At 42.7% G+C, this 70,986-nt stretch overlaps 3 protein-coding genes across 4 annotated transcripts in view; 2 read left to right on the top strand and 1 right to left on the bottom strand.

Annotated features, from left to right (window-relative positions):
* Positions 1–5,429: 5,429 nt before the first annotated feature.
* On the top strand, positions 5,430–29,658 carry STAMBPL1 (STAM binding protein like 1). The gene is made up of 11 exons (XM_037399151.1): positions 5,430–6,676; positions 17,662–17,853; positions 18,733–18,950; positions 20,299–20,374; positions 21,792–21,887; positions 23,139–23,493; positions 24,123–24,247; positions 25,147–25,284; positions 25,936–26,048; positions 27,618–27,717; positions 29,357–29,658. Exons 2-11 carry the CDS (start codon positions 17,773–17,775, stop codon positions 29,411–29,413), a joined length of 1,359 nt encoding a protein of 452 aa, XP_037255048.1. The 5' UTR covers positions 5,430–6,676; positions 17,662–17,772; the 3' UTR covers positions 29,414–29,658.
* Positions 29,659–30,091: 433 nt separating this feature from the next.
* ACTA2 (actin alpha 2, smooth muscle) lies at positions 30,092–42,348 on the bottom strand. Its single transcript, XM_037399155.1, has 9 exons — positions 42,249–42,348; positions 39,473–39,644; positions 37,597–37,725; positions 36,156–36,266; positions 35,603–35,687; positions 35,350–35,511; positions 34,923–35,114; positions 32,944–33,125; positions 30,092–31,575 (listed from the first exon to the last, which is right to left on the bottom strand). The coding sequence occupies exons 2-9, from the start codon at positions 39,599–39,601 to the stop codon at positions 31,432–31,434; spliced, it is 1,134 nt and encodes a 377-aa protein (XP_037255052.1). The 5' UTR covers positions 39,602–39,644; positions 42,249–42,348; the 3' UTR covers positions 30,092–31,431.
* A 15,182-nt stretch (positions 42,349–57,530) lies between these two features.
* The window catches only part of FAS (Fas cell surface death receptor), a 14,269-nt gene continuing 813 nt past the window's right edge, over positions 57,531–70,986 (top strand). Inside the window, exons 1-10 of one of the 2 annotated variants that reach the window (XM_037399154.1) lie at positions 57,626–57,683; positions 61,926–61,962; positions 65,356–65,521; positions 66,147–66,281; positions 68,264–68,375; positions 68,872–68,936; positions 69,274–69,351; positions 69,485–69,555; positions 70,024–70,048; positions 70,862–70,986. The exon at positions 70,862–70,986 is cut by the window's right edge and continues 813 nt beyond it. In XM_037399154.1, the coding sequence (XP_037255051.1) occupies positions 65,413–65,521; positions 66,147–66,281; positions 68,264–68,375; positions 68,872–68,936; positions 69,274–69,351; positions 69,485–69,555; positions 70,024–70,048; positions 70,862–70,986 (720 nt within the window). In that variant the 5' untranslated portion in view covers positions 57,626–57,683; positions 61,926–61,962; positions 65,356–65,412. Of the gene's footprint in view, positions 57,684–61,925; positions 61,963–65,355; positions 65,522–66,146; positions 66,282–68,263; positions 68,376–68,871; positions 68,937–69,273; positions 69,352–69,484; positions 69,556–70,023; positions 70,049–70,861 lie in introns of both variants that reach the window. The other variant, XM_037399153.1, reaches the window with a different exon arrangement.

Here is a 70,986-nt window from a genome sequence, read left to right on the forward strand (position 1 = left end):
AGGAAGGGCTTGGCTACATGATCTGGGCAGGCCCTTCTGGAATCTGCACATACAGAAGCAAAGCTGGAAGTACACAGGTCACCTTTGTCCATACACAGTGCCGGGTTCTTTTGGGAAAAGACTTCCAAAACTGGGAGAAATCTGTAATCTAACCTTGAAGTCTCCCACCATATCCTAAACGCAGACAGGAGAGGAGACTGCTCAGCTCAGTCTAGAAATCTGATCTATCACAACTGATATTATCTGGGAGAAACATTTTTTGTAACCCATGCTGGTGAAAGCCAGGATTAAATTCACTTCTGCAAGATCCTCAGCTAATGGACAAAAGTGGCACTTCCTCAGCAGAGAGCCCAAGGCATCAGGCAGCCTGGCAGTACAGCTGCGTCCCTCTGCCCCTTTCCCCAACTCAAGCAAGAATGCAGACAAAGTGAGCAACCTCATCTGCCATGAAATCCATGAATAGACATTGGTGTTTATGCCATGGTGTGCCATTGCCCTTTTACAAAAATGAACTCAGAAACAGAGGAGAAAATGGGGGGGGGGGGGGGGGGAAGTGGCATGTGGCCATATTCTCAGACAATTATTTTCCTTTCTTCTTATATGTGCATTCTAATGGTCTTTAATCCACCAGTGTAGAAATTCAGACATTTTCAGAAAACAGGACTGGATGCACATGTTCTGGTTTTCCTTCTTTCATTCCCTCCTCATACTCTTCCTTCTGTGTGCATTCACTTTCACACAAGCTTGCACTTAGTTACAAGTAAAGATGCTGCTCTTAAATCTTCAGATAATTGTTGTATTACTGCATGCCATCATAGACATATACAGTCTTTTAGAGACTGCAAGCTGAAAACCTCATTATTTTATTAGAGTTTGGAGAACCTTAGAGGGAACGTGAATTAAGAAAATCTGATTAATGCATCTTCTCCCCCAAAAATGGCCTTAACACAAAACAGTTCTGAGAAAATCAAGACAAGGACATGCTCTAATGAACCTGCATCCTTAGAATGAATTCTGCCCCCCAAATAAAAGTTTCAAGAGTCAAACACTTTCCTTATGTCTGCTGCACAGAAATGGACAACAGCCAATGGGCTGCTAATTTAGCCTCACTTTGCCACCTAATGCTTTTTTATTTGGTCTGTGGAGATCTTTTCACTAGCTGGACTTGTGTCTTCTGTGTTTGCAGGCTCCATAGTATTTTCTACTTATCCTGAGCTGGCTCAAAGGGTTAAAGTGTTCTTTGTTTTGGGACCAGTAGTCACAAGCACACACTCTACCAGTCCTCTGGTAACATTCACAGGTCTTCCCCAATGACTGATCAGGGTCTGTCATTCGTCTTTCTAAAAGACATAATTGACTGTTTTGTCTCTACTGGACTCACTCAACTTGAACTGATTTTAAGGGGATGAGGAGTTAAGAATTAGTTTATTGTATCAGACTGCAGACAGTGCTGGTAGATTTCAGACTTTCCACCCAGCTAAGCTGCAAGGCTTAATGCGGTATTTTTTGCAACTTCTTTAACAAAACAGGCATACTTTCCCCATTATTTGTTTAAATCAAATATTCTTGAAGGAAGCTCACAAATAGAAGAATAAAAGGAGTTTAACACAATCTACTAAATATAACCTTAAACACTAGTAGAAAGCTAAACATAAGGTATTCCAAAACTTATTTTTTTTAGACATGCAGTTCATTTATGCTTGGGAAACTTTTACTTGTAAAATGATAAAGGAAACAATCTCACACCAGACTTTGTCAGTTTAGGAGAATTTGCTGGGAACGGTGGAAAGCCTGCATGCTATACTTTATGCCAAACTGCAGGTGCACATCCTCTTTCTGTCCAGGCTGTACCCATTATATACATATGTATATGTATAAAGCATCCAGCTAAACTCCCTTCTCCTTGGTCTGCTCCCTCTTTACTTAGTAGCAATACCCACAGTACAGTTTGTGCACCTGCCTGGAGGAAATATTAGAGCAAAAAGAGACTTCCTATACTCTGCAGTCATGCGTACAGCCGACTGCCCTTTCTCACTGAGGTCAGTGTACTAAAATCACATGAATAGTGACCTCCAAGACTCATGCCTAATAATAAGAAGCAGGAAGAACACGTGGTGTGCTCTTGGGAAGAACACACTTTAAAGGATACTGGGATGGCAAGCAGTTTCAGCAATCTTAGTTACGAGGCAAGGCTGTCAGAGAAAAGGGAGTGAGAGATTTCTGAATGAAATAATCCTGCAACACAGGAAAAAATAATTTTGCAGTTTTCCTCCTCTCAGTTACTACTTGGTGTCAGAGGAGCTCTTCACCAAAATGAACTGCTGCAAGGGCCTCTAACACAGATCTGCAGATCTCTGGGAAAATTTTCTGGCATTTTCTACATGGCTGGGGACAGGATACAAAGTCTGAACGCAATAAGCATGTCCAAAAACACCTTAATACACGTAAAGCTAAAGTAATTCTGATGGAAAACATTTTTCCTGCCTTGTGTCTAACAAACAGTTGGAGGGACATAGAGAAATGTGTTGGGGTTTTCAAGTAACACCAACTGGGACATCAGCTAATGATGAGATGTGCCACCTGACGCATTCAAATCACACAAGGAGGAAAGGCTGAATTCAGAATGGTCCCACCTTGCAATGATGTCCGTCAGTGTCCCCTCTTCTGAGGCTAAGCCAAAGAAGAGTTGGACAGATACCAAAGCTTTTTAAAACGGACAGCTAGATGGAGAAAGATCTTTTTTCTTTTGCAGAATTTGTATCTTCCTTCCTAAATAGGAAGACATACAGATGATCTACACATAAGAGATTGTTTCTTTTTGGTTGCTACACATCAAAACATTTACAGCCAAAACTCAAAGCTGTTTCTTCACACTTCTCTCAACAGCAAGATCTCATGCCTATACTCTGGCTGCTACCATTTTTTTCTTGCAGACCTTCCAGATATCTGTTCTCCAGTGGCCTTTGATCTCTCAGACTATATAACAAGTGTTCCCATAAAAAGCTCCCACACACGTAGGCCTCATTAAGCTCAAGCAGACAGTCTATTAACAATCCTCCTCTACTGATCAAACACATCACTATTTAAAAGAATCATACCAACTGTAGAAAATGGGAAAAATAAAGGCCATACACGGTCCCCAAACGATGTTTTCCGTATGACTAAGCACTACTGTGGGAAAGACTCTCCCAAAGGGATAAATACTGTTTCCTACTGTAAAGTTACATATTTGTGAGTCTCTCCTCAACTTTCTTTTTGAGATTTGAAGAATATCCTATTAAAATAGGGTTTTAACACAGCAGCAGTTATGTTGCCTATGTCCCTCACAGCTTTATTGTGTCACAACACTGGATCACTGCCTTTGTAACCCCTCTGCTTTCTCTCCAGGGTTGAACAGATACATAAGTCAGATGTTACCCTGCTGGAACATCAGTACAGAACATTATTCATTGTGCCCTGAGTACTGACCTATAAACAGACTCTTATTGTTGCTTTTTATGCAACTGACAACATACAGGGAAGTCCAGAGACCATGGATCTGGGAAACTGCCTTGAAAGCTGCAGAAGTGAACACAAGCACGGTCTAGGCACTTGGCAGGCAGTAGAAGGATCGTGGAAACTTGAGCAGCCAGGGGATGAGCCAGACAAAGAAGTGATCTGGGTTAAAGTTTTTCTTCCAGAGGATTAATTGCAGCCTGGATCACCTCCCAAAGCCTCCACAAAAGCTTCTGCTGGCACAAGCAGCAAGTGGGGAACTGCCTCTTCTGCTGGCATCTTACACCACTCTCAGACTAAAGCTCATTCTGCCGATATTCCAAAACAGACCAGGGCAAGAGAGCATTGGCTCAGAAACACACCACTGTATATGCACAGAATTGTGCCACTTCTACCAACACTTAAATATATGTATGCTCCTGCACAGACCCCTGAATAAAACTCCCAGAATCCAGACCAGATTCCATCCAGAGCCAGAAAACAGAGACGAGTTAGCAGATTTCTAGCATGTCCTCGATTACTTAAAGGTTTTGAGAAAAAAAATGCACACAGGTCTTCAGTAAGATTCTCTTTTTTATTACTATTTTTCCTTTTAGAGAAAGTGCATTTAAGACGACAACAGTTTAGTGTTAAGCTAATTACACCCTGCTCCCAATAGCCAAACTCTGGTAAGAAACATAGAGCCTCTGGAGATGTTGCCACTAGCAGACTAGACAAAACTGACACATAAAAGCCAAGGTGTGTAAGGAGGTACCATAGGTTACACTACAATAGTAAGAGCCTTGACACCTCTGTATCACAAACAGGGACCCCAGCTTTGGCTAACTAAGATAGTCAAGCAAAATTTTAATAACAAAACACACCCATGGTGGTGGCTGAGGATATTGACCTACAAGACTATCCCAGGAGGTGAAAGATCACTTTAAACAGTTCATCATCACAGGCCAAGACAGGGCAGCTCAGGCACTGTGGGTGTTTCTGGGTGAGGGCTTAAACCCAGATTCATCAATCAAGATTTGTGACAAACGAAACCCATTTGATGATAATCTGGGAGATAGACATCAAAATATAAGCAAAACATGTTTGTCTCATGCAATAGAGAAAACACATGCTAAGAAGATGATGCACCTTCTTTAGCAGCCTGTGGGACCACTGGGAACTGAACTCACAGCTTCTGGAAAGATTCACAGGCTGTTGCAATTTGAGTCCAAATAGTTCGAGCCTCACACAGGGCACCAATTGTCACAGCACAAACAAGCTAACAAGCTGCTAAAAGGCTTTACCATGGGTCAAGCTCTACTGTCAGTGCTCTTTTTCCATAGACAAACGACACTGCTGCCTCCTCTCTGCTACATCTGAGTTCTGCCCCCTCTTGGCTCCCCTTACATCCAGCCGCTCCTTCTCCCACACTCCTCAGAGCTATTTAACCACTTTGTGGGAACAAGCTACAGATGCACATCATTCATGTTAAACAACTCACTGCCGTGGAAGCAAGGCCACAGCTGTATATTATCAATGTTAATCAACCCACTGCCTTCATTCCTCTACAACAGGCTAAGACACAGAGAGGCTGCTCTCACCCACACCACATTATTTATGAACCCCAGTGTCCTGAATGCCGCAGAGAACCAGACCCAGTCCACCTCCACACTGTAGCAGGGCAGACCCGGCACAGGCACATCAAACGCTGCTCCCAAGGAAAGCACAAGCTCCAAGTCTGAAGGGAGAGGGAGCAGGACCAAGATGCCAGCTTAGCTGAAGAGGAAGCAAGCGCCTTTTGAACTGCCTGGCAGCAAAGCCCTTCACCTCTGCTCCAGTTCACACTCCTGCAGCATCACCTGGCATTCAGGCAAGATGCACCCTGTGACCCTGACAGCATGGCACTGCACAAAGCATACGATGGAAGGGGGGGGGGAAACAAAACTGCAACACCGAACTTCTCCTACCTCCACCAGTGGTGCCTGTTTGCTGCCGCAGCATCAGGGCTAACCATGGATGAACACACGCTCTCCGTGACCTGGAGCACGTGGCTGTGCCTGGCTGGGGAAGCGATGGGTGGACACTGGGGACTGCCCCTTCTGGGAGATGAATGAATGAAGGGGGATCTAGCAGCTCCTTAAAACCTGGTTGCGTGGACACACGTGTGGGGTTAAGCTCACCCAGCTTAGAAGCAGCTACCAAGGGGCACTCCGGATCAGGTTCAAACTTCTCCAGAGGGCCTTCCTGTGCTACACAAGAACCAGCCACAGCTGCACCCTGCAAGAGGTTGCAGGGCAGCATTCGGGTCAGTGACCAACGCTGCTTGGAACCTACCATGGAGCGGCTGCTGCGCTAGCTAGACACCCCCAGCAGCGACCCAGCGCAGCCCGCAGCACAGCCCTGCCTCCTCGGAAGCCCAGCCCAGCAGCCCCCTTCCCGCTGTCGCGCCCGGCCTCCTCTGCCTCGGGGGAGAAGTCCCCTGCCCCAGCGGCTCCTCCTCCCAGGTACCGCAGGCCGACACCGACCACCACGCCTGCGTTTAGACCCTCCTCACGGCCAGACCCCCGCCGCAGCAGCAGTGCGAGCTGTGCTTCCCTCAGCCGCCCGCCTCCGAGGCTCGGAGCAGCCCAGCCGAGGCGAGCTGGCGCGCCGCTGCCCGGGCAGGTACGGGCCGACTAACGCGGTGGCTGGACAGGCGCCAAGGCCGCGGGCCGCGCGGAGGGACACGGGCCGTGCCGCAGCTCCCCGCTCCCCTCAGGCACGGCGCCTTCCGCGCCCGCCGCCGCCTCCCCTCCCGGGCGGCCGTTGTGCTGCAGCGGCGGCCCCGTACGCGTGGCGGCGCCCGCGGCCGCCGGGCTGTGGCGGTGGGCGGCGGCGGACCCCGCGGTGCGGAGCGGGCCGCGGCCACGCCGCTCGCCCCGGCGCCTCGCAGGCTCCTCCCTTCGCCCCGCACCGTAACCTGGGCCGGCCGCGGCGGCGCAAGGCGCTCGGCTCGGCTCCTCTCCGCGGCGCCGCCGGCACCTGCCCCCCTTCCGTTGCCCCTGCGCAGGCCGCCCCGGGCACCGAGTCCCGGCGGGGCGAGGCCGGGCGGCGGAGGACCAGGCCACTCCTGCCGCCCTCCCTATCCCGGCGGCGGGGCGGGCGCCCCTCGCTTTGTCTCCAGTACCGGCCGGCGGGGCCGCTCACACGGATGCGAGACCCGGTAAGCAGCCGTCGCCTTGCCTGTGCGGGGAGCGCGGGGCAGGGAGCTGGCGGGGCGCTGCCCCCCCTCCTCCGCCCGCCGCCTTGCGCCAGCGGCCCCGCGGGCGGAGGGAGCCGGGGCTGGCGCCGTGCCGTGCCCGCCGCTGCCCCTTCCGGGGCCGGGGAGCGGCGGTAGCCGCGGCCGGTGCGAGCTCCATCAGCCCCGCCGCCCTGGCGAACGCCCCCGGTGCCGGTCGGCCCGGCCCATCCCCGCCCCGGTGCCAGGTGCCGCGGTCCCGGCAGGCCTGCGGGAGACGGCGCTCCCGCGGCAGGGCGGACCGGGAGGGGGGCGCGGAGCGGAGGGGAGGGGGGGCGTGGGCCTCACGGTGCCGCCGGCCGCGTCGGGGGGCGCGGGGAGGCGGGGGCCGGGCAGGCGGCGGGCCCCGCCGCGCCCGCAGAGCCGGGCGGTGTAGCGCGGTGAGGAGCAGGCTCAGGCCGGCGGCGTGTCTGACAGAAAAATCAAGGCTTTCAGCGGTGCGCTCTGTTAATTTCCGTGTCCACGTGGAAGATTATCACGGGAACAGAAAGTGGAAGATTGTAAAAAGAGCGGTGGTGGTCGCTGGGCGCCTGTGGCTCAGTGAGCGGTTTCTGCCCGGTTTGTACCCCCTCATCTGACCCGCCAGGTGCCCCCGGAGCGCCGCAGGAACGCAGCGCGCCCGCTCGCAGGCGATGCGCTGCCCTGTTTCAGAAGGGCGGCAAAAAGTCTCTCCTGCGGCGATTTCTCTCAGTTTGGAATTATTTTTAATACGCACGTGGTTCAGAACGCTAGTCTGAAGAGTCATGGGCAGGCAAAACCCCACCTTCTACAGAGGAGAGAAAGCGGTGCACCTCAGAGTCAGGGATGGGCTGTAATTCCCAGGGAGTTCATTCCCCAGGCAAGGACTGCTTTGGGGAAAGTTCTGTCTTGGCAGAAGTGGCCTTTCTCCTCGTTGTAGGCTAGTGGTTGACTGTCCAAAGCTGTGGTTTGCATATATTTGATAAGTTGCGTTAGACCAAGTCCAAGAAAGTAGGATATGGACTCAGAAATTCATGAAAGATCTCTAGGACAATGGAGTCTAGCTCAGTTGTTGCAGGTGTTGCTGAGGCATTATGTTGTGTTACTCTGTAACATCTGGATTTTCTGAGGTACTGCATGCATTTCTGCCCGATCCATTGCATGTCTAGGTGCTAGAGGTATGACTAACTAAACCGAAGGCCACTGTTGACAAGTCTGGAGTTTCATAGATCACAGAAGAGCTTAAGAAACATTCCTCCCAAATCCTGTGTAATTCTGTAGGCACAAATTTCATAGTTATGCTTTTATAAATGGCATTTTAAATGGCTTTAAGTGCAGGGGGTGTATTCCGTACTATTATGTTTAAAAATAGGAGTCAGTGTCTCGCTCAGTCCTGCAAACGTGTATTACTGATACTGCTGTGGGGATACTGTGAAGGTAGTTCTCATGTGGTTTTCTTTCTGTGCACGAAGTATGCTCAAGGTCAGCCCTTACTGCATTTCCTGGAAGTTAATCACCAAGCTGAGGAAGAGTATAGCTCAAGGTGAGGGGTGTCACAAAGTCTGCAACTGCTGAGGGAGGGGCAAGGTGACTTACGCATGAAGACACTGAGCAAATGTATAAAAATAAATATTTGATCTCAGTTTGCTGGATTTGTATGCATAGTGGGTTTTTTTCTGTTCTTATCAGACTCCTGAGATTTTATTTCTGTATCAAAGGTTACATTTCCAGTTTGTGTTCTGAAACTTAGTTTGCTGCCATGTAATGAAAGCCTTTGTCTTTTTAATAAATATTTAACGTTTAGTTTGCCAAGCCAGAAAACATATTTTCTAGTCGTAGTTTCCATTATAAATAGAAGTATCAGTCCATGAAAACAAATGGTCTTGCTTGTACAGTTTCTGAACGATACATGTGTAGTTAGGCTTAGTACTGTTGCATAGGCATTCCTTTTATAAAAATCCAGCATTTTCAAATTTACAGAGATGATGATACCTGATGGTAACTTTGTGAGTCAGGCACCTGCTCAGACACAACCCGTTGCCTACCACTTCCTACTCGCAGCTCTAGATGACTCACAGTTCAGCACACAACATATGGAATTGCATTAGGGAAGCTGTGGGCGCACTACATAATCAATGCAGAAAGTAGCTTCTTCTTTTAGCATCCCTGAACCACTGTCAAAGGGCTTTCAGAGGTGTCTAGCTCTCTTTGTTGATGCAGAAAGGAGACTGAGTAAGTTGCAAAGACCATTGAGCTCATCCTGAAGGGAAAAGCAAATAATTTGGAAATAGGCTCAAAGCTTCTGTGCATAGCTTCACTGGGATGAGTAGCCTGTTGGACTGCAAGTGTATGAAATGTTAGCCACAAATCATTGTGCTCAGCTTTGATATTCTGGATAATTCAGCTGACTTCCAAGCAGCCCTGTGAGCTGACTGCGTTACAGTCAGTGCTGCTATAAAATATGTGCTTACCGCTGTCAATCTCAGCAAACTCACAAAAGAGAAATGAAACATTGTACCTACCCAAGTAGAAAAAATGATCTAAAGCACACTGAATTCTCCTTGTAGAGCCAGATATTCCTGGTTCTTTTTCCCCATCTGCTCATAGCACGAGACATCCTGAATCATCTAGGATAGGACAGGAGGTCAAAGACTTCATTATGAAATCAACTAACTGTATTAGCTTAATACAAGTACCATACTGCAGAAACACACCAGATTAAGTGGTAGTTATTTGTACTGGTTGACCACACTCCATCCTGTAGATAATTGTCACTATCAGTTTTTTACCTGCACTTTGCTTACTTAACCACTAGTGTACAAAATAGTCAGAATCTATTGAACTAAGGCCCCAAATTATTTTTTTTCTAAACTTGGTGCCACAAGGCAAGCTTCATTCTTTATAAACAATTTAATAGACTTCAGGTGAACTGTGAATTTGTATGTCAAAGATGTCAGTTAAATTTAATAATTTTTTTTTTGTCACCTACATTATGAACCAGAAGAAATAAGACAGAATAGGAATTTATCATCAGATAGAAACAGAAATTGATGGTTGCAACTGGTTACTCACCCAATTAACAACTGTCCTTGTTAGAGGTTATGGAGTCTGAAAGTGGTATAAAATTAAGTAACAAATATTGCCAGAAAAATCATTGCCTTTTATAGGAGGAACAGGAAGGTTCATAACTCTTCTGCCCTAGTGGGACTTGGCCTCTGAGAGAAGTAGGGCTACAGGCAGAAGAATCTGTGAAACCTGAGGATTTGCAAGGAATCATGCCTCCTTTGTTCCTTGGACATCTGTAAAGTGTTGCAGACCTCTGTGCTGATTTTAGCCACTCATTTGTTTCCCTTAGCAGCACAGCTTCTTGTCCTCATGGTGGAAGTTAGTGTTATCAGTAATGTTATGTATTGCAGGTATCTTTTCAGTATTTCAGCTGAATCCTCAAATAACAAATAATATTTCAGCAGCTATTTCATTTATTTCTGGCTTACTGTGCCCTGGTACGCTAATTTTCATGGGGGGGTGTTGTAGATTTCCTGAAGGAAGCAAATGGCATTTTTTCTACACCATGTCTAGAACATCCTTTCAGGGGGTCCTTGGAAAGATGCTGTTCTGTCTTACGTAAGTATATATCAGTGACTGCCTAAGTAGGCTATTGCTTGTAATCCAAGATATTCTGACGCTGGCGATACTTTAGCCATTATGTTAAAAATGCTTTTCTGCTGAAAGTGAATGGTTTACAAAAAAGGGGAGAGGGAGGGATTCTGTTTTGTTTTGACACAAGAAACTACAAGAGAAAGAACTGTCAGCAGTTCACAGATGCATGTTTCAATGTTCAATAATTCCAGTCTGTTTTTCAGGACATTTAAAAGTGACTAAGATCTTTATAGATAGAGCATATTAATAAATCTGGTAGCAAGCCATCATCTATGTGTACAGCTCAAATGCATAGGGTTATGTTGTAGTAGGACAACCATACTAGATCTTGACTTTGAAATAATCTGCATAAAAATGAAAAAGAAAATAGGTGAAGGCCAGAGGTCTCCTCTGTGCTCTGAAACAATGCAAAAAGCCTGTAGGTTCTACATTCATATTTTCTGTAGGGAGTAAAAGTCAAGTGCTTGCATGTGTAGTGCTGGACGTTATCTGCATGTTGTAGTGGCTTATCAGAGTTTTAGCAGACCCAGTAGCAATCTAACATTATTGAAGTAGCTTCTTAATGCAGTAATGTTTGTTTCTATTCCAAAGGTAAGACTGTCCCTAGAAAATGGCTGGTCAGCGGTATTCAAGTAGCTATATTAACTAACTACAGTCATCCAGATATTTGTAGAACAACTTTAAAAGTCTTCCAATAATTGTTCTGACTTTTTTTAACTGTGGGAAAACAGACCATTGTCATCTGCATTTTCTTTAGATGAAAATAAAGCTCAGTTTTGTGATGTAAGATACAGCATTGAGTGGCATAAGCATATAGGCAAGACTTGGGTTTGGCACATCTGTGTATGGAGGATATCCCTGCACATGATTTCTCCCTCTCTGGACCCAAGCAGGTGAAGATGCTACTGTCTGTACGCCCCTGGCACAGCCTGTGGAGAGACCTCTAGGCAGCGTGCTGGGAGGTGGGTGGGACCAGTGGGTGGGAAGCAGAGGGTATAATCCTGACCCACTTCTAGGAGAGGTGGTTGTAAAGCTCAGTAGCTGCCTCTGTGGAGGAGCTAGTGGAGCCTGGGAGGAGGTCTTGGCAATGCTGTTTACATGGAGGCATGGCATTAAGGGGCAGTGTTAAATTGTAAACCATTACTGAGAGAGGCTTTTCTAGAGCCAAGCTTAGTAGCTCCTACTATGAAGAGCAACTTCTCCATTGAAAGATTTCTCAGCAAGTGGCTCCTTGTGGTGCTGCTTTTCACTGAAAGGCCATTATGCTGGTTTTGGTTGAATGGTTTGGGTTTTTTTTCCTCTGTACAAGTGAATGATCTTGCCATGACATTCAGTGCTTTGTTGTTTTTTTCCAAAGAGACTAATTACTATACTAGCTGAATCACTTGCTCTAACAGTGAACAGTTGTTTCAAAAAACATGTTGACACATGAACATGCTGTTTCTTTTTGGAGAGAACCAACAGAAGGCAGTTTGCTATTTAGGCTGGGGTTTAGCCTATTTTATGTCAAACCCAAGTATGTGTATAAATGATTATGTGCTGTGCCAATACATGGCTTGGCATTTCAAAAAGAGCTGAATGAGTTAGGTGCCTGTATTTCTAACCTGTTTTTCACAAAATTCACTGGAACATCCATTTCAAAGTGCAGAAGTACAAGTATCTGCATCATGGGTGACTTATTGGCACTTTTGTCTTCATCTGGCAGTCACTGAATGTGCCCTATTTCAAGTTAGCTGAGGCAATTTATTTCCGTTATGGGTAATTAAGAGGTGGGGGTTGCACTTGCTAATTTGGCTGTTTTAATGAGAACTGGCCCCTTTATGGTGTGAGATCCATCTTTATTCTAGGATTCTATAATCACCACACTTCCTAGTGTAGTAAAACAGAGTATGACTCTTCTGATGGTAATCTTTAAGCAGGGTTGTTCTTACCATGGGATAAAATGCAGAACAGTGCTCTCGAGTAGTTTAAAAGTGGAACTGTGCCACATTTTAACTCCTGTATTAGCAAGTATCTCCAGATATACTATAAAGATCCTGATCCCAATGAACTGAAGTGAATTATTTTTTATAGGAATCACATCTGGGCTTTACATCCCACTGAATTATCAAACAAAAGAATGAGCATTTCTGAAGTAATCCACTATTAAAAACATGCAAAGAATAAATCATTCCTAATGCCCCAAGAACACTAGAACCTAGGCTCTGAATGAAAAAAAGTGCTGTGGACAATTGGAACACTGATCTCTTTAATGCAACTTTCTAGTGAAAATACTGGCCAATGTTAGTAACAGCAGTGAACTCAGTGTGTTGTGACTAATTCCCTGGGAATTTAAAAATATGTTAGAAAGAGGAAACTAATGTTTCAGAGTAACTAATAAGTGTTTCAAAGTAACTAATGTTACAAAGTGGAAACTAATGATTAAAGCAATAGTTATTAAAGTCAGCCACTTCATAAATCTAAAAAGCTCATTCAACATTTCAAAACCTCTTCTGAAGAGCTAAAGAAGGAAAATCAGCCTCAAGATCACGATAAGGATTTGAAATTCAGTCCTCATGCTCTGCAGTCAGTTTCTGGGAGGTGTACTGCTACTTCGAGCTGTCTTTTCCGGAATGTTTGAGCAGTGCAACTCCTGCTGTGGTACTGCCAGTCACTGCACACATCCTTTGGCAGAGCACAGTCCTGCTTAGCTTTGTTGTCATTGCTGATACAGTCATCTCACATAGTCAGGTTGTATCTGTGTAGGACCCATCATGCTACATAGGCATTTCAGTCATAAGAATGCATGGAGATACAAGCTCTTTCTGCCCAGGCTGTGAGCTGGCTCCACCAAGGCATTGCAAACATAAACTGTGTAACTGGAACAGTTCATACCCTGCTTGAGCTAGTAAGTCTTGCTGTGCAGCCATGTGTGCCACCTTTCGCTGTCACAGTTACATAGCTTGCAGACCGAGCTGGGCCGTGGCTCTCAGGCTCGGAGCGCAGGCAGAGGGCTCTTGTCTGTCTATATCCATCTGTCCCAGCAATCGTCTGAAAGACGCCAGCATGCAGCAAACTGAGGGCACTGGAGAATTTGTGATGAATCATATCATACCTCTCAGAAAACCATGATGGTTTGTGTTTGCATTCTCCGGATCTTCTCATACCACCTCTGTTTTATTAGCCTACTCTTGAGGTGCTTGATATGTCTTGATATACTTATTCTGTCTTCATGTACTACTATTTGCATATACTTTTAAGTTAAAATTGTGCTCTCAGCTTTTCACTTTCCGGCTACTTGGTACTGTGCTTGTTAGCCTGAACAGAAAGAATGACTTTCGATGCCATTTGAAATGCTGATTTTCTCACTTTGCTCTGTTTTCTGTGGGTGAAAGCCTTTGATTTAATAAAGCTGGATTTTACGAAGGATTAATGCATAGTATAATAAGCTGGATCATATGGGAAAACAAGTGTTTTTTGAGGAGGAAATGGGATTTGGTGAGGAATGCCATTACCAATCAACTCAAGAAAAGTTTCCTAACTGTTGAATGGATGTTAGATATTTATATTCTGATGATGACTCACAGAAGATCCATCGTTAGAAAAAGCTTGATTTGCATGCTGAATGTCCAGACATTTCTTCTTAATCAAACATTACCCAAGCCCATCGAAGTTAGTTGGAGCACCTGAAATTGTAAAGCAGAAAAATACATATTTACTCTTACAATTTAGAGCACTTTGCACTCTGATAGACTAAGACAGCTCCAAGCTAGCGTTGCTACTTATTTCCTGTGGTTGGGGTTGGAGTGTAATTCACTGTATTAGCGTAACTATTTTGCATATTTGAATGTAATTAGTTTGTTACACAGTGAGGTTCGATATTTTAATTTCTATTTGCTCTTGTAGAGGGCAATACAAGTGTATCTCCAGAAGACAAGGAGTAACTCATCAGGACTGGGCAATTCTTGCAGGCACTGTACAAGCTCTTGGGGTGTGTTTTCAAAGCGAGCTCATAACAGTCCAGGACAGCGCTGCCTCAGAAAGTGGCAAGTCTGTATTGCTGGTTTCATGTTTCTGCCTCCTCCCTTGCATTCTGAGTTTGAAAAGGAAGTAATTAAACTAAAAAGTGGTTTTAATTCGGATCGGCTACAATTTGCCTTGAAGTCACAGGTGTCAAGAAAATGGAAGTGCAAAAAAGCACGGTGGGGGTGAGGGAGCCCCTTGGCAGTGTCATGGCCTTCGCCAGCTGAAGGTGATTGTGAAGCCGCGCCATGCAGCACATTATGCACAGAGGCGTTCCAGGAAACTGGCAGGCATGCCTGTGGTGATGTTTTTAGTAAAACATAACTTTCTGCATTTTAATAGCTTATAATTCTGCCCAGTGTGTCCGTGTATTAAGGATAATATATTGGAGTGCAGTTGTAAAACTGCCCGCGTTCTTTCACATTCTTTTTACATATTTTTTTTTATTACCCTGCCACCTGTAATAGCTGATATATTTGAGTCTTATTTGGTATTTTTGTAAAAGTGGTACAGATTCATCCTAGTATTTCTTCTTTATTTACAGTGTCTGGTTTCTAATGTGTTTCTGAAGCCAAATTTAAAAGTCAGTTTCCTCTTTTAGTTGCAGTGATTCTTTTACTAAGCTCTTTCACTGTGGCTTGGCTTATGCTCTCTGCAGAAATGCTTCATCCTTTCAAAGCTCTGACACAATTTTGAGGAAGTATGAGTTTCTCCTGTTACCAGATGTCTCCTCTTTAAAATACCTGGTATTACAATTTTTTTTATTATTAACGCTTATTTAGGTTAAAAAAAAATCACTGAAATGACCTGTGTTTATAACTTGAATATTCGTAGAGGCAACCAAGATGAGAAATGTTTGCAAGTAAAGGGTTCCATGGTGCCTCCCTGTGCCCCTTCCAAAGAGATTTTGGCTGGGGCATGCCATAGGCTTCTTTAACAAAGACCTCCTTGGGAACACTGGCTCAAAAAAACCCAGACGGAACCACCAGTTAGTGGCTTTTGTGTTTCCCACTTGCTGAGCTAACATTTTTCCACCTGCTTACCAGCTAGGTTGAAAGGTCTTCCAGGTGTGGGAATCGTTGTCCTCTGTAGGGAAGCATGTCAAGAGCATTTGCTTAAATATTCATTTCCTCACTAGGCTTTAGAGACAGTCCATAAAGAAGAAAGTCTTGAAAAGCTGTTTTCTTGATCAAGAAAGCAAGACTGCTAACTGAAATAGGGAATTGAATAGACATATATTTCTGCAACCTTTACTTTTGAATGCTTTTTTTTTTTTTTTTTTAATAAATTGAATTACTAGACTACTCTGCACTTTGTCATACTTGGATGCATACTTTAGACCAAAACCAGCCTTCCATTCAACTATCATAGATCTCCCAGTTGCTTCTAGGGGAAATGAAAAAAAAAATTCACAAGTCATGAGTGAGTGAATAAATGGTTTTGAAATACATGCTTTTTAGCTTTGCTTTTTTTGCTTTGTTTTGGGTGGGTTTTTTGTGTTTTTTGTTTGTTTTGGGGTTGGCTGGGTTTTTTTGGTTGTATTCCTGAGCCACACAGAACATATGAATGCAGAGTCTGTCATTGAAGGTTTTATTTCTGCTTAGAGTCTGAGCTGCAGGGGCAGAAGACTAAGATGAGCTCTGCTCTGGCCAAGCTTTTAGCCCTTTCCTTTCACAGTCTACCACATCTACAGTGGTTCGGCTGATGAAGGGTTTCAGGGGGAACTAGCCATAAGGTAGTATGTTTCCTGGTATAGGCTAAAGCAAGATTGTTTCATTATTGTTGTCCCATGGGGCCTTTCTACACTTTGTGAATAAGGAATGAATAGTCTCTCGTGCCAAGCTGATCATTTACACCAGAGCTCCATGTATGTAAAATTAAATTGTTTAGAGAACTGTTTCCATTAGCATTGATCTCTTGGGTATATAGGCCATGCTCCACTTTTTTCTTGTCACTTGTGCAACCATTTGGAATACTTTAAATTAAAGATCAGGTCTTGAAATTGAATCCATAGACCTGTGACATACCTGATGATGAGAATAAAAATCTTGACAATGGGGAGCATGAGTATAAAGTCAGGCAAGAATTTGTTCGTTGAGATTGGGAAGTTGTACATAGAAGTGGAGTAAGATTGATTTAATAAGATGGAATGAGTATACCAGTAAGGGCTTTTACAAGTAGAACGGGATGATTCTGATTGTGTAAAGAAAGCATATTACTTAAATGAGTTTAATGTCTCCTGTAATACTTGCAGCAATGGTTACAACTGAAGACTGATCTAACAAATACCGTTAGTTTTTGGAAAAAATGAGGAAGACCCCAATAAGGAAATCGATACTTGAGAAATGTAACCAGCTAAAAACACATTAGGGTTGTTTTTCTCTAAGCCAGAGTCCTCTGGCCTCTAGAGAGAGGTGTGCTGAGAAAATATCTTTGCTGAACCCATTCTCTATGCTTTTACAAAAGCATAAAGCATATTTATTGCAATACATAAAGTGCCTTTGACATTTAGGATCAAATCTGTTTGGACTGAGTGCACAGAAGCGAAAAACCACATTAGGAGCTCCATTTTCATATTTCCAGTGTAATTTAAATAATTCACTTCCCTTTCAGGGTTGGGATTTTGGGGGGATTTTTTTTTTGGTTTGTGGGGGGGCTGCATTTTGAGTATTGTTTGTTTGGTTTTTTGCTGATGACGTCGGCATGTCTAAATATTTGTCTTTACTTGTTCAGAGCTGTGCAAGGAGCAATTACCTCCAGTTGACTCATCAGAATTCGTTGCATCTTGAGTGTTGTTGAAGTCAGCAAGCTGTGCAGGTGGAACAGATGGTGCTTGAAGTATTTTCTCTGCTTTATATTACTGATATGAGTTTGTGTGCTAAGTTTTATTTTTAATTATAGGCTTAGCAGGAAAAATTATGCCAGATTCACACTTTATAAATATGTTTGTCAAAACATATGTTCAAGGAAGCAGAGATTCTGTGATTAGTCTTGGAACTGTTGAGTTTTTTACTTAATGCTTGAAAGTTGGGGGTTTTTTAAGTTGCTGCAGAAATTGTAAAAATAATTTGTTATATTGTGTCCAAATCCACTGTAATAACATTAGAACAGGTCAGCTAGTCCACAACTATCCTGTAAGCCCCATGCATTCCCATTTTGAATTCTAGATGCCTGCTAGATTGTTATTAAATATGTAAGTACTGTTATGCTGAAGTAATGAGTGGGTGCAGGCATACAAACTTATGTGACATTTGAATGTATTTCTAATCTGAATTACTTATTTTTTCCAGCACATGGCTGCAACCAGAGTATCTATGTTCAAGTTTCCCTTGGGCTAATAAACTGTAAGATAGCTGGCTGCAAAAATTGAGCACTGGATTGATACTGCCCTTTGCAGTCGGATGGAGACTTTGGAGGAAAAGAGCAGTCTCCTTGGTTTGCAGACAGACAACATGGAACAACCATTCACTGTCAGCTCGTTGGTTCGTATTACAAAGAAATGCTTTAATGGCTGAGCACCCTCTCTTTCAAATAGGGAACAATTCGATAGAACTGTTTAGCAGTGTTGGCTGTCAGCTACAAGGGTCTCTTCCAGCATGCTGCCAGTTCCTCCCACTTTCTGCCTGATGGTTTTGTTGGAATTTATTTTGTTTCTACTTATGTGTTTTATGGGGTTTTGTTTTGTTTCAGTGATTAGGTTTTTAAGAAATTGAACTGAACATTGTGAATAGAGAAAGTAAAAATTTTCATCAGAGGAAACAACTTGCAGTAGCCAGTTATTTAGCCACTTAATGGGAAAGTAATGATTATAGTAAGCAGCTGAGCTTCTTTTTCAGTAGAGTTAGTTCTGACTTCTTAGGCTTTAACTGCCTCATTTGAAACTGGAAATGTTCATTTGAAGTGAACTATTGACTGACCAGAGGAACTTACTGCTCTTCATTAGCTGAACTATACTCAGCAGTGATACCCTATGCACCCTGTAATAGGAGTCTGAGTATTCAGGCCCTCCATCAAATTATGTCAATACCTTAAGGCAGAACCTTGCAGAATTTCATGGGCAGGGGATTCTAAAGAGGACACACATTGTGTTGCCTTTGATCATTTTTACAGGGGCTTACTTAATTATTTTTGTTCTGGTATGGGGAGGGGGATGAGGTCAGTTTTTATTTGTAATTGCAATCACAGTTTATTTGCAACTGAGAAACATATTGGAATGTTTCAACTGTGGCTAGTGGTGGGGAAACCAATGCCTATTATGAGAAAAAAATGAAGATTTCCCTTGAGTTTCTTGAATGAGAACACTAAATGAAAGTGAAATGTAGTATCTCGTTCTCTTTGCTAATCCCTCTGTTCTTTTTCAGAAAAAGCTAGTAGCTATTCCTGACCATACAGACATCTCTGTGACCCCAGAAGAGAGAGTACGTGCGTTAAGCAAACTTGGCAGCAATATCACAATCAATGAAGACATCACTCCACGCCGTTACTTTAGATCTGGAGTAGAGATGGAGCGGATGGCATCAATATATATGGAGGAGGGAAACCTGGAGAATGCTTTTGTTTTTTATAATAAGTTCATAACGTAAGAAACTGTTTGTAGTCGTTACAACTTATAATTCTGAGCAAACTGAAATGAAGCGTTGCAGTGAAAACAGGGCATCCCTTTAGATTATGAGAAAAAATGTTCAGTGTGTTCTTGCAGAATAGCTTTGTTCTCTGGAGATCTCTACTCTAACCACAGGCTTTCTTATAATTTTATTTCAAAAGTTAGTATGGTAGTTCTATCCATCTATTCATCTATTAACTGCTAGGCGTGAACTATCCTAATATACAGAGGTTTAATTTTACTGTACCAAGCTATACTCTGAGCACTGTTTCCCACAGACTATTCTGCATCTATCAGCATGCTGGTTAAATACAGCTCATGGCTTAAAAAGCAATGTTAAAAGAAGATTTCTGAGCCTTTAATATAACTATAGCCCTATGAGCTTCTGCTAATCTTGAAGATGCTGGTGTTGCACAGCACGTAAAAAATAATGAAAAAATGGGCTTTTGCCTCTTTTTACTTCCCCAGAGGGTTTAAGTATAATTTATTGCTTCTTACTCTCAAACCAGCCAGCTGAAAAATGTATCAGTGGCAGATTTAAACCTCTTAACTAGCTAGTTTTGCTGTAGGTTTGATTGGTTCGTTTTCTTACTTCTGAAAGGTTTTTTTTTGGTATGTATATTTTAAAACATTTGTAATAGGAGACCTCTTTCCCCTCCCCCCCCCGCCCCCTTATTTTCCTCATGCTCTGAAAGCTAGACCAAACCTTGTTTAATTCACTTAATTTTAAATCTATGTGTCTCTATAAAAAGAGGGTGTGGAAGTAAACATTGTACTAATTGCTGAAAGAATGATCACAGCTGTGTGTTCCAAACTCTTTGCAGCTGAGTGTTGACATAATTTAGATGTTTGGGTAGTTTAATAATACTGCAGTTAGCTGTGCAGCTTGGTCTAGTGAAAATAACAGCTTTAATGATAGTCAGTGCTGCATTCTGGAGTTCTTGTTTAAGATTCAGCATTTCAGCTAAGGAAAGATAAAGACAGTGGAAATAGGATTTATTAATACTGACTAGGTGGTAGATGCTTTTGAGGGCTATTTTTAGGTGCTGGCTGCTAGTTAGTCCTTTTTTTAACCCAACCCACTACTAATGAAAACCAAATTATATTCAGATGTAGAAAATAACCTGCTGTTATTACCCTGTGTGTCCCATACAAGCCAATACAAGAATTTAAGTCTTAGTTTAAACAAATGTGTAGAAACCTGCTCCAAGTCATTTGGAATTTGTTTAACAGTTATGTGAAACTGATTTTTCTGCCAACATAAAAGCTGTTGTGGGTATTCCTCTGGCTACTGAGGTAAATGCATGCATGTTTAATTTTCTAGGTTGTTTGTAGAAAAGCTGCCCAATCACCGAGACTATCAGCAATGTGCAGTACCAGAAAAACAAGATATTATTAAGGTAGGGTTATGGTTTCCTGGCCTTTAAGAATGTTTGTCCCAGAATCTCTCCGTTGCCAGCATTCCTTTTCCCCCACTGCACACATAGCCCACGGCAACCACCACAGCTTGAATTTTTGATACCTTTCTCCACTAGTCATTCATGTTTTGTTTTGGTTTAATCACTTGATCATTACTGGAAATTAAATTACCATCCTAAAAGGTGAACAAGAATGGTCTCTGGATAAGTTGGTAGATTGTTGGAAACTTAGGTATAATTCTTTCTTAAAGTTTACGTATTAAAAATACACTAATTTAACAGTACTTAGATTCTGGTCCCAGTTATGGGAGTGGATGATGGTCCAGACTGACTATTGCAGAGGGAGAGAGAGATGTGTGGCATTACTGGTGTCTGTGCAGTATTTGCTTACCTTGCTAAATAATCAAAGTATATTTTTGCTTTCTTTATTACCAAATATGTATTTACTTAGTTTTTACTGGATTTTTTCCCTCCACTTGTATTCAACATAGTTTTACTCCCCATCCTGCTCCCTCAAAAAAAAAAAGAGAAATAGAGAAAAAGAAATACTGAGCTTAAAGCAGCTGGAATTGCCCAATGGGAATTGTTAGAACAAGAATGAGTGTCTCCTCCTTCATGCTGTCATATTTGCATGCTTTCTCTGCTGTTAAAGCTGAGTAATGTTATATTCAAAGCCAAAATGCTTCATACCAAATTTTTTACTGTGGCCCACAATCTAGGAAAACACCCCTGTTGAGAAAGGGCATCTAACACGCTCACTCCTCTTGCACTCAGTAATGGTCTCTTTCCCTTCCTTGCCTACAGAGCCTCTAAATTATTTTGTAGTAGCCTCTGCATCAGTAGAAAACGTAGGGCATTGCTTTTGTTTTACAAACACCATTGTTTTGTCTCCTGGGGCTGTCACAGGAAACTACAGCTGTAGCTATCTCTGCAGATAAACGTTCTTTTTTTGCCCCACCTGGAAATGGGCGTATTCAGTCCTATTTCTGTCCAGGGAGTCCCAGAGAAAAATGTGATGATCCTACCTGAAACATTGAAAGGTGACTTATCTTTTTTTATAAGTCACACTTACAACAAAAATGTTAGTCATTACACACCTATTAAACAAAACAGAGACAACAAATTGCTAGAAAAAGGACTAACCTTTCCTTGAGATAAGAAGCAGTCATGTCACACCTTTCACTGACATAAATTAAGTTTTATTGAAATCACTGTACTATAGAAATTTCATAAGCTGATGATTTAGTGTGTATTTCCTCCTTTCTTTCCTGGGAAAAGAGCAGTATTTTCTTGTATTTTTTACTTTTTAAAACCTCTATTACAGCTGAGTTTGTTTTCCAGGTGATTTTTCTAAAAAGTGAAAACTAAACTTATCTTTCTCCCCCATCCCACCCCAAAGAAACTGAAGGAGGTTGCATTTCCACGGACGGATGAATTGAAGAGAGATCTTTTAAAAAAATATAACTTAGAATATCAAGAATACATGCAAAACAAAGTAAGTTTTATATGGTTGTTAAATAATTTTTTGTTATGAATATTTTTGTCATATAAAACTTCTTAAGAATTAAGCAGTAAAATGCCAGTTCTACAAGAATGTAATCATTTCATAGGCTGCTTAGAATGACTTTTCACTTCTCAGATTCTAATCAATTGGTCATTTGAAAATTAGTAATACAAGCATGCACTTGGAAATAAATGTGCTGTGATATTTACTTAATATCCAGATAGGTCTTTGGTACACTCTGATTCTGTTTTATAGAGGAGATTGTTAATACACTTACATGAGTATGCGGAAAAGGTCCCTTGGCTCTGAACGTGCTCAAGTTTGAATTGATCCTGTTTGAGTTTTTTAAGTAACCGTAATTACTTGTGTATTGAAGTCACTGAAAATAAGATCTGTAGTTTTAAAAACTTCTCTTGGAAAAAGCATCTGGGTTTTTTTTTTTTCCCTTCCCTTAAAATGGACTTAGGGAACTGGGGGGCGGGGGGAAGCCACTAAAACGAACACCAAAACCCAAAGCACCCCACACCCCATATTTCTGTCATCAGTTGGTTTGAGGCTTTCTTTACTGCTCTATTTTGTACATGACAAGAAATTATTTTGCTCCGGGTTTGGCTTTTTTTCCCCCCATTTGCTTCTGAAGATGCTTGCTGCTCTCCTTTACCAGGGAGCAGGAAGGGCTGTTGAAAGCTGAAGCTTCCCTTGCTGTCTGTGAAACAGCAGGTGGCCTGGGGGCAAGGGGGCACAGACCGAGTGGAGGAGGCATCTAGGGCGCTGGAGGCTGTGCATCAGAGCCAAGTTAAGCAATCGAGGGAAAGCCGAGGAAAGAAAGTAACTCGAGAAAGTCGACCAGCCTATCCGAACAGCAGCAACAGGCAACAAAACCAGATAACAAAACTGATGATGAAATCTACCCAGAAAACCCATGTGCTCATGGGTCTCTTGTTGCATTGAAAGTTGTAAGGGCTTGTGTTTGTGCCTAGTCTCTGCCATCTCTGTTCTGAAAAGTCTTTTTCTAATTATTATAATGGGCAAATGAGGCCACTGCTGTCAGTACTGAAGTAAAAGCACAAAGCACGACAGGGGATATAGTTGCATTTGCCTGCTCAGCAAACAAGTTCCAAAAGACTTAATTTTTAATGATAGGATTTGATGGTTTTATTAAACAACTAGATTGCTTCTTTGCCTTCATTTTTTGTAGCTTTTTTTAGCGTTCTGAGAATGTCACTGTTTTGCATGTTTCAGAACAAATGTAAAACCGAATTTCTGAAGAAACTAGAGCATCAGCAGCTAATAGAGGCAGAGAAGAAACGAATTGCGCATATGCGGCAACAGCAGCTTGAATCAGAACAGTTTCAATTCTTTGAGGATCAACTTAAGAAGCAAGACCTAGCTAGAGATCAGAAAATCAAAGAAAGCATGGTTATGTCTGAACAGATAGATGGAAGTATGCTGTCTTGTATTTCTGTACCAGAGAACAGTTCCTTATCTACTACGCTGCTTGAGAAAAAAGAGAGGAGCAGCACATCTGGCTGTGTTGGACACTCGCCTCCAGTAACCCGGGTCTTAAAGCCAGCAGCTACTTTAAGTGCTGTTCAGAGTAAGTGCAGAGTTTTGGGGTTTTTTTTTCTATCTGCCTCTTTGCTGCTTATAGCAGTCCACATATTGCATATGCATATGTGTTTATTCACCGTAAGAACATCCATAGTGAAATAAGCATGAATAGGTTGGTGTACACACAACCGTTCCATAGACTTTCTTCATTTCAAGAGAGGAGATTAGTCGCAGAGTTTTGCATTTTCCAGTTGAATACCAAGAGATGGATTTAGAGATTGAGCTTTAGTGTTCCTGTGGAATGAAGTCTGAACCCTGTTGTGGACCTCAAGTGAACAGAAGCAAAACCTGCTGTGGTTCACCCTGGAAAGTCCTGGCCTGGGAGGTGGTATCAGCTCACTGTCACCTCAAGGGCAGGCTAGTGAGCCTATCTTACAGGCTGGTGACCTCAATCTAGGGTAAAGTGCTTGTGCTGTAGATTTATTTTCATTAGAAATCTGTGATGTGATAAGAATAATTCCTTCACTTTTAATAATTTCCTGTAACTGTGTGTATTTCCTTATTTTAGGGAACTTCACTATGTAAGCTGCAAATTCCTCTTTATCTCTCTCTCTCTCTCTCTCTCTCCCCCCTCCCTTTTTTTTTTTTTTTTTTTTTGTGTGTGTGTTTTGTTAGCTCAATTGGCTGAAGCACTCAGAGGCGTCATTTTGCCCAGGGATCTCTGTCACAAATTTCTGCTGCTAGCAGAGGCAAATACAGTAAGAGGAATAGAGACATGTGGAATTCTCTGTGGAAAACTGGTACAGTTTAACCCTCACATTTGTATGGGGAAAGATATATTTTATAGTGCTGTATTTTCCTGTAATGTATCAATTTCAGAGCAAAAGCAGATCTAAACAATTAATGTTTAACATAATTAACTTCATATAATAACCTGAGTGGCTATTTCAGCAGTGTGGGCTTGCCTTATTGGGAAAGCATCTGATCAAAGTACCCTGCTGTCATTATAAAATGTAGCAAGTTTTTCAGCTTGCTGTACAATACAGGCTTTTTCGAGTACTTTCTCTGGCATTCATCTAAGGTAAGTGAGGTTTAGTTGCAGGACAATGAAATATAAAGACTGTTAGAATCTACTGCAGTCATCAAATTCATAATGGCACAACAAAAAAGAAGAAGAAAATCCCCCTGTCAAGCTGTAGAACATCTGACTTTTCAGGGTGTTTTTTCCTTTGACCTCATTAACACTTAATGTACTTAATGTCTTTTTAGAGTAGGGAAAGATGTCATGGCTGATGCTGGCATACAAAGAATTTTAAAGATGATGTCCAAGTGTATCTGAATTGTATAAAGAGAAAGAATAGCAAAAGTAGTGATGTTCCAAGTTTCACAGAAAATTATTATAGTATTCTCAAACCTCTTTTCTCATCCTATTAATTATTTTAAAGGACAAACTTTTCACACTGGTCTTTGAGAACATTTCAATACGACAGTCTTGTGTTGCTATTAATACTGCCCTGTATGTTTTCATGATAAAATGCCAAGGCATATTTGCAGGTGCAGTAAGTCAGTACAGCTGCACTGGAATCAGTGGAGCTATACTGCTTTGTTCTAGCTGATAGGCTGACATCTTTCAGGTTCTGATTCAGCATTTATTCGTTAGTTCATTTGTCCCACTCTTAAGTCGATGTTTGTTTTACAGACACATAATGAATTTACTATTACCCATGTAATAGTGCCAAAGCAATCTGCAGGACCAGACTACTGTGACATGGAGAATGTGGAAGAATTATTTTGTATTCAGGATCAGTATGATCTCCTCACTTTGGGTTGGATCCATGTATGTATGTGCTCGTAGATTCTGGCTTTTCTGTATCAGCTTTGCATATTATGTGGAAGAAACCCTGGGAATAACAAGCTAAAGAAATAACTGGAATAATCAAAATTAATTTGGTCACGTAATTCTAATTGTAGTGATGTAAATGAGCACTAATGTTCTCCACAGATGGGTATTTCTTAATGCAGTTGAGGCATCCTGTTGACACAATGGGTCTGCTTTTGCCAGTGCAACTTTTGTTGTTTATGTCAAGTTAGGAGTATTTTGTTACTTTCTAACATCATTTATTTTTCTACTGTATTCAAAATTTGGGGGGAGGGTATTGTGTTTTTAAATTTTATATTACTGCCACTCTTAGGCTTTTTGGACAGTCAGGTAATTTCCCTTTGTCTTGTGCTTCTTCATTCCACCTTTCCGCCCCATGATGAGAAAATTGCTTGTACATCTGGTTGTGAATGTGCCTCCATAAATCTCATACTGAAAAGCCACCCTAACAGTGGAGAATCTGGGTTAATAGGAACTTACTTAGGAAACCAAACTGGGGAAGTACCGATGCTTTCACTTGTTACAAATCGTTGTTCCTTCTTGAATGTATGTTGACCTTGATTTGTAAGAAATATTTCATGATGTTGAGTTTTCCCTTTCTTTTTGTAGACACATCCAACACAAACTGCATTCTTATCCAGTGTTGATCTTCATACTCATTGTTCTTACCAGCTAATGTTGCCAGAGGCCATTGCAATTGTTTGTTCACCAAAGCATAATGAGTGAGTTCTGATTTTTCTAAGTAATATTTCAATATTTTCTCCTGCTTCTTGTAAAATTTGATCAAATGCAAACAGCATATATCAACTGTGATGAAGGGCTAGAATTTTGTATTATGAATTTGTTTTAAGTTGTTTAGACTTGCATTCCAGTCAGTTTCTACACACTGTTGTTTCTGGTTCTCTCTCCTCCTCCCTTCCCAACCTCAGGGTTTAAATTTTATTTACTTTTATACTCTGCTCAATCAAGAAGTAATGACAGGAGCTGTTCTTCTGGAGACCTCATTGCCAGTGCCCTGCCACAGGCCTGTGTTCATTCTGTCTGGTGAAGGCAGAGCAGCGGTTAGATGTATTTCTCTAGGATGATATGAAAATTGCAGTTTGGAGAGTAGAGGGATAAAGATCACTTTCTTGATAAGGTCCTTTTTTTATTTTATTATTTCATAAGATACACACAATAAGTATCTGGAAAAATGTGGAACTGTGTAAGTATTAATGTGAAGGTTTATAATGGACAGGTTGCCCAGAGAGGCTGTGAAGTCTACATCCTTGGAGATATTCAAAACCTGACTGGACATGGTCCTGGGGAACCTGCTCAAGGTGATTCTGCTGGAGCAGGAGGGGTGGACTAGACACTCTTCAGAGGTTCCTTCCACCCTCAACAATTCCGTGATTCTGCTTTGGTGTGCTCAGCGTTTCAGGGCCCAAGGGCTAACTCCACTGTTTTAGACTGCATTTCTCTAGCCTTTCTTTCTGGCCTTCCTGTAGATGGCTTCTCTGAATCCCATTCTGGTTGCCTAACTTCCTATACGGGCCATTCAGGCAGTGAAGCTATAAATAGAGATCGAGTGGCAAGTGCACAGGCACTAGGCTTTGTAACCCAGGGCACACCTGCACGCCTCCCCAAATCTCTGGTCTTCCAAACTGCTTTTATAGTTTATGCTGATACGCTGTAACCACCTCTAACCTGTTACTTCTACCTGTAATGTTTATTAATCAGGCGCTGTCCTGTAGTTATTGGGTATTAATGTTTTTTACAGAAGGGAGGGGTTTCTAACACTTTATTCAATAGCCAAAAGTGTTAGATCATACCTATGCAGCAGTGCATTTTCTAGTGCTTTGTACTACTTGATAACCTATAAGAGTAGGGAGGATGTGTACTCTCACCAGTCACTTACACAACTAGCTTAAAGGCTGTTCTCTTTTAAGCTGCCCCTCTAGAGTTCAGCGAGTGAAACGCCATCCAGAACAGCCGTTCCTGGTTTATATCTGTTCCTATATAAGCTAGCCTCAGCCTTTAACAGTCTAACCTGCCTAATGGGAACAGCACCAGTACTGTGATTTTTTTTTTCTTCTCTCCCCTTCCTTTCATCATCTCTTCCTTTACAGGAATACGTGTCCCCTTGATTTGAAATATCTGTAAGAATCCAACTCAGCCTTGCCTCCTGTGTATCAAAGGTCACTGAGTACCATTCTGTCATCCTTCTGTTAAGCTAAGCAATTTGTATGTGAAATCTTAGCCATGTATTATGGGAGCAGTATGTAACAGGAATTTCATCTTTTGCTTTCCAGCACTGGCATCTTCCGACTTACAAATGCTGGAATGCTAGAAGTTTCTGCTTGTAAAAAGAAGGGATTCCATCCACATACAAAGGACCCTAGGTTATTTAATGTAAGTATATAATCCAACATAGTTTTGACTATTCAAATTCTTGCCCATGCTTCTGCTGCAAGCAGGAATGATACATGCTTCAGATTAGATTTTTTTAATATAATTTGCCCCTCATCTTAATAATTCATTACCCTTACTTCTCTGACCAAGATAGACATCAGGAGTCTACTTAAGTAGTTAATAGCAGCCATGAGATGAGTGTTAAGCACTGCAATTCAAATGGTGGCTAACCAGAGGCAGTTACCATTAGTCACCACTTTTACCTGCTTTCAGAAGAAGCAAAAGCCACAGTTTCAAATGGGAGTTATTCCTGAGCTCTTCAGTTTTTAAACAAATAATTCAGTTCTTCTCCTCAACTGTAGTGTCCCAATAGAACATCCCAGCTGCTAAAAAGTGCAGCTAGGAGTAGATTAAGCACCGTTTCCTTCATTGCCCGCAATTTTCGCCAGGCTTCTCATAAGCCTTTCTCAGTAACTCCCCTATCTTTTGATGTTTTAATAGCATAGTATGCTGTATGCATGGCTGGACAGTATTGTCAGTCAGAATTATCAGAAATGTCACTGTTACGTGGAAGACAGCAATCCTTACCTTTGAGTAACTAAGATTCCTTTTTCTAAATGGGGCTCACTTCAAATACAGAGCAACTCATATAGCTCAAAATAAAATGATCAAATGCAGAGAAGCAATGCTGAAAGAAATTGGAAATTACTTCTTTGTTGTAGATCTCTCAGAATGTCAGTATTACTCCTCAAAAGAAGGATAGGCTGGGGTTCCTCTGTTTTGTTTTGTTCTTTTACCATTAACTGTAGGGATAATGAGAAGGTAGTCCAGCTTTGAAAAATTTTAAGACTTTTGTTCCAGATGGGCTCTTTTTCAGTGGTTCTTTACAGACTTAGTTCATCAATTAAGTTATTGGCCACTTGAACACATTTATAGTCATTAGACACACTGATATGTGATACCAGCAAACACAAATATCCTTTCAAGTAAAATCACGAGAACATATTGATATTCCAACCAAAACAGTAGTATCACAGCCTCATTTCCTGGAGGAAAAATATCAGGGGTTACAGGAAGCTTCAGGAAATCTGACTAATACAATCCGAATCTGCATCTGGTTTCTGGCAGAAACTCTTCTCCACAGACTCAATACAAGCTGTTACTTAGTCATGACTGTGTCTAAAGACACAATTTATTCCTAAATGCTTAAAAAAATCCATCATGTTGGCAGACACAGCTGAAGGCACTGCAGGAAAAGAACATATTTCACACTTTCCTTGAAGCTATCCCCCATGTATCTGTTCTAATGCAGCGCACAACACCTTCCTTCTCCATTTCAGGTAGCTCATGCTGTACATAAAGGATAGCACAGACTTATTATCTGTTTCACAGGCTAAGCACTAAACAATACCCTCTTTAGAAACTTATTTCTCATTAGATGTTATAGTCCGTGCTTTACTCGGCAGCCTATCCCTGTGACAGTCAGGGTCACCCACGAACAGGCACAGTGGCAGGTTCAATCAAAGCTGTATAGAAAGGCACAGTATTAAGCAGGCTCAGGAAATTAAAGACAACGGTATCCTTCGTATGCTATTTTACTGAAACTGATTTCTGAGTAATGGGTTCACTTCTTCTGCAGCCATGTAGCCATGTGGTTGGAAAAGACATAAAGATAATTGTGCTGGATCTGAGGTGATACAGATGGACGATAACGATGTTAACACAAATGGCCAAAACAGAAAAATGGATTCCTGTTTTTCCTATGTTTTCAGAAATGACTTTTATATTTATACATTTTAGATTGAATGGTTTGATATTTATTGCTCTAGACTGTTTTGGAGTTATTTCATGGCTCTGTCAAGATGGAGTTCAGTGGCATTACCCCTGAATCTGTCAAATCTCACCTGTAAAATGCAACAATAAAAGGAACTTCAAACAACAGTAACTATTGTTTCTTTTGTCACTTGTTGGCATTAATTGCTTTCTGAGAATGAGATGTTTTTAACAGTGGTTAGCTTTTTGTGACTTCCAGCTATGTATATCGCTTTACTGCTTCAGTGAATACACGTTATATGTAGTAGACAAACACATCAGTTTGGGTGATTATTTTTTTCCATCCTTGTATAGCTCAAGTTTTGGCTAGGCTGTGAAGGAGAAAACACTCAGGAAAACAAAATCCTTTATCTGAGGGCTGACCCTCATCATATCTTGGGGTAGCAGAGATGCATCAGAGTCCCTTGGAGAAATGCATCTTCTCCAGCAATCCTTCAGTAGAAACATTTATTTGAAATCAAGTTCTTATCCTGAAAGGGATCTAGCTGGAGTTAGATAAAAATATCTAGATAGAGTTAGAAGGAAAAATCATACAAAGTTATTTGCTCTTACAAGAGTTTATTTAGTGTCTGTTCCAAGAACCTCGATGACCTAAACTTTAAATAATAAGGTTAGTACAAAAAAGGTTTGGAACATGTGCTAACAGTCAGCAGCTGGACAAGATCTGGAACCCAGGGGTTATGCAGACATGGTAAATAACAGGTGCTGTTACAAAGAGCTTGTAGTTTGAAAGATAATGAGTAACAGGCAAGTGAGGTAAATTACTGAGTTTAGACAGAAAAATAGGTAACAAAAATAAATAGCATTCTTTAACCTACACAGTACTGAATACACATGGCAACAAGTTCCTTAGAACTGACCTTTCCCAGGTCTGTTTCAATGAATTATTTATTCCTATATATACTTCTAAGACAGTATTATTCTAGTTGAGTATTAGTTTTGATATATTTAAGACTATAAATGGAATCAGAAAAATCACAGAAAGAGAAAATTATCTAAATTATTTATTATTTAATCTACTTTGATTACATTACACCCCCCCAAAAAAATGTTCTGAAGAAAAAGTGTATTAAGCCAGCTTAATTACCCTTATAATCACAACATAAAAATAATAGGCTGCACTTATCTTGAGGGCATATGGTAGGAAATCATGTGTTCAATCTAACACTAGTGTTTAGATATGCTCCCAAAGGAACAGGTTTGGTTTAGGGTTTGTTTTGTTTTTTTTAAGAAAACACACTGAACTGTTGTAGTATACATCACACACCTCTAGGCCACACGTAGTAAGAGATTACCTTTCCCAGCATGACAGCTATGAATTAAGAAGCGATGTGGATAGATAATATTTCTGGGTAGAGCAGATGCAAAGGAGAGAGTGCATATGCTCATCCTGATACCAAACAGATGCTATGCTCCTTTGGTACTGGCCAGAATTTTTGAAAAATCAAGGCTGGTTCTGTTCGCAGACTAAAATGTTTTCTGAGGCTCAACTGTGAAAACGTGCAGCCTGATAGCTGAGCATTTTCTAGCATTGGTGTCACGGAGCAAAGGGTTCCCGCTTTTTCTATGAAGCCCGGCGTAGCGTAGTAACAGACCCCTGTCACGAGATGGAGCTTCAAACCCGCTGTAACGGTACCTCCACAAACGCGTGGGTTGGTTTTTTGGTTGTGGTTTGGTTTGTTTAGTTTTGGTTTTTTGGTTTTTTGTTTTAAATAGGAGCAGCAATTTCAGATCATATTTAAAATTTATTCCAAAAAATACACAGTACCGAACTAATTAGAGTAATTACGATGAAGGATTTATGGAATGAAATTATAAGAATGTATTTTCCTGAATACATTCACAGTAATACACTAAGGACACATACAAAGATAAAGCAATTTAAAAGCATTTGCGGTGAACAATGGATGGGCCAGCTTCATCATATTCCTGTTTGCTGATCCACATCTGCTGGAAAGTAGACAGGGAAGCAAGAATAGAGCCTCCAATCCAGACAGAGTACTTACGTTCAGGAGGAGCAATGATCTGTTAAAGGAAGAGCAGCATTAAGTACAATTGTCTGCTGTGAATAAAACGCATTTATTATACAAAAATACTGAAGCAGCGTATGCTGGTTTTGGCTGGGATAGAGGTACTTTTTTTCATAGTAGCTAAGATGGGGCTGTGTTCTGAATTTGTGCTGAAAACAACATTGGTAACACAGGGATGTTTTTGTTACTGGCCCTTTCTGCTCCTCACCCGCCCCACCAGCGAGGGGCTGGGGGTGCACGAGAAGTCGGGAGGGGACACAGCTGGGACAGCTGCCCCCAGCTGACCAAAGGGATATTCTGTGCCATATGGCGCCATGCTCAGCATATAAACTAGGGGGAAGGAGAAGGGAGGAGGGGGACGTTCGGAGTGATGGCGTTTGTCTTCCCGAGTTACCGTTGCATGTGATGGAGCCCGGCCCTCCTGGGGATGGCTGAACACCCACCTGCCAATGGGACGTGGTGAATGAATTCCTTGTTTTGCTTTGCTTGGGTGCACGGCTTTTGATTTACCTATTAAATTGTCTCTTATCTCAACACACAGGTTTTCTCACTTTTACTCTTCTGATTCTCACCCCCATCCCACTGGGGAGAGCGAGCAAGTGGCTGTGTGAGCAGCTTAGTTGCTGGTTGGGGTTAAACCACAACACGGTGATACTTGGTATTAATGAAAACACTGTAACTACACATGCTAGCGTCATCCCTGGCATTATAGTAAGCCAATCTGGTGCAATCAGTAAAGTTAAAGTGTAATTAATTTAAGCCCGAGTATAAATCCTCAATTTTTCTGCCCGAGTCAGGCTGCCCAGTAAGAGTAGTGCATCTGTGTATTCATCATGGCTGCATATGACAAAAGGTGATACAATTGCTCTGGAAACATACAATGACAGCTGAGGAGGGCTTGGAGCACTCTTATTGGTATAACTGATAAAAATTTTGTAAAGCAAGGAACAGAAGATTTGAAGCCGCAGAAGGAAGATGGGTTTGCCAGAGGCTCGCTTTTTCCTGTACTTACAGGCCAAGGACAAAACCAGCATTTCTACTCTCCCATCTTCATCAACTAAAAAGGGCTGAAAAAGCTCACATATAGCCCCAGAATAAAGTCTGTGCTGCTGGGTCCATGCTATTCTTCTTTGGGCATGTTAGGGCAGTTTGCAGAATTCACCATGCACAAGGAAATGAGAGGACAGAAGGCTTGCTTCTTCCAGCAAAAAAGGTACCCGGTGGTGATTATTTGCTAGAAGGCACAAACATGACTCAAAATATGTACAAAGCACGCACTTTGTAAAGCGTTGCCATGTCTCACTAGATTTCTGAGGACTTTGTACATACCAGCTCAAACAGTCTACAAATGATTGCACCATACCTTGATCTTCATAGTGCTGGGAGCCAGAGCAGTTATTTCCTTCTGCATCCTGTCTGCAATCCCCGGGTACATTGTCGTGCCTCCAGACAACACGTTGTTAGCGTACAGATCCTTTCTGATGTCTATGTCGCACTTCATGATGCTGTTGTAAGTGGTTTCATGAATGCCAGCGGACTCCATGCCTGGAGAAGGTACAGAAGAACACTGAGGCAACTCCGCACAGCAGCTTAAAACTGTTAACAAAACTGACAATGGGAACTTCAGTGTCTCTTTGGGAGACATCAGTCTTCAGAGCCATGGAAATCTGGAAAGCCATTCTGCAACTGCCTAAATTCTTTGCTTAGGAGCTCGTTAGTGTACAGCCCTCCTCTCTCCCCTTACACACACAACTCCTTAAAAAGAAAGCTGGGCGTGTGGCATAGTAAAGTTTCCACTGGGGTTTTGCAGGCAAATCTCAAATGTCTTAAGAATTCCTTATATGGTCTTAGAATCATTTGTTTTCTTTTTTTTCTTTTTCTTCTTCTTCTTTTTTTTTTTTTTTTTTTTTTAAATAAAGCCAGCTCAGAGACAGAACGGTCAAAATATGCCCTGATACGTCTAAGTATGCAACTACTTTATATCTGAGCTGAAATTCTGCTGATTGGCAGAACTAACACTGGATTTCTGTGTGACCTCATTGCAAATCTGCCTTCATGGCTGTTGATTAGCAAGTCCTTGTCTTGGCTCTGCTCTGCAAACGTGATGAACCACGGATTTGGATCAATCTTTTTGAAAAATAATAGTATTGCTTCCTGCCCTCCCACCCCATTACCTCCCAGCAAGCATATTCAAACTACAGTCATAGAATCATTCAGGTTGGAAAAGACCTTTGAGATCATCCAGTCCAACTGTTCACCCAGGACTGCCAAGTCCAGCACTAAACCACGTCCCTAAGCACCACATCTACCCGTTTTTTAAACGCCTCCAGGGATGGTGATTCCAGCACCTCCCTAGGCAGCCTGTTCCAATGCTTCACCACCCTTGCAGTGAAAAAGTTTTTCCTAATATCCAATCTAAACCTCCTCTAGCACAACTTGAGGCCATTTCTTCTTGTCCTGTCACTTGTTATCTGGGAGAAAAAAAACAACCCCCACCTGCCTACAGCCCCTGTCAGGTAGTTGTAGAGAGCAACAAGGTCCCCCCTGAGCCCCCTCCTCTCCAGACTAAACAGCCCCCGTTCCCTCAGCTGCTCCTCATCAGACTTGTGCTCCAGACCCTTCACCAGCTTCATTGCCCTTCCCTGGACACAATCCAGATGCTCTTGGCCTTCTTGGCCACCGGGGCATGGTGCTGGCCCATGTTCAGCTGGCCTTCAACCAGCACCCCCAGGTCCTTTCCCACCAGGCAGCTTCCCAGCCGCTCTGCCCCAGCCTGTAGCGCTGCGTGGGGCTGGTGTGACCCCAGTGCAGGACCCGGCACTGAGGATATAACTCCATCTACTACCACTCTCTGGGCTCGGCTGTCCAACCAGCTTTTTACCCAGCCCAGAGCACACCCGTTCACACCATGAGCAGCCAGTTTCTCCAGGAGAATGCTGTGGGAGATGGTGTCAAAGGCTTTATGAAGGTCCAGGTAGACAACATCCACAGGCCTTCCCTCATCCACTAGGCAGGTCATCTTGTCGTAAGAGATCAATCCTCACGCTATTTAGAAAAGTGACTTTGTGGCCACACTTCTCATAGTAGCCAACCATATAACATACAAAATAGCACAGGCCCAATGCCAGAAGCCAGGAATAAACATGCAGGGTTTATTTTTCCTTATTGTTTGATGTGAAGTTCCCCCCACCATATTAATAGTGCTGTTCTAAAAGATTATGTGGGTGCTAGGAGGTACTTGGGTACAGGTCTGGGTGAATTAGCAGTAGGACACAACCAAAAGAAAATAAGGACTTGATGTTTATGTGCAGTTTACCAGGGCAGAACAATCATTCAACCTACCAATGAAAGATGGCTGGAAGAGGGTCTCCGGGCAGCGGAAGCGTTCATTTCCAATAGTGATCACCTGACCATCAGGAAGCTCATAGCTTTTTTCTAGAGACGAGGAAGAGGCAGCAGTGGCCATCTCATTTTCAAAGTCCAGGGCCACATAGCACAGCTTCTCCTTGATGTCACGGACAATTTCACGCTCCGCTGTCAAGAGAATTCAATCTTTAGAACAGCATTCAAGAAAGATCTAGACATGCTGACAAGTTGGAACATCCTCCGACACCCCTCCATTTTTTAAATAAATCCTCTGCTAGTCTTGCAGGGGACCTTCCTGTTGGATTCCTTCCTTCAACTGCAGAACCTATGTTAGTCCTCCTAAGGCCACTAGAAACACTGCACATTAAACAATTTTCCTCCTCAGTCAGCCATGTGTCCTTACCAGTGGTCACAAAGGAGTAGCCACGTTCTGTCAGGATTTTCATGAGGTAGTCTGTCAGGTCACGGCCAGCCAGGTCCAGGCGCATGATGGCATGTGGCAGGGCATAGCCTTCATAAATTGGCACGTTGTGGGTGACACCATCCCCAGAGTCAAGCACAATCCCTTTGAGAAGATAACACACGATGCATTCCCAGGTGCACATCAACACACTTAACTATTTCAAACGTCTGTGTCGTGTTCCCCAGAGGCCTACCTGTGGTACGTCCAGAAGCATAGAGGGACAGGACGGCTTGAATAGCTACATACATAGCTGGCACATTGAAAGTCTCAAACATGATCTGAAATGCAATTAAAAGAATTGCCTTAACGCTAGGGCTTTTAGCCTAGTTGAAGCTATTTACTGAAGGAAAGGGAGAAGATAAGATTTTCATATTTCTTGATGGTTGGTAATAACAAGGAAGGAAAATACAAAATCTAAATAAAAAAATTTTGGTCCTCTAAGACATCTCCCTGTATCTGGCCTGTACCTTTAATGTATGAATACAGATACGTGCATAGATTAAAGATAATTTTGTAATAGGCCTGGGCATAAAAACAGATTAAGATGACACAAAGCTTGGACAGACTGCAGTACTCACAGCCATTACACTGATTTCTCTAAAGTAAATGTAGTAATATGCAACTATGACAGGCAGCCACTATGCACTTTCCATCTTCCATAACCAAGAGACTGCCAGTAGCATGACTAACCGAAATGATGGAAGTTCACATCCTGTTGAATTCACAGAGTTGTAATGTAAGCTTACCTGGGTCATCTTCTCTCGGTTGGCTTTGGGATTCAGTGGTGCTTCAGTCAGCAGAGTTGGGTGTTCTTCAGGTGCAACACGGAGCTCATTATAGAAAGAATGATGCCAGATCTGAAGGCAAAGGGGCAAGCCAAAGGAAAGAAACACCATCAGCCAGCAACTCAATCACTTCCAGACAGGTATTGTGCGCCAGCACTCTGCTTACAGCCCTAGTGATAGGCTAGTAATGTTCCTCATGCAGTTCTTACTGCCTTCGTAGAGATTACCAAAGTAACCATAGAACGAAAAGCACTCTTCTCAGGTTTTACTGCTGGTAATATATCACTTATCTGAAGGACACATAAGTTAATGAAAATAAATAGGTTATTCTTATGGCAGAACAGACAGAGCAGGACAGACGTGGTTCCAGCAACACTATTATTTCAACAATCATTGAAAGTGAAACAGTTCCAGAACAACTCTAGAATATATGCAGATCTGCATAGTAGAGTTCAATAGATAACGGGTCTCTTGAAGCATTTCGTCTTTTGGTTTGTAAAGGCCAGCCCAGGAATTCATAAAAAGAGATAAAGGCAAATGGTTTGTGAGGCTGAAAGTCAACTTGTCTTTATCACCTCCACTCAACTCGCTCCTACCAGCTATAAAAATCGGAGGCCAAGTGGACTGCCATGAAGAGGTTAATACACCAATAAGAAGTAAAACCACCAGAGACTTTCTAAAGGCCAAGAAGTTTTTTCTAAGCTTGCTTTCAAGTGGTGGTGATTAGGGACTGGTTGATATGTTAGGCATCTAAAAGGTTTTGCCTCCAAGTAAGACTACAATGCTATGAGAGTCAGTAAGTCCTGTGTGATTGCACACACTTGCAGCGTGTTGTGATGTGCTGACTGTTCCAAATAGCCCTATTTCCACAGCACAACATTAAACAGAGATAGCATCTTAGAGATTGTATCAAACATACCGACTATAACTACAAACATGGTTCTGGAAGCCTTTCATCCAGATATTGGCTCTGAAATGGATGCATTGCACTACAATATTGCTAATCTTTCAAGCATTAAAAAGTACGTATGTAAACAGTGCCCTTCACATCAGAATTACATACAAGCTTTGCAATTTTGCAGAAACAGATACCTTCATAAATTCCATTTCCTTACTAGCAAATTGAGGATATTCCTTTTCTTTCCTTTATTCCCTTCCCCACCCCCCAGTAATTAGCAAAGATTTATAGATCAGACTGGGCTCCCAATAACTATTTTTATATACTCCTAGTGATACTTCAGCCTCAAATGCACAGTAGCCTGTGCTGTTAACAAGCTTCTCATTAAAACATACTTGATAGCATGATGATTTAATCTATAAATTTAGTGTGCATTCTGTAAACATTTGGTTCAAGTAGTTCCATTTACTAGTGACACACATAAACTTTTCAAAGCTGAAATACCTTCTCCATGTCATCCCAATTTGTAATGATGCCGTGCTCTATGGGGTATTTCAGGGTCAGGATTCCTCTCTTGCTTTGAGCCTCATCACCTACATAGCTGTCTTTTTGACCCATACCAACCATCACACCCTATAAAATAACACAAATGGAGTTAGCATCTCACAGAGAAGTGTCACAAAGTAGACAGAACATCAGCTGTGAAATAAATCCAGTCACCAGTTACACTAGTTGCAAAATACTTTACAAATACAAATGAATGGAGAATTCCTTATTGCTCTTTAATTGCCAAAATTAAAAGTTTAATTCACGTTTCCACTAGGGTTTATGGAAACTGTAATTTTCATACATGTATTACATGTATGTAATTGTAAAAATGAGTCGGGGGGTGGTGGGTGCCATGCTGGGTGGGGGGTGGGTGGGCCTTCCTAGGCCGGCAGGCGAGTCTGGGGGGCGGTGGGTGCCGTTGTGGGTGACATACATTAACCCCCCGACATACATTACATACATGAATGTAATAACAATCCATACAGTTACAATGCTAAGTAAGTGGAAAAAATAGGGTTGTTTTAATGTTTGTTATTATCGAGGGATGAACTGTCTGCTAAGCTATAATGAAGCAGAGTAAAAGCAGAAAGTGATGCTGTGCCATCTAAGGGTCAGGATGGAGCAATACACACCTTATATTTCCCAAGGCTTAAATTCCAACAATTTTAGTCTTTTTGAACACTATAATATTGTCATTAGAGACAGACAATTTAAACCTACTGGTACATGCTTCTTTTTTAAGGTATTTTCATGGATCCTGTAGAAATGGTCCATGTTCCAGAAGCTGGAAACTACTCTGGATACACACTAGTCTCTGTGTTGAAGTCAGAAACACTGAGGAAAAAACAGTATAAAGTCGGATGCTTTGAGCGCATAATACACTTACCAGAACTTAGTCATTACAGAGTCCAAACCTTGGCATCTCTAACTCTCCATCTCAAAAACAGGCAACCTGGATTTGCAATTTTTTAGAGGGTGCCCCTTCTCTTAAGGGACTAATACTATCTGTGATACATGATCAGGAAAGAAAGGTTCTAGAAATCTGTACTTGTTTCCACTGTTACTGTATGGCTTGGTTTTGAACAATTAATATCATTTACACTATCTACAGAAGCTGGCATTTGAATATGTTTTTTTAATTATGGTAATGCCCAGAGGCCCCAGTTAGACCTTCAGCCCCAGCTGCTATACTGGCAGGCAGACATTTCTCCAGCTCTGAAGAACTTAAAAAGCATTTGCTGGGTATATAAAGTTCCGGATCTTACAACCACTTTACCTCTTCCCACTTCACCAGGGCCTCAGACGGGCACAGAGGCAATTAGGTGGATTAGTTTGTTGTAGCCTGGCCAAGCTGCTCTAGTTCATGGTAATGATGATCTAGGTCAGAAACTCTCCATATTTAACAGCTTGGATAATAAATGTATTTTGCAAATTATTAAAATTGAGCGGAATGCATCGTATACTCAACTGTAAACCTTGAAGCTAAAGAAACTCAACCCTAGACAGGTGCCTATTTGTGATACAGCTAAATTAATAAAGCCAGGAAGGTTATTAGGAAACTGACTGAAAACTTCCTCCTCCTCCAGTTTTTCACTCATCACCTATCATCAGGTTTCAGAGCAGTCAAAATTTTCACAAGGCAAGACACCTGCTTTGACTCAGGTGAGTGCAACGTTGGACTCATTCTGCCTGTAAATACCATGTTACACTGATCACCCAGGGCTGGGCTAGCCCCAGAGACAGGAAAAGGCAGTCCTGGGGCGGATTGCTGGGGATGGGGCAGCAAAGCCTTCTACAAGCCCAGTATGGAATAAGCAAAGCAGTTCATCACCTGGTGCCTGGGACGACCCACAATGGAAGGGAACACTGCTCTTGGAGCATCGTCCCCAGCAAAGCCGGCTTTACAGAGTCCCGACCCATTGTCACAAACAAGGGCAGTGCTGTCCTCTTCCTCACACATCTTCTACGTCAACGTCCTCAGGCTCTCCAGACAGAAAACAGCCCTATGAAAACAGCAGAAAAGGGTTTAAAAAAAATATAATACAACCAACCAAAACCAAACCCCATACTCTGGTAGCAGAGCCACCTTTGAAGACAGAGATGGCTACATGAAAGCAACCAGCCCCAGCAAAGGGAGGTACGGCAGCAGATGGGCAATTACAAGGCCTGCGGGGCCACAGGAGGGAACATGCCGCCTTTTGAAATCACAAGAGGTTTCAACCACGTCTGCTGGAGGGCTGTATGCACTAGAGATTATCTAGGGGATTACACGGGAAACTTCCAGTCCTGTGGCACGGGCAGACAGACCAGGGAGCAGCAAATGTTCATCTAAATTTGGTCACAGAAATCCACGGCTGCGGGTGGGTGTAAGATAAAAGCGAATGCTAGACTGACAGCTGCAAACACAAAGATCCCTTTGCACTGGATTCAGCACAACTTGCCCCACTTTTCTATCACCCTGGCAAAATCCTGACATATGTGGAAAGCTGTCAAAGGTAGGAGCACTTCAGACTTCCCCGTTCAGTCTTGGGCTTCCCAATAACTAGTCACATTAAATGCTATGAACATACCAGGGTGCTTTGCAGATGCAGATATTAACCCACTGGATGAAGATGGCCAATTAAGTTTACATTTAACCTCTTAAAAGAGAAGAAATGCTCCCAATTAAGGGGGAGGATAAGAATAAAGAAAAAAGCCTATTCCAGCCCTCCCTTAGTTACTCAGAAAAAACAACTTTACAACGAAGTCAGGGACAGTATGTAATTTAAAAACAGGCCATAGAGTATGCTCTAACATCATTTCAAAGCACCTAATAAACTGTATTTGTAAAGTAGCAGACTAATTCATGTTGGCTCCTTGTCTCAGTAAAAAGAAATTGTTTTCCTCCCCTGGCAACAGGAAGATAATACGGATAATAAAAATGCTTTGAAGGCTTTGTATTAAAGTCAAATAGAGAAACAAGCACTGAATACCAGGGCTCAAGAAGAACTATTTGCTCACAATTTATAGCGTGGTAGGGAATCACTTGGCTAGCTGTGAGCCTGGGCTTCCATGCAGAGTTCAACAAACTGTAATGTGTTAACAGCTAAAGGAGATGGCTGTCATCCACAGACCAGCTGGCTCCACATGCAGCCTCCAAAAACTTCTGCCACAGGAGTGCAGAACAGAGTGGCAACGGGCTCAGCAAAAGCCATGGCCAACGAGCAAGGAAGCCCCCAATCTGTTTAGGCTCTACAATGGACGGAACAAGCATGGACCGTTCTCCAGAATCCTTCATTTGAATTCCTGTGTCTCTCCCCAGCCAGGGAGCCACAAGAGACAGCTGCAGCCCCACTCCTGCAGGCTGTGTGGGCATAGCTTCCAGGAGAAGACAAGGACAGGGAAATCCTAACTTGATGTAGTCCAGATATTTTTTCTTTATTATTGGGAAAGGAAAGTAGGTTGCAATTGTTATTAAGCTCCTGGGAAAACAGGCTCTTTATATTCAAACATTTACTGAATGGGGTACAATTGTTATCTAACATGAATGAACGGGCTGGTTTGGACAAACCATTTCCTAATTAGGAAATAGGCTTTTCAGGCGTCTGTTTTTGGAACAGAGTTCGAGGTCAGGGGGGTTGCTCAAACCAATGCAGCTAAATGCCAAAAATCACTTGGGGGAGGGGAAAGAAGGGGGCAGGAAAGGCTACATTTCTGAGCTTAGTGGACTCTAAATGAAAACCATATTTAGTAATAAAGCACAAAAAGTTGAAAAATCAAAGTTAAATGATTTCAGACAAGGGTGCTCTGCTGCCAGCCAGTGAGTTACAGCTCAGGACTGCCATGGCATACAGTAGCAACATCTTACAACAGCAAATGCCACTCAGTACTGTGGAAGAACGGAAAATTTTCTCCCAAGTAATTAATATGGTACTTAGCCTCTTTCTTCTACCTGCTTTACATCTAAAGATAACCAAGCACCTTACCAATCTTCAAAATAAACTACTAAGAGAACTCCAGCCCCACAAGAAAATACTGCGTGCAGCCTGTTCCTTAATGAAATGTTTGGCATTTTACAGAACAGTAGTTTCAAATAAATGGAGGCAAGGATGAATACACACACATCATCATTGTACCCCATTAGACACCGCCAATTCACACACTTCCAGCTCTTCTCACAGACACATTCCCCAAAACACTCACGTCACCTTACAGAGTTAACAGCACTGAACCAATCCTGTTGAGAAACACCACTACATACCCCTTCAGGAACTCAGTTCTGTCTCAGACTAACACCCCGAGGTCACACGGGTTCATTTAAACACGAATACAGCTATAATTCCATCTGTGGCATTACACAGACTGTGTCTGTATACAATTGCTGAAGTGCTGGTGGAATCAGCAAAATCATCAGGCAGAACTTTTCTTTCCCTTTTAGAAACATTATAAAATCAAGACAACTCAGTAAAGATATTACAAGCATTTTATCAATTACATTCTAATAAGTAAGTTTGCTTAAGCAAGCTACAGCACAGCAGTACATCCTCCTGAATAGCTTGCATTTGACATTGTTTAACTGAAGTCCCCCAGCAATCTGTAAATCACGCTACTGGTTCAGTGCCACTTACCCTGACAGTGCTTGGCTGGGGATAGCTGCTCTGGGATGGTGCACTCCGTATCTGAAAGCTCCGGGGTTATATAGCCCCTTCAGCTCTTCTCCTCCCACTAGCCTCCCAAACAAGGAGCAGAGACAGACAGAGACAGGGCTGAAGTCTCTAACCAAACCATATAGGGACCTTATTACAAAAAAACTCTAATCTGTGTGGCCACAGGCCCTGGGTCTCTTCCACAGCATTCCAGCATAGAGCTCAAGAAACAGGAGGAGGCTTTCAGCTGTGCAAGATAAACACTCTAAAACTTCAGGGGAGTTGCTAAAATACAGAGATGAAGTGTGCCCACAATAGACACCCTCTGGCAGAAGGAGCATAAGTTCAAACAAGAGAGGTCCAGGCCTCCAAGAGGCAGAATGAGAAATTGGAAGAGCAGTCATTTACAATAGGGAAAGTGTTTTTAAAGAAACACTTTGCTTTCATTAAAGGTTGTGACAAAAAACAATGAAAACATTCCTGGCAAGCTAAACAGCTGCTGAATTTTGATACAAAGTCTCTTTAAAAGCTTGGCATTTTGCTTGTATGCTAAATATTGCCCATGGACTTAAGGGTAGTGGGAAAAGTACTTGTTGTTGTATAGGGTTCACAGTGAAGTCTTTGAAGGTTGTGAAAATGTTCTGTTAAAAAGATTGCTGTGACCACCTTTGCATTGCAGTGGGTTTGGATCCATTCTGTTTGTCAGCTTACTTTTAAAACCCTAGGACCTGCAGGCCGGCATCGCCCTAATGCTATTCCACCGATGGCAACAAGTCTGGATTGTCATAAACTCACATCTCAAATTCTTCGTAATCAAGTTGTTGAAGTTTGTTGTGTGAATCCAGTTAGCTTTTCCGTTGAACATATTTTTAGCAAAAAAAGCAAGGGTTCTCACTGTAGAAGCTATTTTCAGCACAAGACTGGACTTTTACAGCTGTAGCCAGCTGTTCTATGGACAGGCTCATTCTAGTGAAGCAGCCCTTTCACAGTCAACAATATTTTGTCATTAAGTTTGTACTAAAGACCAGAAATCAGCATCTCTATACTCCAATATTAAACCATTACAAGGGCAAAACTGCTCTACACACAAAACCCAAGAAGGATGTCAGAATCCAAGTGAGAGCCTTGCTTTGTGAGTCTTGTTACAACAGGGAGGGAGGGGCATCATGTGTTTGCTTACAGAGTGCTTGCTGCCTAATCGAGTAGCCTTAATGCAAGAAAGTCTCCCATAAAAGCACAGTGGGAGTTTTTCTGATGTGGAGATTTAAGGATTAGGCCACTAGTAGATAGCAGATAGGCAGAATTATGGATTGAAGACCAAAAGGAATTTAACTTTTAAGGAAAGGAACTTTTAAGGAATGTAACTGCCTTTGAGGGTCAGAAACAGAAGCTAACAAGTGCTGGAACATGAGCTATGCAAAAGCTATTTATTATTTCACTTCCAGCATTGAGGCAAAAGATAAGAAATCTTTTTTTTAAAAAAAAAAAAACACAACCACCACAAAAGGAAAAAGCCTACCAAGGTAAGCAACTTAAAACAGAGGATATAAATAGATCTCTTTTGCATATCTCAAACTGACACTCAAAGGACAGTCAAAACAAATGTCTTTGTTTTCAAACACTCAAAAACATAGCTGAGAAAAATCATGTACCTTGCATAGAACCTATGGTATTAGATCAGGGAACTCAGGTCAAAGGGAATGAGAATTTCACAGAGCAGAACCCTTTGCTGCAGTATCATGTCTGATTTTGATAAATCATCAATTATCTCCTAGACTGGAGGAAACAATCCAAGTTTTTCAGAAGCATCATCTATTGCTACTCCTTGGAAATACCAAGACTGGGACAAAGATCCAGAAGAATCCAAACTCTTCACCTTAATGAGGAGAGGTTCACACTCCCAAAAGAGCTTACTGGTGATGATGCTATAGTGGATACGGTACATATGAGGTTGCAGAGCCAAGGAAACAACCCTTCAGTAGAACTGGTACACCATTCACACCGCACCTGAGCATAGCTACAAATATCAGCAACAGTTTTCTGCAAGAGGACTCCGTGGATATTATAGGAGGCAGTGGCCACACAGATACCACAGATACCTTCACACCTCTGTTAAGCTTCATCACAATACCTGTGAACTTAGCCTGGTGCGTACCACAATTACTGGTGGTGGCAACGATGGCAGCAGCAGCCCCGTGGCTGCTATGTGGAACGGTTACTTGGGTGGGGATCGCACATCACCTTACACATCACGGGCAGCAAAGACACGGGAATCCTAGCTTTCAGGGTGCTTATGAAAAACATTCCACTGACAGAGTCTCATTCAGAGCAGGCAGTTGTTACAGTGATAATAACAAGACACCAGTTGTTTGGAGGGACCTATCATATGGATAGTTGTTAGAGACAGGGCTACACAGACTAGAAGGGAGAATTAAGCTCAGAGGCTGACTCAGCACTAGTGATGGGTACGCACGAACAGCATGGGCAAAACGCAGAGATGCTGCACGGCCGTGCCTCCAGCACCCCACGGAGAGACGGCATTCCGTAGGCAGCTCAGCTCTGGGGCGTTACGTTACAGAAGCTGCTGGGAAAGGAAGGCAGGCAGGCAAACAGGTGAGCTATGCAAGGAAATTAGGTCAGTCTGGCTCAAGGGACATCATGGAGTACAGCTGTTTCCTTTCTTTTTATGATTCCATGCATAAGTTATGATCACACACATTATTACTACAGATAAAAAACACATGGGCAAAAAATTACATTAGTTGTTTACACTTTTTTTTGTCAGCAACATAGGTCACTGCCAGAGGGGTAGGGGAGACGGGGAGAATGCACTTGGCATGAGACAGGAATAAGAACCTAACAAACCAAGCCTTCTGAGAACGAAACCTAAACGCTAGGGATCAAACCTCTGAACCCTGCTCTGTAGCCACAGACACATAGCAGCTTAGCCCAAATATATATATAATTTTTTGCAAGAAAAAGAACACAACACCATTCCTGAAAGCAGTTTAACTTCCCCCTGGAGGTTACTTATTAACCCCTTTCTGCTGCCTATCTTTCAGTATTTATCCCACCCATGTGTACAGAAACCGCCACAGCAAAATTTGCTTGATGTGTCTATACCCTGAGTTTCTAGTTCTTTTGTTGTATCCATAGCCAAAACCTATGTCTTTTATTTGGCTTCCCCTGACAACTTCTCTGTTTGCCCATGCTAAATGCTTTTGCAGTCTCCACCACAGGAACACATCCAGAGTATGATCAGAGAAAAGAAAATAAGAAGAAAAAGTAATTTTGTCTCTTTCTTTCATACCCTTTTCCCAGATCTTTTTATAGTGATACTAGCAAAGCTCCAACATACATTGGGAACTTCCCTATTGACTTCAAGCATCTTTCAAGTTAGCAGTGGAAACTCTTAGCTACAAGTTCCTTAAGCTCTTTCTTTTTCAGTAACTCATGCAGATTGGACACAAAATGTGCTTGGGACTCCGCAGCAGCCGCAGCACAGCCACCATGCCTAGGGAACGGGCTTCAGCTGGCCTGAAGAATGCCAGCTCGGAGGCCACGCACCAGTTCGTAGATGCCATACTTTTTTGATAAAGGAGGGCAGAAGCTGTAGACTTATCCCAGCTGCTATAGAAAACCGGGAACAAAGTAACCCCTTTGCTCATAACATTACAAGCCATTACTTTATAAGGGAAAACAACTGAAACGTGTGTGGAGACCTTCCTGCCTACATCCAATCGGCTGGTTAGGAATGAGGCTCTGCTAAATATGTCTCTGGCTCCCTCTTATTTGGGGATTCCTTTCATCTTCGTAGCATTAGCAGAATCTCTGAATGTTTTGGTTTGTCTGGCTTCAGGCCCTCTCCTCTATCTCATTGATAGGCTTTACACTTCCCTACCCCTTGTTTTGAGAAAGACGGGAATAAATAAGCTTTAGGGAGCAGAAAGTCTCTCTAATAATCTGACTCATTGCAGCTGTCACACAGTAAGCATCTGTAAAGTGTCAGATTAACCATAAGCTGTCAGACCCATAAACTAGCTTTCTCTGCGATTATCAGGCTCTTGCACTGGTCTCTAACAACTGAAACAAAATGGCTGTAATAATTCTCAAATATAGCAGTTTTCAACCCACAAAGTTTGGGAAATAGCTTTGCCAGTGCTGTTCAAGAGCCTGAGGATAGAGTTTGTCTTCTGAGCCTCTTGATTAAGGTGATGAAGCATGTTAATTCAAAATTTTCCTTCACCTTCTTGACAAGTTATCTTCCTCCATGGTAATGTGGTAAAGTTATCCCTCATCCAAAATCAAATGAATGTATTCAAAGTAAAAATGAGCTAATGGTTTTCTCCCCGTCCTTCTTAGATAAATAAACAGAACATAAGAATGAGCCCTGCTGGGTCAGGCTGATATCCATCTAGCTCAGTATCCTGTCTCTGAGATTTCCTGAGAGTAGATGCTTAGGAAAGAAACGGGACGCCTGCAGTGATATTTTTTTTTCCTAAATCCTTTCTGCTTCCTTATGTGCAGCGTAAGGATTTCTTGATACAGGAATTTGTACCTATATCTTCATGCATAATAGCTGCAGACAGATTTTTCCTCCGTAAATTTGCCTAATTTAAAAGACATAGTTTTAGAGATAGAATGCCCTCCATGATCCTCCATGGAAATAAACTCTACATTTTATCTGCAAGGCAGCTCTCATAGCTCACACTCCAGCTGGAGTAGATGTGCCTGATGTTAGAAGGAAAACATCAAATATATATCAGAAGGATAGTTAAAGGAACACTATCTTTATACCACGAGCTGCAAATCCACCGGAGATCCTGGATAAGCCCTCAGGCCACTGGCCAAGGTTGAGCTCTGCCTCACTGCATAAACTCCTAGCAGCACCTCAGTAGCTTGTTGGCAGTTCAGGCAGATGTATCTGTCCTAAACAACACTGTAGACAAGGCTTCACGATAATGTTACATTGGCACAGCTCCTCAGAGCTAAGAGAGAACAGTTTCCCCCAGATGATCATCGGATCCTCTCCAGTAACATGCTATCTAAATTTGTCAAAACATAAAATAAATTTTCCCACCCTATCACTGCGGAAAACAAGCCCTGTACTCCTAAGGAAGCCCAACCTACGTGGCACGTGCATAGGGCAGGCAGAGCACAGGGGTCCTTCCTCCGCTGTAACTTCCAAGCTCCCCAACCAACATATTCCCAGACTAACAGCAATAAGGAGACCAAGTTCCCACCACGTTTTTTGGAAGCGGTTGCCCTGTTATTATCTCACCAAAAGAAAGGCTTCAAGATGAGCTTGTACATAATGAGAAATCAGATTGTTCCCATCAGAGGAATTTGTTGGAAGCAGGTTTCATAAGGCTGTCACTTACAGATTAAACCCGTGGACTCTGCATGCCTAGTTGTATCACACAACTTCACAAGCTCAAGTGCCTGTATCAGCCAGTTTGACTGGCCCTCCAGCAAACAGTGAGGAAAAGGACCTACTTACTCAATTTTGTGATTTTCTGTAGTGCCAGTTACACTTTTTGTGACCAACACAGCTTCCTTGCTCATGGGCTGTGGATGATGGCACACTGTGGAGCTCCTCTTGCCACAAATGTCAACAAGCAGGTACCTGCCTCTGCACGTAGCCCAGCCCTGGTTCCCAGCCCCTTTCCCCTGGCGCTCGGAGCTGTTAGGTGTCGCTGCCGGGCAGGGCAAGTAGACATGGCCCTGCTGCAACTTCCTTCTCTTCTGTATGAGCCACTCAGCACAACCTATAAACAAACTCCTGAAAGCACAGCTGACCTATTTTTTTTTTAAGCCTACAGAAGAACCACTGTATCACAGTGAAGGAAGGAGCACTATGTTGCAATAAACTGAAGAATGTACAAAAAATACAAGGGAAAATCTACAACCTGTGTAAGTAAAGTGAACACACACTTTAAAAAATACCTTAGGATAAAAGGAAACACGCTTTTAGAACTGGCATGCCATCATATGAAAGTATATGCTGTTATATGGAATATTAAAAAATAACGTGGCAAATGCAAACCTACTTAATACATGCGCATTTTCACACCAGAAAAAAAGTCAGATACCAATGCAAAGGATTGAAAAACAGTTTGGGATTTTCTGTTTCAATTCCATTGCAGGAGGGCGTGAAAAGAGCCAGCAGGAAAGCTGGGCATGCATAGTGCAGCAGATTTGGATAGCCTGCATCCATCCAGGTGTTCCAGAGAGCAGGCCAAAGTGCCTCCAGAACAATTAATACTTATTTTCATTAGTCCTTAAAAATGCTAAAGGGGTTTTCCTGAAACAGGGAGAAAGGCAGCTTAATAAAAGTTTCAAGCACGTAATGGCAAGAAGGAGCTGATCACAAACTTGCCAGATGAATGCACCACTCCAAGTCAAACTATTGCAGCTGCCAATACACAATCCAAATAATAAAAAATAAGAAGATAATATAATAAATGCTGCTGAATAAGGCTTTATAAAAATTACTTCTTGTCAAACTTATTTTCAGAAATATTACAAAGGTAGTTGTAAAAGCCTTCTAAAGCCTTTCAGTTCTTAAAACATGGAATAATTAAAAATAAGGCAAATGCAGGATCGACCTATGCAGAGTAGCATGAGAACTGTCTAGCAAAGTCCCTCAGCACAGCAGCACAGGGAAATCACTGCTGAGCGGGTGGGATTCTGTGGGACCTTCCCTACCCATCATTGCCTATGCACCTTAATGCCTTTATCAGCAATCTGAACAATAACATAAGTTACGGATAAATGTCACAGATAAAGCGTGTGTGTGTGTGTGTTTATAGCTTACTACAATCTGCTTTATAGATCTAGGATAAAACTGAGCCCTCCCCAACAGAAACCTGTTTATAATATGAATTCTTGAGAAAACCCTTTGCATCTCTGACCTGTGCAAAAGGATGCCTACCCCCATCCATCGCACTTTTGCCGAGTATCATTTTGGTTGGTTGATGAAGACAAAGTGCAGACAAACACACCCAGCAAAGTGGTGCCTAAGTCACCACAGGCTGCAGGAAGGACAGGACTTGACCGGTGCTCTGCCCTGCCCTGTGTGGTGTCAGCCTGCCTCTGTGTCACCCGCCTGCACACATCCTGGCTGCTGCTTGGGCCTGGAGGACCCTCCTGTTATCTGCAGTGGTGCTACAGGAGACTGACAGCCGATGATGGTTGGTCACTTAGCCAGGAGGAACTCGGCACACAGCTGCTACACGTGCTCTAGCACACTCAGTTTATAAAGCCTCTCCCCAAATAAACGATGCTTCAGTCTCACAAGAAGACTGAAGCAGGCAGGTTTTTTGCTTCTGCTTTGCAGATGCATCTTAGTTACGTAAGGTAGTTTCTTCTTCCTCTTTCTTACAGACAGTCATAAGAAGTAGGGAAAAGTACAGATAATATGCCATTTTTGTTTAATAATTTGGGTGGTTTTCTGAAAGCGTACCAGCATTTTCCAGCCAAATGTAGGGTTTTTTCCTCTTCCACTGAAAGTTTTTTAGATGCCCACCTTTAACTGTTTGCTCAAATTCTTTATCAAGGAACATTTCCTTTTATAACTATAGGAGAGACTTAGATACACATTTCTGAAACAAACAACCATAATTCAGAAATAAGGAAAACCACAGAATTCTGTGAAACTGTTGCTCATTCCACCCTATTTCAAGACCGACTGTTGTATCAATGGCCTTGTGGGGGATGAAAACTGTCAGGACTCAGGTCTAATCTGCCTATAGCCCAGCTGGAGAGTTCTCCAACCTCAACTGCTTTTTGATCCATTTCTTGACCAGGATAAGATCACCGATACTATCCTGTATTGCACACACGCTTACAGTGTGCCCATAGGGACCGGTACTGTGCTGGACACACATCTCCATACCACAGATGGGAGGCTAACATCTGCCTGGTTTCACTGCGGTTTTCGGGACTGCAGATTCGTGTTCTGTTCTTCTTGCAAGTCAGTAACTGCACTAAATAAAAGGCAAGGGTTTGCAGAACTATGGTTTCTACCATGTTGTCTGTCCTGTAAGTACTTCCCAGGTTTCTTTTTCTTTCAATTCCTTGCTACTAACTTCTTGAATTGACATAGTAACTCCTTTCACTGTTGCAAAACACTGTTGCCCAAGGATCTTGAAAATGCCTGGACAGTTTCCAGATCAGAATTACATTCAACTCTTTCAGCTTCCTAATTAGAGCCTGTTACTTACTGCATTGTATTTAGCTGTCTCTAGGAATTAATTTACAAGTTCAAATTCTCAGACCTCTTCAATGTAATATAAATAATTCCTCTGCACTCTGGTTATGCACAGCTGTTTAATAAAAGAAAATTATGCAATTAACAGGTCTTCAGCATAAACATGTTCCCCTTTCTGAATCGTATTTAAATAAACAGTGTTGCTACAGTGTTTTATAGCATTAAAACCTCAGCGCCACATGCACTGCAAATGGCCAGACCTTCTCAGAAGAAGCTGGGGTGAACAGGGGACAATCACACTCGGGAAAAAGAGCTAACATTTTTTTTTCTTTTTTTTTTTTTCTGTTTACACAACACAAGCTACATTTTTCACGACGGCTAAACCTTCCCTATTACCTTGGTCTTAATAATTTAGTTATTCTTCTGTAGACTTGTTTTTGTCACATCTTGTTTTTTAGGTAGGCCTCCTGAGAAGAAAACATGTGGGTTTTGCACCAGGTCACTCAGGAATAGTGGAACAGTAGTTGGGAGAGCAAGGAGCAGGCTCGACACAGCAACAGCCCTTCACTGCACCGAGCCAAGATGTTCCAGGCTCTGCCGTGTGGCAAGGACAAGGCAGATCGGTCTGCCCCTGCCAGGGGCTGGTGGAGAAGGGGCTGGCAGCCAGCCCTGCCTCCCAGAGGGAGGGAAGTCCTCAGTTACTGATGTAATGTATGTTTACATCTGGTTTATACATGCGTAGCAAAATCTTAGCTTCACTCAAGACAACACCAAAATTACTATCGATCTCAAGTAAAATCATGGCTTACTGAAGCGATGCAATGAGAGCTGAGAACTCTATCCAAAACCTCTATTTCAAGAAGCTAAGACAATTTTCTTACATTATTACAGCAAAGGAATGAGAGTCCCTCTTCATTCCTCACAAAAAACTGAGGAACTGCTCTCTTCTCAGCAGGCTACCTGCAGACAGGGGCATTTCTGAGCATCCTTGAGTTGGGAGAAACACATGGGAAACCTGTGGCTGCTAAAGCTGTGGCCTGCACTGGCACCAGACTCTCCTGCACGTCCCATGGAACCAGAAACGCATGTTCTGCTGTTCATCTCTCTGCAGTCCCCCATCCGGACTCCTATTCCTGCACGTCAGCTGGCTGACAGCAGGAGAGGCAGCTACTGTGCAGTGCAGAAGGGATGCCCCTTCTGACATACTTGGCTTCCAAGAAGTATTTGAGAAATGATTCAGCCGAAAAATATCACTAACATCTCATCTAGGAACTTAACAGACTGCTTCAGACAGCAGACACCAGTGTATCCCTTCCTGTTATGACCACCCCTGGAGATTTAATTGCTGATGAGAACCACCGACAATCAACGGCATTTTGATAGAAACATAAATTAGTCTGTACTACATACTCATTTCATTTGCTTCATGCTCATAAAAGCTTGACTATGCAGAGGGCTGTGCAGCTGAACAGAGATGTGACTCACTCCTGTAGCTGCACAAGCTACCCAGGCCTCTTGTCAGTTTGTGCCAGATGTGTGGCAGAAGTGGGTGAGTAGGTGAAGGCAGGGAACAGTGACAGCCCCACCATCTCCAAACCTTGCTCTTACCACAACAGCCCCTCTCCATCAGAATTTAGCTCTTGATTGTCTACCTGAAGCACAAGCCCTGGTTAAAAGTGCACAGCGGTGCCCAGGAGACAAACATTCAGAGCGAGATCACTGCATCCTGTTCTCACTCTGAAGAACGTCTGATGCCACAAAGGATGCCAGACTGCATCCCGAGATGTTAGTGGGAGGGATAAAACTTTTCACATCACTGTCCCTTCCCCCACACCCACACATAATGTCAAAGGTTGAGAGATATCAAAAAAACCCAAACCACGCCCAAGAGAGTTTGGAGTCTCAGGCCACAAGGCATTGCTTTATCTGAGAGTACTAGTCCCACTTGTGAGATGATATCGCAGAAACAGGAGTGACAGAGTAAAGCAAACTGGTGAAACTAAATCCCAAAAGATGTAATACTTCTTACAGTTTCAGAAATCCTGATTGACTGTAGTATGCCAAGTTCTTTTAAAAACGTTTCCTTTAGCTTCTCCTCCCCATCACCACCTTTAATAAAAATTGACTTAGTTAATTTTAAAATTGTTATGAAAACTTTTTTCCTTGAAGGGTGGCTGCTTGGGTGTCACTTACTCAACATCGGAAATAAAGCCACCTGGCGTGTCTGTTACTGCCATCTTCAGATCAAAGGTTAAAAGCAGAACTAAAGACCTCCTTTTACTCACATTTACCTTTTAGCTCCAGACATTTCTCTACAGATCTTCCCTCTCATCCTCAGTACAAGGATTCAGCCTTGGATGTAACTCACAAGCGCAGGAAACCAATACTAGTCACAGACTAAAGAAGCAGCTGTGCTCTGTCCAGGCAGTGCCTGAAGGGAAAAGTTTTGAACACTTCCTCACTCACCTCCAGAGAACATCTAGCCTCCCTAGCACATTATCTCAAGAGCTTTTACACTGTGTCTGTTACACCTTTGACAGTTAGCCTTTGCTGTACACCAAGCTTTGCAAGTATAAAGCATAATCTTAGCATTAGTAATACCATCCTCAAAAAACAACTAAGAGCAATCAGTCCGAAAAAAAGATAAAAGAGCACCAGCCAACCTCTGAAGCTAAGCTGCCTGCTGCATGTTCTGGATGAAGACAGAGCTCTGCAAAATACTTAGAAGAGATGCATTTAAAATATATCAAGTCACAAAGTCAAATTTTTAGTGAGCCCTTGTAATGTGCAACATATTTGCTAAATATCGCAGCATTCAGGATCTCAGCACTCACTGGTAGAGTAGGACTGGAACAGGACGGTCCCATGGCTAAAATAATGTCCATAATCAAGTCTAAGATAGAAACACATCTACATTTATGGTAAGGTTATAGTGATTGGCTGTGGGAGCCACCAGGCATCCAGCCAATTTGCTTTTCTAGTCTAAGGAAATGCTCAGTTTGTTTGAAAACTGTTTTTTTTTTTCCCCTGCTGTGAAGAATGCATTGACGTCATCAAACTGGGTCTGTTGAACAAAAGCATGGATCCAGGGTTGTGTCAAGAAGTTGAATTACAGGAGAAAGGACACACATCTGTTTCATCTTTCTTTTAGAGTGACAGGGACTATTCCAAATTCTCCTTTAATCACCTTTAGAACTGCCAGAGGGGACAAGTGACTTGCTGCGAGTTTCAGTTTCCATGCCATTTCATCCCACTCTGTTTTGTTGTGTTTCCACTCTGTCTTGCTGCTAGTGTGAGGCTTTTTTAGATAAACACTAGCATCTATGGCTCCACAGGCCTGCGTATCAGATCACTATTGCTTCTAATAGGAGCATGCTGCATGCCAGAACTCCCTGATCTCATCTGATGTAACACCATGCAGCACCCTCACAAAAAAACCCACAGGGTGTTCATAAACCGCTCCGATCACACAGTGCTTTCCCACTTCTGTGCTGCCAGATCAGCTTCTCCACCTGCAGAACAGGGTGTTTGGGCCAATACAATGCTTCGCTACCACATCATCTAACCAAGAACCTTTCACTACACCACTAATCCACAGGTGATTATAAGTAGTATCTTAGAAAGGGAGAAGGGTAACCTCAAATTGTCAGCCAATAGTTAGAGCAGCTACAGATCATTTCTGGTCCACAAGACCATAAGAGCAAAGGGTGCAGCTGGTGTGTGGATGAAGATCACCAGTTTAACGTTTCACGGAAGATTTGGAAAACAAAGGGTAAAGCATTACACCACAATCCTGTACTCCTATAAGAACTGATGATTTAAGGACTGATGCCACTCCAATCGTTTCCCAGCAGGGTTATCCGATGCCTGCGGTGAGAGTCACAGGATGGAACAGGTTTGAACCAAGGATGAAGGAGATGCAATAGAGCTGCACGACTAATGGATTACTCAGTCTAGTACTCAAACCAAAAGTCAAAATTAGGTTGTTCTGAACATATATGAGGGAGGGGAGAGGCAAACCAGAAAAGCAAAATAAAACAAAACGCAGACAGAAAGTGAAACAAATGACGGTTTGGGCCCGATTATTAAGTGTTTGAGCTTTATCCCACTTCTCTTTAAACTTCAGATTATTTATAAAACATGGATCACATAACAAAATGTTTCATTTTAAGTATTTCCAAAACATATATTCTGTATTCTCTATTTTCCTCCCTTTTCAGCCAAGTTAAGTTGTCCAAATGCAACAGTTGTGTCCCCTAATATGCATTTTAAGGAAAATTTACTATTTGTTAAAATACTGTGTCAACATATACAAAACAAGAAAAGGCAAAGACAACAGGAAGACAGTTGTAGTGAGGAATTCATAACTCTTTTCAAATTCAACAGCTCCTATATTTATTATATTAAGGTATCCCATTTATTATATTAAGTCTTCTGCGCAACAATAATCTTCAAATATGTGCTGTAGGTCAAAGGAGATTTTAAGTTTGATGGAACTACTTTGGTTAAGTTACGCTAAATTAATTGCCCAATCTTAGCACAAAAGAACTGCTAAATAATCACCAATATGCCAAAATAAGCATTAAAAAAACAAACAAACCAAAAAAAGCACAAGAAAAAACAAACCAAAAACCTACAGTACATTTAAAGTAAAAAAATCTGTAACAATTCAACCAAGAAAGAAGTAGTAGAAAGTAAGTCAGATCTTATGTTCTTTCCCTCCCCTAATTATTTTCCCTCTGGAATATAAATATGGATTCAACATTTTGAGATGAGACCAACACAATGCACAGGCCTCTGGGCCCTCAATCATGTTTTATTTCACCGTGACAATTCTTCTTCACCTAAAGAGACTAGTTCAATTAGCCTTTGCAAAAACTTAGTAATTCATAAGGTCATAAGTACCCTGGTGGAGTCAGTTTCTGTAGGTGCAAGTAGGCTTCTGGAGAGGGAAGAAAAGGTTTGATGCCAATTAAGGCATGAATGCAGATTCCAACTCAGTGACTCTCAAAGCCAGAACACTGCGATCATGTGTGTCCAAAATTATTCCTCGGGTTTTTTTGCAGCTATCTTGAACAGAATTCCTATGACCAGTGCATATATGTGGACACAGAACAACAACAACAAGAAAACCACCAACCCACAAAAATCAAAACAGCACAGCAAATAAATCACTTTAATTCCAAAACCTTACATTTTTAAAGGTGTAATTGTAAAGGAACTAAAAAGTCAGTCTCCAGTGTGTTAACTGTTGCCAGAGTTCGATCCCACCACAGTCTTTGCATCTTAGGAAACGTGCAAGACCATCTGCTAATAAGAAAAATAGTGCAACATCTTGTACTCCCACTTAGCACTCCCCAACTGACATCCGAATTAGGCTTTAGATGAAGGGTAAGTAAAGAAAATAGTCAAGGCTACTACTTTTACCAGCCAAAAAAAATATGCTGCAACCCAAGGAACAGTGCAAAGATGAAAACACCGGCTTTACAGTGCTCGCCCATACCAAGTCAGGGTAGTCAAAGAACAAACAAAAAATCCTCCAGGCCCATTGCTATCTCTTGGTTTGTATCCTTCATATATATAAAAAACCCCAAACAGCTGCAGTTATTAACTACATGAGGTATGACTCCAAGTCACATGCAAACACTATTGTTTTGACAAGAATCTGGTGGCTTCTCAAACGTCTCTGAAAGCTCCCTACCAAGACAAACACTCTCCACCGCAAAACAGATATATGCATGCAGTCATCACACCTCTGGGGGGGCAGGGAAGAGTGTAAACCACATGTGCCTAATAGACATTAACTACATGAGCACAAGATATCAGATAATTAGGTCAAGAAGCACGCAGGAGTGTTGCTGCATGCTAGGTGATGCCTGCTGAGGGCCCAGTCATGCCAAGTTTTGGGTTTAGGACAAACTACAATCCCCCAGGCAATGAATTTGAAAACAACTGTACCGTGCTTTCTGCTGCAGCAGCCATCCACCCCTACCCGCACGCAAATTTCCGCTAAAATTAACAGCCTCGGGTACACACTGGTTGGGGTTTGCCCAGTAGGAGCTACAGACACGTAACACAGGCACTGCACCCAAGAAAGGTGCCCCTCGTTCTTCATACTCGGTACCGCCACTGGGAAGGCAAAAAGTTGGTTGTTACAGGATACTCCAAAGGTAGCATCTCTAAAAATGTGTCAGCAGTATATTTCATTTTATCCGGAAGTGGTTAAAAAGCCTGAAACATTTAAAACAGCAGCTATCTTTTGATGTTATGAACTCGGCTTATTATGGCAGCTAAGAGCCATACCGACAGAAAATCTGAAGGGTTTCTGAAAAACCTGAGTCATAAACAACTGAAAAGTGACGCTTAGAACGAAAACGCCAGCTCAACTGCAACCATGGTCTTCCCAAGGCAACAGCATCATGTCAAAACCTGAAAGATCAAAACACGTATCGATAGCTGACGCCAACGCGTTACTGCTGGTGCTCTGGGGACACCAGGTGACCTGCACTTCCAACCACCAAAAGCTTGCAGGAAAAACACAAGGAATGACTGTAAATAGCTACGAAACAGAAGTCACAGGCCTGAGCAACCCTTTCAACAGCACAGCGGAAGGCAGTTGTCTTGCTGCAGCAAATGTAGCCAGTTCTCAGTGACTGCTCTGCTCCTAGGGGTCCGGGGCTCGCTGCCGCAAGCCTGTCCTTGCCAGTGGCACCGAACCGGAGTTTCTGCCCCCGCCCCCGCCGCAGCTGGAGCACAGGAGGCACACGCCTCACGGCCAGCCCGCAGCCCGCCGCGCTTTGCTCCGGGGCCGTGCCCGGCGTTCGCAGGCCGAGCCCACAGCCCAGCGCACCCACCGGGGCCGGCGAGCCCTGGCCCCCCCTTGGCGGAGCGGAGCTCGGCGCAGGGCACAACGGCCCGGCCCGCGGGGGCGTTCGGGGGCGCCGGGGGCCCCCGCCCGGGCTGGGCTGCCCCGCCTGCCCCGCCGCGGTCACCTGCGGGCAGAGGGCAGCGCCGCCGCCGCGGGGCCAGGCCGGGGGCGGGCCCGCGCCATGTTTACCAACATGGGAGGAGCCGGGCGTGGGCTGGGGCAGGGACGGGGGCAGGGGAGCTGCCGCGCCGCGACCAGCCGCTTTCACTTTGCCGGAGCGTGCGGGAGAGCGCTGGGCAGCGGCGGCATGGCGCGGGGGGCCCTGACCCTGCTCCTCGTAAGTGTCCGCCCGGGCGGGCGAGCGGGCCGGGGCGGGCGCAGCGGGGTGGCCGGGCGGGGGCGCGGGGCGCCGCCTGGCTCCCGGGGGGCGCCGCCTGGCTCCCGGGGGGCGCCGCCTGGCTCCCGGGGGGCGCCGCCTGGCTCCCGGGGGGCGCCGCCTGGCTCCCGGGGGGCGCCGCCTGGCTCCCGGGGGGCGCCGCCTGGCTCCCGGGGGGCGCCGCCTGGCTCCCGGGGGGCGCCGCCTGGCTCCCGGGGGGCGCCGCCTGGCTCCCGGGGGGCGCCGCCTGGCTCCCGGGGGGCGCCGCCTGGCTCCCGGGGGGCGCCGCCTGGCTCCCGGGGGGCGCCGCCTGGCTCCCGGGGGGCGCCGCCTGGCTCCCGGGGGGCGCCGCCTGGCTCCCGGGGGGCGCCGGCCGCAGCGAATTTTTTTCCGACATTTCAGCCAATTCATTTAGGCGGTTTGGTTTTTTTTTTTCCTTTTACAAAAACCACCTTCGAGTTCAGGCACTTTACGGTTCTACAGTCGCTTCCTAGGGTGCCAGGTGAGGGGAGGCGGGCGCTGCGGAGGAGCAGCGGGACAGAAAGGGGACACGGGTGCCGGTGGCTGTCGGGGACACGGGCCGTGTGCCCTCGCTGCGGGGCCCGGGACGGCTGGCGCTGGCCTCGGTCCGCAGCCACCCAGGGCCAGCCAGAGACGCTGGCAGGGCAGGTTCAGCACGGTGAGGTATCTGCCCGCACAAAGACCGCGTTGGTGGGAGCTGACTTGCACCTCAGCAATCCAAGCCGAAGGGATCCGGTAAGGCAATGTAAAAACAAATACCTGTGGCGGAGAAGTTATGAAGCGCTGCTGACAGCGGCCCCAGGAAAACCTGGAGAAGCTGTCCAAGCCCGACAGCACCAAGCGCAGCATTCATCATCAGTAGTCGGGCAGGGCCTTCCCTTCTTGTCCTGATCATCCCCCAAGCACAGTACGAGGCTCTGCAGCTTCATGGCTCAGGTCACGTGTCTGACCGGCACCAGGAAAGTCACCTTCGCCAACACTCATAGTTTGAAGGGCTCCTGCCAACAAGGAAGGTAAGGAGGTATCTCAGTGTCCGGAGCACAGGCATCTGCTCTGGAACGGGTGCGTTAGGCCATGAGCTGCAGTGGCAGCAAGCTCTGGGCAGGAGACCTGGGGCGCGGGTGTATGGCTCTGCCCGCGCCCCGGCAGCCCCGCGGGGCTGGGGCAGGCGGCAGTAAGGCGGGCAGCACAGCAGAGCCATGACCTGCCCGGAAGCGCGGATGCGATATACATCGCTTCGCCAACCCCAGCTCTCACCTACTTCAGAGAGAACTCACTGGATGGAGTTCACGTTCAAAGTCTCTTCACAGTGTGGTTACGTTGCTAAGGAATGCAGTTTTCTTTCGGGTTTGGCAGGTTAAAATCGGGTGTTAAGATAAAAACTACTCAAATTCTGATCTCATTTACTAAATAACAGATAGTAAACTATTTAAAGTGATTCAGAGCACTATATCCACACTCCTGCACAAAGCACCAGAGCACAGTTAAATACAAAGAAGGATTTTCATCTACTGACAAAAGTGTATATCCGGTACAGAAGCAGTAGACAACGGGCACCAGTGTCAGTGTAGCTCAGAATCTTGGAACTATTCAGAATATAAGTCAAGATTAAAAAAATATTTTAACACACTGTTTCCAGAGAACAAATATACTTTCTATTCCTGTCTTCCACTTGTTCCCAAATTTCAGTCTTTCCCTTGGAAAGACTGTAGCACTCTACATACTTTCTATTTTTTTTTTTAAATATATTTTTATTAGCATGTTGTTCCAATACTTATAAAGCAGTACACCTGGGCAGCATTTTACATACTAATTTGATTAAACCAGAACTTGGAAGCAGTTTGTTGAATGAGACGTCAATTTTGCAAGGAACTCCATGCTGCACTAAAGTAGAAGCAGTTGCAGGGATAGTTGTGCAAAACAGCAATGACCTATGCAGTTAGAAAACATCTTAAGTTTACCTTGTAAAACAAGCCACAAAACCACACACCACTCAGAGACACGCTCTAAAGGAATAGGTCATCTTAAGAGAGTGAAGTGTTATCTAAATATTCTGTAATTATCTGATATGACTACAAAGCAGGCAGTTTTCTGGAAATTGAGAAAACGTACCTTTTAAAACAGGATCCTGCATTACTGCACTGACCCTTCTTTCTCATTTCCCAGACAACTAATGCACATGTTTAAATATGTATGCATAAACAGCCATAAAGTCATGGGATGACCCAAGACTCAAGTGAAAAGTATAAGGGCCCTAATTCTGGAAACATTCGTCTTGTGCCTGTTTCCACAGTTAACTGCCTTTATCTTTGAGGCAACTCATTGAACAAAGAGAAAGTGCCAACAAGAAAGCTGTATTGTGTTACAAAAGGAAAAGGGGCAAGAGCTGCTTAGTTTCTGCACTGTCCAGCTCTTACTCATCCCTAGTCACAACATCAAAGTGAGGTGGGAGCTGTTAATATTGCTGCAACTCTCCCAAATTGTACAGTGTTCATTAGATGTTCACTAGTACAGTACTCTTAAAAACAAAAAGAAACCCCGTAAAATGACCAACCGTACACACACACCCCAATATAATACCATAATTTGTATGTGAGTCACCTGAGATGCGAGATGGTAATGTACTGAATTTGGACAGTGACTATTTTAAAACACTGGACAGTAACTGAGGTTTCTTAACTCTCACAGGCACCGAACACATGCATCTCACTTGAAATCTTAAGAAGTTCAGGATGCTTCTAGTTGTGAGGCAACATCAGCTCCCATTGCTGGGCTTCGGAAAATGGAAATGGATTCTTTTGATCCTTCTCATAACAGATTTTAGAACACAAAAGGGGGAAAATGAAAATTATACTGGAGAGATTGGAAGCAGTAATTACTTATCATAGTAAAAGAACTGGGGTAGAGAATCATCTTCACAAGAAGTGTGAAATTAAAAGCCATCCTGACAGAATTAGCACAAGGGAGATACATAGAATACTGTTAAAATGGAGTTAACTCCAGTAATCATTTGTCAAAAATACCAAAAGCAAATAAAAACTCAGAAAATGAGTTAAAAGTTTGCCTCAGCTCCCACTAGGCAAAAAAGCAAGAAAAATCCCACACCCTCCTTTTTTTAACACTTAGAAAACCCCTGATGAGCTCATGCACATGTAACACATGTGGAGTAGAAAAAGGCCACCAAGTTCTGAAGGCATCAACCTTCTTCTCATCCATAGGTGTCTATGAATTAGAAATAGAAGTGGTTTGCTAAAAATAAAATGTATTATAAAGATAACGGGAGAAAGCAGAGACTTGTTCTTTCTCAGGGTTAAAAGCTGTAAAGCTTTAAAAAGTCCTGTATGCAAATAACACGTTCACATACTTCCAAAGCTGAGATTACATCCCCATAATGTACATCTGCTAAAACTTTTCAGTTAAAGGAAGTTGACCTGTTATGAACTCTGATACAGGAAGAATCATAGGCCTGAGAATCCCAAAATGACATGAGTTTTCAAAGAAACTAAAGTCCCTGTCACTCTGCCCTGGGGACACAGATGAAACCAAATTTTATAAGTCTCCTTAGCAGATGCCTGTTGGTGAAAGCATTTTGGAGGACTCTGTATATGGAGTGAAGGAGAGGGAGAAGGTAGAAAGCTCTCTTAGGTGCCTAGGCAATGCAGAATGAAAGAAACCAAAATATTTGGGCTCATGTGATAATTTTTGTGGATGCTGCTACCGTTAGATATCCCTGATTGGTTGATTTTATTACCATTGACTGCTTAGTTCATAATCCATTTAGATATCCATTATCCATTTAGATGTGACAACTACTTTTTAGATTAAGATGAGAAAGGTAGAAGACAGCCTCTGTGAGTCATTTTAGGCTGAAAACGTACAGCTGCTGTTTGAACGTACACATCATAAAAAAGTACCTATCACCCCGCCTCTGTAAAGCCCCCGAAGTGCTTTCTTTCCGCTATGACTGCTCACTGCTCAGCGACAACAAAGACAATTAAGGTGTGTGCAGGAAGCTAGTGACTATTGATGTCCCCCCCACCCCACCCCCAAGACACACCAAAATGTGTACATAGCAAACGGACTGCTTTTAAGAGGGTGCAAATCCAGGAGGAGAAAAAAAGTTTGAAAAAAATTGGGGTGTTGCTTTGAAAAATCTCAACGGTTTTCTCACTCATTTCTCAGGAAGGTGGTGTAAGACATCCCTGCAAGCAGAACCAGTGTAGGTATTTGGTGTTGCTTAAAGTGTCATTCTGAGAAGTGATCCCCACTTCTTGTAAGCATACCAGGAAGTTCATCTCTGTGAGCGACAGCGAAGGGCTTCCATCAGAAAGACCTGTATTTCTGTTCCCTGTCACGGTATCAGCATAGCTCGTTTGTACAAAAGCATAAGCAAGAGGCAGAGCAGTTTGTTTGCGTGAGGGAACTCTGATCATGCACTGTGATTGCAGGCGTTCAGTAAACACAGAAGAAACCCTGTTTAGTTTTACTGGTATTAGTCATTTAGAAAGGTGTTTCCTTCTTCATTATATCCCATTTTCTGCGTGATTCTCTGGACATTTTCTTTCTTTGTGCGTGCTCTGTGCTTTGCCAGTGCCATTCAGTTTCTCTGCTGTGCCCAGGTACTGTCTGTGGGTGCACTAGGGCTGTGGTAATCTTCACACTCCCTCTTCTCTTTACTGCTGCCCAGGGTCTTTTTCCACCAGCCCACCAAAAATGGGTTGACTTCTCCGATCTAAAAAGGGGAGATCTGCATGCCAAAAGCAGGACCCAGGGTGCCCCTGTGAGTGCAGAGCTTTGCCAGGGCAGGTGAGGAGGGGGAGCGGAGCCCTGGCTGCGGGGCAGGCTGCTCTGAGTAGCGCAGGCAGCGGGGCTGGCGCCGCTCCTCTTGCTCACCCTGTTGAGTCAGTTCCTCCATCCGTGTGGGGAGGTGGAGTCACTTCCCCACGCCATGAATGGCATCTGCCTTGGCCCCAGCTGCACCACCTGCCTTCAGGGCTGGAAGCCTTCTGGCACCATTGGCTTTCCTGGGGCAGCCAAAGATCCATCTCTGTCATTTTGTCTCAGGGCATCCCCACCCTGGTGGCCACTCACTTCCAGACTCTTCTGCTGGCCAAGGCCCCATGGCAGGCAGGGCATCACGATACTCTGGCTCTGACCTGGGGCAACACACGTCCCCCTGGTGCTGTCTTGTGCCTGTCCTCTCCCATGGCCCCGTCCAACGTGTGGCAGAGGAGCAATGGAGGTGCAGGGCTTCACCCTGCTTCAGAGAAAGCCAAACCAGACAGGACACATGTCCCTGACTACATTTTATTAATCGTTTTTTAATCAGACTTTCTATGCCAAAAAGGAAAACAAGTTATGCTGATTTGGCACATGCATTTGACGGCTTCTGTTAAGGCCTTACATTAACTTTAAACTTTTAATATTATTATAATGGGACTTGGTGAAGCCTGGGCAGCAAAGGAAGAGAGCAGCACTGCTGAATGGGGGAAGTGACAGGCTGAGCATCCATACCTTCAGCTTCTCAAGTACTAAACTGGTTTCTTAGCACGTGAAGCTTCTCCTCCAGGTGCAAAGAAAGGTCTTCTTAATTTTAGTCTAGTTACTAATATTATATAGATTTTAAAACAGCGGGCTTCTAAGAAAAGAAAATGCTTTTCACCTTCCTACCTCTGAATAGACTAGAGCATCAAAAGAAGTGGCTACCTGTAGAACTCAGCAGACAGCGGTCATACTGGTTACTTCAATTAATTAGCCACAGATAATGCTTCCTTCACTTGAGAGCCCAGTTTGAAATCCAAACCCATTTTTCAGAAAGTTAAATTAGATAATTAGTTTTATGGATCTAACTAAAAAGTTACAGTCAGCATCCAAGCAGTTTCACAAAAAAATCACAAAGATTGAATTAATCAGCCATTAAATATCACCCTCTGGTGTGGGAGGAAGTGTAAAAATAAAAATAACCAGTCCTCAAATTATTAGTGAATTCCTTAAATACGTATGTCCCTTGTTGAGATACAGTCAAATTTCTATTAAACCACGAAAGTGTTCAACAATATCCAACCATTCAGAATTAACCTCTTTCATCCAAGACAAAATTAAAATTAAATTATTCTAGTTAAGGTGTTTTGCATGCTGATTTAAAACATGAGTGAATCTGCAATCGCTATGACTTTGAGTCCATGCAGTGCACTACTGTATTTGGCAGCTTCTTTGCATTGTACCTCATTGTCCACTAATGTCCCTTCCAGAAAAGGTTCCGTGCCACCCCTCTCTTCATAACTTGGCCTGTTCTTTCATTTTGCCAAGGACAGTAGCATTGCTCCATTCCTTCTCAGGCATCATTTCCCCCCATTCCTCACCATCTCTCACAATGTATATATGAGTCTTTTGTAAAACACAAAACAATTATTTTTTTTAATTAAAAAGAGGAGCAAGAACAGTGAACAGAGAGCTCAGCTTAGACGTTCTAAGACTTCAAACTCTTCAGGACAAGGATTATCTTAATTTTTTCTGTTACAGCTCCACACAGTAAAACACAAGTAAAATAGGTCATGAAAATGTTCAAATCACTCCAAACTATCAGCAGAAATTAGGTTAAGTAAAGGCAGGCTGCGCTGCATAATAGTATTTCTAGGAGGGAATCTGGCTCTCCAGCCAACAAGCACTACATCGCTCCATTATATAGACATCTCGTACTTAGTGCATGCAAAGTATATACAGAATTCCCTACAAACCATTGCCAAGAGCAATTAAAACTATAGCAGATCTAGCCTTCTCATTTTCCTGCCTTACTCTGAAAATAGAGAAAAAAGAATGGTTTGGCCTCTGGTCCACAGTGCTTTCTTACTATCACAAAAAGAGGCAGGACAGTGATGGCTGGTAAAGTTACTATTGACTAGTAACAGGAAAAAAATAAAAACCCCAAGCTTTATGAATTTTAACTTGACAGAGATTCAAAGAAATGGATCAGGGTGTAAATTAATTTGAAAGGAGAGTGATACTTCTTTCAGGAATATACAGGTATCATCTACTAAGGAGAAAAATAATTGAATTGGGAAACAAAGTGAGAACAAGATCATTTTAGGAATCGGGTATTCTGGCTGATATCAAAACATCCCATTTTTTCTTCAAAGGCATTAACACTGTTCAGTTTGCAAGCAACAGTAGGGCAGCAAGAAATTAAGAAAGGTAGCATTTGAACTTCCTTAGTTCTGTACAGAAAATTATTATTACTGGCTAAGAAAGGGCAGACTTAGGCACAGCCACTTGAGGCAGAGAAAGCTCTTCAAGAAAATAATGGGAGCTCCTTTGCTTTGCACTATGATTGGGCATATGAGGTCATCTGTTACAGCTGAGGTGCATGGGCCTGTTCTCAAGCATTAATGTTCAAACTATCAGTACCCGTAGCAGTAGGGTTGATGGCATTAAATTTAATTTGTGTCCTCATTATCCATTAACTCTTCCGAAGTAAAGAACAACTCTAATGAGGGGGTGAATATTGGTATGTTTAGCAATAAAGTAACAGTACTGATGTAACTCTGTGCTAGTAGTTAAACACAGCTACAGTCCTTGACAGTTTTTTTGTATAACTTGCTGTCTTCTCTCCTAGGTTGTTAACTTAATTATTGAAACACAGTGTAAAAATGATACTGAAGCTCCAATACACATGGCATACAATAAGTTAATTACAAGGACGATCATTGCTAAGAGAGAAATTAAGTGTAATCTGGATGAATACAATTTAGGTGCTCAGTGTTGCAAGAAATGTAAACGTGGTGAGTATCGCTAGAAGACTGTTGAGAAGTCATTAAGAGTGAAAGCTACAACATGCATAATGGCTTTCTGCTGGGATATCTGAGTGGGATACTGGGATACTGTGGTTTCCTGGATGCAATGCTTTGTCCTAGCTGTATCTTTATTACAGGACAGTATATAGTTCAAAAGTATGTCTTGAGCTCAGGGCACCCTTCACTACAGGTAGTAGTTCTCACATAACATGCTTGTCACGAAAGAGCGAAGAATTACATACACATCTTTGAAAGAGGTTAAAAAAGTGCAAGCACAGGCTTTTGCCTACCAGACTCCATATATTCGAGGGTTTTCCAGTTTTGCATGTACAGTTTTGTTTGGTGTGTTCTCCTTCAATCCTAAATTGGAGGAAGAAGGGGGATAATCAGATTTTGTGTACTACATTCCTGAAGAGCATATAAATATATAGATTATTATATAGATCTATTAGATTATTATAATAGATCTAAATATAGATCTAGAAAGAATATAGATTCTGTCCATATCTGTAAATAAAAAAGTATTAGGGATTAATCTGGCATAGGTCATACAGCTGATGGCTTCTGCCCAAAGTTATTACAAATCTTAATTCTTGGGTTTTTGTCTGTACAGGTTTTGTTAAAAATATCAACTGCCCAACAAATATCAGCAAACACTGTGTTCCGTGTGAAAATGGAAAGGAGTACATTGATCACGTCAATGATTTGGATGAGTGTTTGAGATGCCATTCATGTGACAGCATATTTGGTATGTCTATAGAAACAGCAACCCTAGCAATGACTTTTTTCATACGAGATTTGACTGAAAAGTCTCCACAATCCATGAATAGTGGGTAGCATGCAGATTAAAATGTAGTGTGTGAAGGATTTTGTGAAAGTGTCATAAGTTTATCCTCCAGTTCCCTTTTGTCAAGCACAAAGTAGGAAGAACAAGCTTTGTTGGTCCATTATTTCTCCTTATATCTGCCTTTGCTCAGCCAAAGCACTCCTTGCAAAGCAGACCCTATACAAACTGGTTAGGGTCCAGGGAGGAAAGCTGTCTCTCTTCTTTGCCCTCTACTTAAAAGAAGAGAGATGTTGTAAGAAGCAGGCATGAGAAAATTCCCAATGGTTTCTTTTGTAGTCTTTCATGTAATTAATGGTATTACTTAAAACTGCTGGAGCTAGTAGAGTGATGACTTGTATACATTCAAGACACTGTATGGGATATAGGGTCAAATTTCAAGACTACGATGCATGCCCTACCAGATCAGACCAGTGGTCCACCTGCCCCACTATTCTGCATTCAGCAGTGGAGGCAAGAGCTGCTATTTAGAGAAAACACAAAACAAACCTGTCTACTTTCGGTGGTCTGGTCCCTACAAGTCTACAGCATCCACAGTTGTGGGAAAGGACGTTAGAAAGTCCATCCCCACCTAGTCATTTTAGTATCTGTTTATGAACCCTTTGTACATGAACCTGCTGGGGGTCACCAGGATCCAGAAATTCACTACCTGTTGCATAAATACCCATAATAGATGGCTTTTTTTTTAAATCCATTAAACTGATCTCCTACCAGTTCTACCAGCTGTCCTGTAATTCTAGTATACTTGGATTTAGGGAATGATAGTTCTGCATTCATCATATCCAAAATTGAGTTTGGTGAGTGGAGAGACAGCTCTTAACTCCAATATGGTTGTTCTCAGAAGAATGGATATTCTTTTGGAATATCAATCTTTAGTGCTTTCCCCTTTGTGTAATGCCTCCATATTCATAGAAATTTTTCTCTCATTAGCTATTTTAATAAGCATTTTTGGATGGGTAATGAAGCTGAGGAGAGCAAAACAATTCAATATTTTGTACAGTGCCACAATTAAACTGCAGGGGAAAAGAAAAAGGGTAATGGGATGAGTAGTCACATTATCCCATGGACAATAATGTAAAGAGAAGTCAGTAGAAAACATTAGGCAGGAGGAAAATTACTACTGAAGTTCCATTAGAACCATTCTTGGGATTGTTCAAATTCAGTATTTCTGTGAATGGCTTCAGCACTGATTCCACAGTAGAGCTTCATCAAATTTTTAAAGATAACATGGTTTCCCATTGCAGCAGGGCACTGAATGCGATAACTCAAAAATTCACTTCTATTCCTATATGCTTATGAAAATAGCTTTTCTAGTAGGTAGACATTTATAGTAATTTTAACGCAGAAATAATAGATGGAGATAGTTTAATCATATACACTGAGGGTAGGAGAAAATTAATTCACTTATTTTGATATTTAAGCAGGGAATATGTTAGCTAAAAAGGGACAGTAGAATTCCTCACCATTGTAGGTCCTCAAGACATAAAACTTGTTGTCTGTCAGGAAGAATAGAGAACCTGTCTCTGAAATCAAGCAGTGAGATGGGTGATGTAATCTTCTGAGTTTCCTTCTGGCTTTATGCTTCTGAATGGGAAAAAGCAGCTGACAACGTTTGGCAGTGCCAGAAGAGTTCTCTTCCGGAGTGCTTTTGCGCGGTCAGTGTTTCAAACTCTCGGCCAGCAGAGGTCCCTTTGCCGTCTCTGTATTTGCAGTGCCCTGGCAGCAGGACTGCCTTATAAAAGCTACTTGTTCTTACAATTAAGCCTCACCAGTGCCAGCAGTGGTAAAGCTAAAAGCACGTTAAGTCCGAGGACAAGCTTGTGAGGAGAGGCCTGCTTTTAAGGCCTGCTTTTTCAAACTAACAAACTTCAGGAAATCTATTTCAGGTCTGGCGGTTGCAAAGAACTGTACCCCAGCACAGAACACAGAATGCACCTGTGCAAAGAACCATTTTTGCAATTCTTCTGTACCATGCAGGCATTGCGATCCATGTAGCGTGTAAGTTTATGCCTTCATCATTAAATATCAAGTTTAATATTGTATGTTATCACACTTTTTTCCCAGCTAGTTTCAAGACAGGGGCTAAGGTAATGTATAACCTGAGGGAAAACATACTAGTTTTCCTTTGCACTTAGCTTGTTGAGTTGACTTAGCTCAGTCAACTGAACTTAAATCCACGCAGGCTTTCCAAAGGCACGCAGAAGCACTTGTATACATCCAAGTCTGTGCATACTTCATTGCATTTATTGAAAAGTATCTGAGCTTTCCTGTTGTCAGCGAGATCTGCTGTTAATATCTAGAAAATCATTTCCACACCTTTTTCCACTCCCATAACTTTCCAAACCATTTTCATACCTATTAAATTCCAAACTCCAAGATTCTGATATATGAAATATTTAGCTGATAACACAAGCTAGAAGATTTTGATTTGCTTTCTTGACAGTTTATAAAGAGAAACAAATCCCATAATATTTTTTATTCATGTTTTCTGCAGATGTGAAAGTGGCGTAGTTGAAAAACAATGTACTTCCACTTCAGACACTGTGTGCGGAATAAAAGGTACCATTTTAAAACCTAGCACGGTCTAGCATGTGCTTTCTTTTGAGAGGCCATTGCAATTGTACTCTTCCACACAGTGATCCCTGACAGCCAAGGGCATCATATCTGCTGGGCCCTGTACTGACCTGTGGAGCATGATTGCTCTTTTCCATTGATTGCTGTGCAGACCTAGGAGCTATTACTCCTTTTTAGGGGCAGCTCATGATAAGCAACGCTTTAAAAAGGAGATAGCTTCTGCCATTATGAGACAAGAGAAAGGCTTTTCTAACCTGACACAATGTTGCTATATTGCATTTCTTGACTTAACTTTTGTGTAATGTTTTCAATGTTCCAACAGAAACAGGAATGCCATGGTGGGCCACTGCTTTCATAATTGTGTTACTGCTACTACCAGTAGCTGGAGCAATATTCTGGTGTAAGTGATTCCCTATTCCTGTCATACTTTGAGTAAGACATTCAACTGCTTATTCAGATCTGGACTCCAAGAATATAAAGTTAGAGGAGACATATACTCTGTCCTAGATTTTTAAAATGCTTTTTTGTTTTAGACAAGAGAAGACAGGAGGGTCGTACTAGCAAGAACCCAGGTGAAGCAGTCCCCAAACCAGAGGCTTCTTATGTAAGTATTGTCGCTTAGATCACAAAAAAAACTCAGCTTCATGCAAGGAACTTTGTTCCATTGAAATTACACTGGGACTCCCCAAGCACATGCATGCCTCTCTTCTATGACATTAATGAAGTAAATTTCACCATGAGGACACTTTTGGGAGAAGTAGGAGAAACCCTGTATTATCTATTTGGGATTTACACTTCATAAACCAGGGTACCCTGAGAAAAACTCAGGGTACCTGTCTCCATGCATACTTTTAGGCAATGGCAATTGTGAAGTGATTCCCCAAGCTTATCCAAGTCAGATTGGACAGACAGACCTCTTTTGATTCCCTCGCTCGTAAAACAGGGGAATCATGGAGAAAACTAAAGGAAACTTACAGAAGTCAAGTGTCTTGAAATGTGTTTATCCTCTTATACAAGCCTGGTGCTTTACAAAACTTGTTTCTACTCATTTCTCTCTTGCTTCTCTTTTCAGGAGAATGTACCTCTCATATACACAGGTAAGAGACAAGTAATTTCTCAAAATTCAGTAGAAGCAAAAAAATGCAGACATGTAAATCCTACACTAAAAAAAAAGGGTATTTTTATGTAGACTTTGCCACTGCCTAGGGCCGTCATTCTAGCACAACAGTGAACACTTATTAAAGAAATGCCAGCTCATATTGTGTTTATTAAGGCATTTAGTGGTATCATGAAAGTTTTGCCTCAGGAAGAATTTCTGGTTTATAGGAAGCAATTACTAATTGACAACAGATGAATTTCTGTTCTGCCAGTGGTACAGACACTAGGAGGCAGCAAGCTGGATTTTTAGATTCACGGATAATGATGATACTGGGGTAGTCCCACACCCAGCAGTGCCATTGCAGAAACACAAACCTACTGTATGTTCAACGGCAAATCCACAATAGTAACACACAATAGGAAATGAACATAAGCTCCAAGGCTAGATCACAAGAAAGACCTGTCCTCTTCCAGGACTTTTCCCAACACTGTTTTGAGCAAAACAGGTACATGAGGGATGACCAGACTTTAGAGAAGGACAAAACATATTACAGAGGGAACTGAGATTATCTTTCAAGTGGTAGAAAGCAATACAGATGCAACCCTAAATATTTGAATTACCTAGCATTTGGTAGGAACATGTAAAAGCAGACCTGCTATATGTTGTAAAAAATTACATATAAATCATACTGAGTCATGAAAACCTGAAACTTAATCTGTTTTGGACAGGAAAAGTATCAGCTCTGAGTGTAGGTGGTAAAAACCAATAAGATGTAAGCACCAAGATCATTAATTTCCTTTTACATTTCTAGATATTGACCTGAGCAGCCATATTGCTGGTATCGTAGAGGAGATGACACTCCAAGAAGTCAAGACATTTGTTCGCAATCACAAAGTACCAGAACCTGTCATAGATCAAACTGTTCGGGATTATTTT

Source organism: Falco rusticolus, chromosome 9 (assembly GCF_015220075.1).
Source record: "Falco rusticolus isolate bFalRus1 chromosome 9, bFalRus1.pri, whole genome shotgun sequence".
Classification (NCBI taxonomy): domain Eukaryota; kingdom Metazoa; phylum Chordata; class Aves; order Falconiformes; family Falconidae; genus Falco; species Falco rusticolus.

What these genes read in the sequence shown, in the direction of transcription:
- STAMBPL1 (XM_037399151.1), top strand. Translation starts at nt 17,773, where the DNA reads ATGGAGACTTTGGAGGAAAAGAGCAGTCTCCTTGGTTTGCAGACAGAC. An exon ending in AAAAACAAGATATTATTAAG is followed by an intron (nt 20,375 to 21,791) that starts GTAGGGTTATGG and finishes CCCACCCCAAAG; the next exon opens with AAACTGAAGGAGGTTGCATT. An exon ending in TACTTTAAGTGCTGTTCAGA is followed by an intron (nt 23,494 to 24,122) that starts GTAAGTGCAGAG and finishes GTGTTTTGTTAG; the next exon opens with CTCAATTGGCTGAAGCACTC.
- ACTA2 (XM_037399155.1), bottom strand. Translation starts at nt 39,601, where the DNA reads ATGTGTGAGGAAGAGGACAGCACTGCCCTTGTTTGTGACAATGGGTCG. An exon ending in ACCGAGAGAAGATGACCCAG is followed by an intron (nt 35,688 to 36,155) that starts GTAAGCTTACAT and finishes ATTGCATTTCAG; the next exon opens with ATCATGTTTGAGACTTTCAA. An exon ending in CCAGCACTATGAAGATCAAG is followed by an intron (nt 31,576 to 32,943) that starts GTATGGTGCAAT and finishes TTCCTTTAACAG; the next exon opens with ATCATTGCTCCTCCTGAACG.